Source organism: Magnolia sinica, chromosome 17 (assembly GCF_029962835.1).
Source record: "Magnolia sinica isolate HGM2019 chromosome 17, MsV1, whole genome shotgun sequence".
NCBI lineage: Eukaryota > Viridiplantae > Streptophyta > Magnoliopsida > Magnoliales > Magnoliaceae > Magnolia > Magnolia sinica.
In genome coordinates this window covers 4,794,931-4,867,019 of record NC_080589.1, presented here as the reverse complement: position 1 = coordinate 4,867,019, position 72,089 = coordinate 4,794,931, and the positions used below count along the sequence as shown (strand labels likewise).

The 72,089-nt window shown below is 38.6% G+C and overlaps 3 protein-coding genes and 2 long non-coding RNA genes across 10 annotated transcripts; 4 read left to right on the top strand and 1 right to left on the bottom strand.

Moving 5' to 3' along the window:
• Positions 1–15,137: 15,137 nt before the first annotated feature.
• Positions 15,138–16,625, top strand: LOC131231769 (UPF0481 protein At3g47200-like). The gene has a single exon (XM_058228072.1). It carries the CDS (start codon positions 15,138–15,140, stop codon positions 16,623–16,625), a length of 1,488 nt encoding a protein of 495 aa, XP_058084055.1.
• Positions 16,626–21,788: 5,163 nt separating this feature from the next.
• LOC131231613 (uncharacterized) lies at positions 21,789–28,636 on the bottom strand. Of its 2 annotated transcripts, none has more exons than XR_009164465.1 (5): positions 28,431–28,636; positions 27,813–27,912; positions 26,306–27,276; positions 25,001–25,190; positions 21,789–22,124 (listed from the first exon to the last, which is right to left on the bottom strand). It is a non-coding gene; the product is annotated as an uncharacterized LOC131231613 (long non-coding RNA). The 2 variants fall into 2 exon arrangements; XR_009164466.1 differs by having other exon boundaries at positions 27,813–28,333; positions 28,470–28,527.
• Positions 28,637–39,772: 11,136 nt separating this feature from the next.
• LOC131230844 (soluble inorganic pyrophosphatase 6, chloroplastic-like) lies at positions 39,773–42,299 on the top strand. 4 transcript variants are annotated; one of them, XR_009164108.1, is made up of 4 exons: positions 39,773–39,931; positions 40,818–40,916; positions 42,095–42,198; positions 42,285–42,299. XR_009164108.1 is itself a non-coding variant. In XM_058226854.1 (4 exons), the coding sequence occupies exons 1-4, from the start codon at positions 39,827–39,829 to the stop codon at positions 42,101–42,103; spliced, it is 288 nt and encodes a 95-aa protein (XP_058082837.1). In that variant the 5' UTR covers positions 39,773–39,826; the 3' UTR covers positions 42,104–42,118. The 4 variants fall into 4 exon arrangements, 3 of the variants coding, with proteins under 3 accessions (XP_058082837.1, XP_058082838.1, XP_058082836.1); XM_058226854.1 differs by lacking the exon at positions 42,285–42,299 and adding an exon at positions 41,240–41,314 and having other exon boundaries at positions 42,095–42,118; XM_058226855.1 differs by lacking the exons at positions 42,095–42,198; positions 42,285–42,299 and adding exons at positions 41,240–41,314; positions 41,876–41,896.
• Positions 42,300–49,616: 7,317 nt separating this feature from the next.
• On the top strand, positions 49,617–50,013 carry LOC131231627 (uncharacterized). 2 transcript variants are annotated; one of them, XR_009164474.1, is made up of 2 exons: positions 49,617–49,676; positions 49,959–50,013. It is a non-coding gene; the product is annotated as an uncharacterized LOC131231627 (long non-coding RNA). The 2 variants fall into 2 exon arrangements; XR_009164475.1 differs by lacking the exon at positions 49,617–49,676 and adding an exon at positions 49,773–49,860.
• Positions 50,014–59,943: 9,930 nt separating this feature from the next.
• LOC131231155 (UPF0481 protein At3g47200-like) lies at positions 59,944–61,594 on the top strand. Its single transcript, XM_058227261.1, has one exon. The coding sequence runs from the start codon at positions 60,040–60,042 to the stop codon at positions 61,552–61,554; it is 1,515 nt and encodes a 504-aa protein (XP_058083244.1). The 5' UTR covers positions 59,944–60,039; the 3' UTR covers positions 61,555–61,594.
• Positions 61,595–72,089: the final 10,495 nt, after the last annotated feature.

Below are 72,089 nucleotides of genomic sequence, written 5' to 3'. Positions count from 1 at the left end.
CGCCAACATGCTATGAATGCATGATTAGCCAAACCGTTATTAGTCCAGTTACAATCAGCCAATTTAGGTAAGCTCAAGGTCACTACGGGGAGCTCAGAGCCCAGCGTAGGCCGACAGCTCGGGCATAGTGTCTCATTACCACCATCCCCGGCTTATGAGACTACCATCTTAGGATGTTTAATGGAAACTCATCGACTAGTGGTCAATTATATTACAACATATGGGGCTTGCCATCACCTGGTTGCACAGTATAAAAACATCGAGCCCATATAGGGAAAATACCAGGACAAGGACACATACGGCGATATCAAAGCAAGACATATAAGACAAATATCAAAATAAGCCACATAGGGCAAGTATCAAAATCATGTGATAAAAGACCATCCTTGAAAACCGTTGGACACAACAACCCTGGATGGTAGGCCCATATCACTGGTTAATTTAAACTATCATTCAATAACCACTAAGCCGAATGTCCATTACTATCACAACCAGTCGAGTTACATCCCAAGTATGAGTGTACACATATAGGTGAGGGTTCTCCACTGGTGTACCAATTCAAGTTCCATAAGCAATCCACAAATAATCCATGAACAATCATACAAGATGAACATTAAGCAGGCAATATAGCAATTCAATTTTCGCCAGCTAACACATGTGATTATAAGAGAGAGATATCAAATATAAATTTAAATAAAAACTATAACTTAAGCTAATGAGAAGATGGAAAGCTCAAGGGGAAGAATCATCACCTTATATTTTGAACCGCCTACCCGTGTTGCTAGAGATTGCATGATTCCTTAGAGTCAAACCCTATCATGAATTGTAAAGTTATACCATTAGATTCAAGCTTTACACGCTATTCTAGGTCGAGGTCTTAACCTAGGGTTTGGATTACCTTAGTTTTAGAGTTTTACCCAAGAGTCCAGGTCTAGTCTCAGACCTTGGGGTTTGGACCCTAGTTAGTTTTACAATTAATTAAAGGGTTAATTTAATAGTGCTTATTAACTTTAACGATTAATATTAGCCAATATGGTAATCATAATTGTTGTGATAAATGTTAATATAATAGCTACCAGATACTTATTAATGATACAATTAGTATTAGTTAATCTGGTAATCATAATTGTTATGATAGTGTCAACTAGTACAGTCCATTATTATTGGTAATATTTAAGGATGGTAATTAAAATATTACTACATAATAATTATAACTATGTTTATAATATTTAATATCAGTGTAACTAGTCTTCCAGTGGCTAATCGTGTCTATAATAGTAATAAGGGTGGTAGTTGTAAATCGGCCCTGGAGTTTGTCCATAGCTAAGGCCTGAATTGGGCCACACACATGGGCCTATACACACCACAATGGGGCTGACACAACATAATGGGCCTCATATGTACAACAAGCGGGCCCCTCCAGGCAATGAGGCCCACGACCCAAAAATAAATGGACAGTGTGTGCAACACACATACATCATGGTGGACTAGGGACAAAAATCAAGTTAATGTGTGGCTTATGTGAGCCGTACAATGCATAACAATTAGGAGGTTCATCCACCATTAGAGTATTCGTAATCATTTGTTGGGCCCACCAAGTTGTGGTTCACAATCTAACCCATCCATCATGTATGTCTAGCTAGGTTAAGGGGTCAAACCAAGTTTCAGATGCATCAAATCTCAGATGGACCCTGAAAAGTGCTTTTATATGGTTTAACAAGTCTTTAAAAGATTGTAGATGGAGTGGGCCACTTGGGCTCTGTGTGTGGCTGACTTTTGGGGGCACCCCCTATATAACAGGGACCCATCAAATGGACGGTGTTGATGTTCAACACACCATATGGTAGGGCCTGTGGTGGGGGCCATGGTCCTAGCCAAAATTTAAAGCACAAGAGGCAGCGTCCTCTGGACGTTTCGTGCATGTTCCTGATATATTTATCATTATTATTTATTATTTATTTTTTTGATAGGTGGGGCCCACCTCAGGAGGATCTACTCCATTGGTAGGGTCCCAGGCTCAGGACAGGTACAATGTGTCCAATATCAGATGTCTTGAGGCACCAAAATGTCGCAACGGGCCCTAATGATTTTTCACTATTAAATAAGTCTTTTTGCTGGTGTGGCCTACTAGAACCCCATTTTCGGCTCCCGGCGCCCATTCGCCGAGTTCCGATCCTGGGATGCTACAAGGAGGATTTTATACATCGGTTTGATTCGTAATAAGCATAACCAAAGGCATAACCCACAAACAACAACCAAAAACTCCATCACATTTCCACTATAATCAAAAACTTTACAAGTACAATGAGCATAAGGGAAATACAATGATGATAGACAAAAAAAAGAGCTCCTAAAGATCAGCCACGCGTCCAAGCCTCAGCGCTGCTGCGATCCAACGTCACCTGCACGCAACGGTCGTGCATAAGCTTATAGAAAGCTTAGAGGGTGGTGAAAGTGTATGCTCAAGGTGATAATGTAGTTATGCAGTATCAGAGTAATGCGGAACATGCTGATGAATGCTAAGAATCCCATTAGCCGTACCAAGGCCATGCGGTGCAAGACATGAATGATGTCGGCCATACGAAGGCCATGCGATGCGAGATGTAACTCAAGCATACGAATCCTCATCTAAGTCCACATACCAGTACAGCTTAACTCTGGAATATCACCAGGGTCTAGTACACTCCAACCAGATTGTTGTCCCATCGCGCGCAACATGGTGAGTGAAATAGACCTCACTATCCGCCTGCCAATATCGGACTCGGCTCATCAATAGCGAACCCATTCCTCGAGCTGGTCAAACTCAGTCTAGCTTTACCCCCTCCACTCGGGTGGGTAAAGCCGCACCCCCTTCCAACCGACCACGACACAGTGGAAAGTGCGACCTTCTGGCAATCGACACTCGGCGCTCATGCACCCACTTGGTCTAGATGTTGGAGCAACCTCCTGGTACCATAAGGGTTTAGAGACTTTCACCCAGGGATATCTATCGCACCCCATGTAGAACAGTATTTCTGGTATTCAATACTGCCAACCACGATACGTCTGTGGAGGCTACGACCCTGATGTCGCTAGGGCGTACAGTAACCATATCATACAATGCGAATGCATGAATCACACTATCCAGTCATGCAGCAATCCTGCGCGTATCGTGCGCTCATGTAGGGCAACACCCCCTGTATGGGAGCCCCTAAACGATCTGCCCAAAGGCATATGCTATGATCAGTCATTTCTCATATCAAGCATACGTATGATGCATATGATCATGAATCATGAAATTAAACATGTTATATAGGATAGATGATATTTATAATGAAGATGGGCCTAAACGGCCTACACATTACACGTATGGGCCCAAGGGAAAGTCATAATGCGGACATTTAACCAACACTATACTTGCAATGGGGACGTCAAACCGCCATTGCTCCCAAGGTAGTAAACATCATTACATAAATCATGTTGGGATCACACATTGCAATGGACCTTAGGTACATCCCATTGGGCCTTAAATACGTCAAATGGGCCAAATCACATGGGCCTTATATTCATTAAGTGGGCCATATCAATGGGCCGTACCAATGGGCCTTATGTACATTGCAATGGCTATAACCCGTGGGCCTTAGAGTGCATCAAATGGGCCTAATCTTATGGGCCTTATATGTATCAAATGGGCCTCGCCAGTTGGGCCCCATACGTGCATCAAATGGGCCTCAACCCATGGGCTCCTAATACGTTAAATGGGCCTCGACCCATGGACCTTACCTATACATCAAAGTGGGCCTCATTCATGGGCCACAAGCAACTGAGGTGGGCCTTACCTATATATCAAAGTGGGCCTCAATCATGGGCCTCAACATAAGTAAGTACAATATTTATATACATATATATATATATATATATAATATAGTATATAATATACATATACATAATACATATAATATTACATGAACTATAATATTATATATATCTATATATATATATATACATATATATATATATATATACACATACACACACGCACGCATCACAGTGGGCTCCACGCCACCATCACAGTGGGCCCACACAATTATCACAGTGGGCTCCACGTCCACTGTCACAGTGGGCGGTGAAACACTTACATCACTGTGGGCTCCATGTGGGGCCCACCATAACGTTTATATTCCATCCGGACCGTTGATAAGGTCCAGCAGACCCAGATGAAGGGTGAAAATAAATTTCACCCTGATCCAAAACTTCTGTGGGCCCAAAAAGGGTTCCAACGGTAGAGTCCAATTCACACTGTTTCCTTTGATGTGGGCCGCCTGAGTCTTGGATCAGTCTGATTTTTGGGGTGGGCCCACGTCAGGTAGTGGCCCACCCGATGAACGGTTTAGATAGCATATAAACATCAAGGTGGGGCCCACGGCTACAGCCGTGGGTGGCTGACGCTCGCCCGCTCGCCCGAGCGCTGGTGCGCAGGCAGCGTCCCTGCTGCCGTCTGACACAGCAGCGTCAGCTGCTGTGTTGCCCTTTTTTTTTTTTTTTTTGGTTTTCTTATGGATTTTGCAGGTGGGGTCCACATCTTGTAAATCCACTCCGTCCAATGGCTCTCCATGGCTCAGCACGAGCAAAACAAGTCCAATATTGGACGTATTTTGGCGGATAAGAAATCAGGGAAGGTTTCAATGGTGAAAACCACCATTTGGTATGGTACGGCCCGCCCGAAGGTCTGATTAACCCCATCTTTTGGCTCAACGCCTAAAACAGATTTGGGAAAGGAATGGACGGCATGGATTTAATACATACATCAAGGTGGAGCCTACACAAGTGGGCCATCCCCAAACCAAGCTAATTTTACATTTCCCATGAAACGTCCAGCGTCCCTGGACGCTGGACTCTGCAAATATACTAGAGGTGGGCCTTGCTTATGGGGGCCACCTCATGGAGGATGGTGTGTATACTACACACAAAGTGGGCCCCACTCGTAGGTGAGTTGGATGGAATACATACCCTATGGTGGGGTCCATTCAAGTGGGCCACACAACCTCTTCATCATACAACAAAATAAAATAAAATAAAATAAAATAAAAAGGGGGAGAGATAGAGAGAGAAACCGCGTGATGGAGGGACCCCCGGCACTATGGGCCCTCCCTTGCACTAAATCATACATCAAGTGGGTCCCATTACACGTGGGCCCATTAAATTAAAATTCAACGGTAGAGATCCCTTCTCTACTAAATCAGACGGTCTAGATGACCCTAAATATGCAAGAAAGTAAACATCATGATGGGGTCCATGGAGAATGGCCCCATCATGGAATGATCATGATGATCCAAGTGGGCCATTGGCCACATCATAGGGTCCAAAGTGAGATCCGAACCATTGGTCGGTTGGCCTCACTTGGCCCATCTTAAAAACATCAAAAACTATCCTATCCAAACACCCACCGCTTGATCTTCTTGCTCCCTTGGCTTCCTTAGCTCCTTGTGCTTCTCTTTGATGGAGGAAGATGAAAAATGGATGGTTGAGATGAGAGATCTAAGGATGGGGAGGTGGGCCACACATGAAGCTTGAGAGAAATGGGAGAGGGTCTCATACGTATGGATTTTTGCTTAAGGGAGGGTTTGAAAATGAGAGAGACTTGTAAGGGAGAGAGAGAGAGGGAGTGAGATGGGTGATGGAGTGATGGGGGATGGTTTGGGTTGAAAATTGTAAAAGGAGGTATGGTTAATGTTGAAAATGGGAAAAAGAGGAGTGGTGAGGTGGAAAGAGGGTAGACTTTTGTAAAAGGTGGAGATGGGTTGTTGTACTTAAGGTATGGGATGCTTTAATGGTTAATTGATGGGACTAATTGTAGAGATTCCCTCGAAATCCGCAACGCGCGGTGTTTCTTCGGAATAAACGCTGATCGGCATCTTCTAGCCTGGGTATCGGTTCGGTGCGCAAGTCACGGCGTTGGAACCGCGGCGACGAGCGGTCCACTTACGTGGCCTACTGATTGTGGTAGGGTGAGGCCCACCTGCTGACGTAGGGTGCAACCCACCTACACACCTGCAGGGCCCAAGACTTAGGGCAGCCGTCTGGTTTTGGTTGAGGCCCACCTGCATTTGTGCAGGGCCCACCAGCATTTTGGTGAAGCCCACATGCAGCCCACCTGCATCAGCAACAAGCTTTGCTGACGTGAAACAGCTTCTGTTGTAGCTGTTTTGGAGGCCACTTTCCGGCCCCGATCTTAGCTCAAACGCAGCACTCTCCCAGGCCATTTTTCAACACATTTTAGTGTTTAATGGAGGCATGGTGGCTGCCTAAATGTGGTTCATCCCGGGGCCATTTTTTGACCCATTTCAAATCTCAACCATTGGCACAATGGCTGCCATTTTCTCGACCAAAGAACGGCCCGAACAGAGCTTATTTCCGGACTGTTTTCCGGGCCGTTTTTAGCCAGATTTTGGGGCGTGTTGCAGCTCAAACAGAGCTCGTTTGCATGCCATTTCTGGACTGTGTTTCAGCCTGTTTTCATGCCAGAAAATAGCTGTTATCATGTTGTGTTTTCAGCCACAAACAGAGCCCATTTTAGAGGGCTGTTTTGTGGCGAGAGCAAGGCGTGATGGAGCATTGTTTTGAGCTCATTTTAGGGTTCTAGAAGGGTGGAGGGAAGGGCCCTACCTGCTTCAATTGGGTCTGACCCAAGCTTGGGCTGTCATGCACACACCCATCTCTTTGCCTTTTTCCCCACTTTTCTTTCTTCTCCCTCACTCAAGTGGTGTGGCCGTGGGCTCACACTGACTCGGCTCGGTCCATTTCTCACGGACTGAGTCGGGACAGTGAGTGCTAGGCTCACCTTCTTCTTCCTGCTTTTTCTCTCTCTGTTCTCTCTATTTCCTTCCTTCCTCACCTCTCTATCTGTGTGAGACTTGAGAGGGCTGGACCTCCCCATTTATAGGCAGGGAGAGGGACTTTCAATGGCTGGGATTGCTTGGGATTGAACGTCCGAGATTGAGGGTGAGGAGCGCACGCGGATCGTGCCAGCTAGAGTGGACAGTTCCATTTTCGGTATTTTTGGGTTTTTGGGCTGTTTTGCGCTGGTTCTCGTGTGCCCACACACGCCTAAAATTCAGTTCTGTTAGTTGGGTTTTGGTCAGCTCTACCTCCTTGATCAAATGGACGGTTTGGATTATTGATATGGCCCCTCATGGTGGGCCATTTTCTTAATCAAACGGGGAAGGTAAAAACACCACGAGCCGTGTTTTGAATGGCAGCGCAGCGGGAGGATTCCCATTTTCGGGAAATGGCGGGTCAGAGTCTGTTCTGACCACGCATGCCATTTGGTGTGCTGCTGGTGCACACGTGCTGTGTGCACACTCTAAATCTAGAGGTAGGGTCCAGCAACTCCTTGCCAAATCTACTTCATCCATTGAGTTCTAGAAGCTCCACTAACGGACCTTAGCCGTTGATCAGACTGATCTAAGTTATAGGTGGGCTATACACCAAATTTTCATTTGTTTTTAACTCTAATTGAAAATTCCAGTTAGTTTGATGGTTGGATCACCTCGAAATTAAACATCGATGGTCAAAAGGATTCTAATGATCCTAAGGTGTGTTCGGGTGTGTTATAGGGGTCGATATGTAACTCAAGTGGGCCACCCTTTAATCACCGCGGGACCGTGTTCACGTTGAACCAGGAATTCATTTACGTGAAAAATCTGGACTTGCATGCAGGGCTAGGAAAAAAAATCAAGTGGGGCCCACAGTGATGCTTGTTAAGAAATCCACTCCGTCCACCATCTTTGGCACACCGTGCTAACCCATGGTCTAAAATTTGAAGTAGATCCAAACTTTAGGTGGGCCACACGATTTGATAATGTATTAAATGGTATCTACCGTGAAATCCCATGCAAGTAGAAATTTGAATGAATTGATATTTTTCGAAAAGTCCACTTTACTACTTGTAGTTATACGATCCGCTTTATTCATTATATTTAATATGCCCTGCTAGGATTAAGGTCCAAAAATGGGACAGATTTGTTGATCGGGTGGGCCGCACGGTATGTTTTAGCTTCAACGGTAATGAAATTCATGAATATTTACGATCTTGCCATTCATTTCTCAACCAGCGTCCGACGTCCATTACGTCGAAGTGTGCCGCCCGAATTTCTTGAATTTTGGCGGACATTGTTCATTTTTCGTGCTCTTTCTCTTAATCCAATTTGGGCCCCGATCTCCCAAGGATGTCCAAGATGCTCCTTTAGTGGTTTGTATACTCCGTAATTCAAAATAACATTTGTACACCTCCGATTGACAAGTTACCAGGTAGTTGGGACTAAAACCCGAAGATCTTCACAATGACCGATTCATCCCGATATTCGGATGGCTCATTTGGCGGATCCAAACCTGATGGACGGTCAGGTGACTTGTTAAAAATAAGGAAGTTTTATGGTTAGCACTCTAACCATGCATATGGGTGGATGTATGGTCAGTTTTGTCAATAGGTAAACATAGAGTGGGTTTCCAGAGTGATTAGGGGTAAGACTTATATAACGTTACATTCAAGTGACTTTCTTATACATGAAAGTTTCTCATATTCTGATTCTAATGGTGGGCTAAGCATTTTCATATGGTGTGAATAAGATGGACGGATCAGGATCTTGATCTGATAAGTGTACGAACGGATGTAGAGGTCAAGTAATTGATTTACTGTGATCTAAGGCTTGAAATTCGACGTGTACGGTTAATTTTTGGTAATTAGGCATGGTATAAAGTTTCACACGAAACAGATCATGAGAACCTTGTGAGTTGGAATTTAGGATATAGGTTGATGGCATTTTCGTAATTATTGCTGATCTAAGAGTTTTGTGAAGTCTAATGGCTCCACATAGTTCTAAGTACGTTACTAAGAAATTCTTACAAAAGAACGTATATCTAAATTGTTATAGATAGGGAGTTATTCGTCAATTCCTTTAAGGGAAGACACGTACGTTAGATCTCATGACAGAGAGTTTTACCTTGAAGTCTACGGACAGATGGCTTGATCTATGAAAGAAGATCATTCCCAATGGTTCAATTTTTGTTGGGGAATGGATGTAGGTATAGGATAGCTAATTTGGTGTCGTACACATGCATGTATCAAGTTAAACTTCATGGTAATACTCGAGGATTTTCAATACTCGGGTATTGAAAAGATTGGGTTGTTACAATCTACACTTCTTCACCTCTCTCTCTCTCTCTCTCTCTCTCTCTCTCTCTCTCTCTCTCTCTCTCTCCGATTCTTACTTAAGAGGAGAGGAGAGCTTCGGATTAGGAAAGATCAAAAGTCTCTCTCTGAATCTTACTTTAGAGGAGAGAAAAGCTTTATATTAGGAAAGATTAAAAGTTATGTATCACGGTGGCAGGAATCAATCCTTTGACCTCTCTCACAGCCAAAAGTCATGATGGCACGAATTGATCTTTCAACCTCTCCTACAACTAAAAAGTGTCTTTGTCATATGTCTAAGTGATTTGTTTTGTTTATTAAATACAAAATTAAATCTTTAACCCATTTAATTAACCCATTTAATTTATGATTTATCTATCCAGTTAATATACAAAATTTAGAGACATTACATACTTGCTCCGGAGGAAAACTTTTACCATTAATTTAGGATATGAAGGTGACAAGACGGTAATGTAATGACCTTGATTTTTTGAACCATTTAAGAACGGGACTAACTTAATTACTAAATTAATTTGGGGGTCATTAGCAAAACTAAGCACTTAGCCTAGTTGGTAGAGCTACCCTTAGTGAAAGGATAGGTTAAGGGATTGACTCCTCTATTTAAAGGGAAAAACTGCAGGAAAAGTTCTATAAAAAAATCTTAAACCTAAAGAGCATCCGTAAGAGGGAGAGAGAAGGCATGTGAAGGAAAAACTGATCGATAAGATTTTTGTCGTTTTCTCTTGTAGATTTTCTATTTTCTATATCCAAAAATCCTAGATTTAACTAATGAACATGAATGATTAATCATACGTCCATGATTTAATCCATGTGGGAAGTTTTATATGAAGTAATTGATTTTTGATAGAATTTCTGTGTCGTGGGAGATTGGGTTTGAGAAATCCAGCCATGTTAGGTTTGATTAATCTAAATCAAAAATTTTCCAAGACTAAAACTTGTTAAGGCCTCAAATTTAGGAGTAATCGGATTAGAGGATTTCTCATAGTGATCTTCATATAGCACGAAAGATAATAGTTTGTAAAACGGCTTTAATGAACAATTGTAAAATTCTGGATATTTCAAGTCCAAGCGATCCTTTAGTTAATTCAAGTTTGATGATGAGAAAAATAATTGAATTGGTAGAACCCAAACCCTAGAATAAACTAAAATCATAAAGCCAAGTGCAAGATGAATCTTAACGGTTTCAAAAAATAGATCATGTAGCTAAATAGAACTTGATTGAAGGGATTGATTTTTGTTCAAAGATCACATACCACAATTTATAACCCGTTTTGATAAATTGAAATCGAGGTTCGATTAATCAAAGAGGGCCTTGATTGGTCTCGATCAATCTACTGATGCTAATCAAATTTATCTAGCAAATAAACTGATTTAACCTAACTAAGCTCGATCAATTAAGGATCAGGGTTTGATCGATTGAGAGTGGTCAAAAGTATCTAAAGACTTTAGATGGAAATTTTGATTTCCTTCGACCCATGGTGATTGCATCAATCAACAGTCTCCTACCTTGACTTTTATATAAAATTTAAGAAATAATGGAACCATGCATTAAAGGACATTGGTGGGTAATCTTAGTTTGATCAAAGGTGGGCCCCACTTAATGATGTAGATGAATTAAATTTGAAATGTGTTAAGTGGTATCAAGAGGGATTCAGAGCTTAGATTCTACAACATCCAATTATTTGATGGATTCAACTCTACTACGAATGGTGAGTGAATCCCAATGTATCTCATATTTGTACGGTTAATATAAATGATTGGTGGTTGCGATTGTTAGGATTAATATGGTTGTAATTTTATGTTTCTTGTGCTATTCTTGTTTTATGATTTATGTCTTCAAAGATTTCTGATATTGAATATGCAAAAATGTCAATCAATGATATTAAAAATTTTGTGGTTTCCTCTTAAGAGAGAGATGTATCTATAGACTATACATGTTGATGTGTAAACATTACGCATGCATTATATGCATCCATCGTGATTGCATGCACACCTTGTGCCTAGATTTCTGGGGAATCTCCCTGGATAATTACACATGGTAGATTCGTTGCAAGATGCCTACAATAGTGAAATCTTACACCTATTCACGGAGTGGATGATTGATTGCTCATGCCTATCTATGGTAGATGTCTATCGAGTATAGTTTCAGGTTGACAAATATCCAACCCAAGTAAGTGGACAATCATCCCACTTGATATACATCTTATGACATCCTTACATCCATACTTATACTGCATACATATCTATGCATTTTGTTTTGTGCTCTCTAATATTATGTTACGTATGAACCATGTTGGGTTCATTTGCTAGCATAACTAGTTAATGTTGCGGATTAACAACCCTATAAAGATAGACGATGCAGGACGATCAAATCAGGTAGTGAAGAATGAGGCTGGGTTAGTAAATAAGAGTCATGATCAATGACCATATTTCACAGAACACAAACTCGCTGTATTAGACGGCTAATTTATTCATGCAATTGATTTATTAGGTGATTTAGTTTCCATTTATTATAGTTATTATTGATTTAATTAAATTTGAAATTGTTTACAGCCATGACTTAAATTATTAAATAAATATTGATTATTTTATTGGAATAAGAGTCCCAAATGGATGGACATGATTGATTTTGGTAGTTACAATTGTATTTTAGAATGTAATGGAATAAGTAGTAACGACGATTGTGTAATGATGTGGATATTTGTACATTTATGCGGTGAGGACTTATAATACATTTAAAAATGTGCCTTGTAAAAACTGTTTGATGATTGAATTTTGTACACTTGATGTATGAGTAATGGTTCGCAACTCGATCTAAGGGTACACACTTTGTATCTGAAGCATGAGGCCTGACAAGTGACGACCAATGACTTGCCACTACCGGCATATGTTTTATAGGCTCACCATGATGTATGTGTTGTATCCATGTTGCCGATCTATCTTTTTAGTTCATTTTAGAGCATGAGCTCAAAATTGAGGCATGTTAAAATCTAAGGTGGGTCGCATGATGGGAGAGTGTGCCTATTATTCCTATAGTTAAAAACTTCCTAAGGCCTGTCAAAGTTTTGGACCAAGATGACAGTTACATTTTCCCCTTGTCTTATCTTGTTGACAAAATTTACAGGTTGGAGGGAACTAAATATTACAGTATGCCTTAGGAATTTTTTAACGATGAACATTCACTGTTTATCTGTGGTTAGGTTCACGGCCTTCTGGTTGATAATTTCACTTACATGACATGCACTTCGTCGTGAGCTGTCCGGCACTGCGTTTTGTACCCACTAGATGCTGATCAGATCCATCCCACCAAGATCTGCCACCCGCAGCGTGTATGTTCTATCAAATCTACTCATCTAAAGTACCACTTTAATATCAATGATTAGCAAAAATTTAGTAAATTAAAAGATTCATGTTGGCCAATTTGGAGAAAGCGGAATGGCTGCTGTACTACACACCACCGACCTGGGTAGTGTGTACGTGTCCTGCGAAGACAAGCGCTGACGCTACTCGAGCTCCTGGCTGGACGAACGGTTCAAAGAGGTAAAAGTTGCATGGGCACGATGTATCACACCGGTCATCCATGTGGAGAGATAATTTAAGAGTATTAACAAAAAATGAGCCATATCCGAATCTCAGGTATTACAGTGATTCTCACCGTTAAAACATTTACAGGGCATACTGTAACGTTTATTTTCCATTCAATCTGTTCACAAGGTCGCAAAGACCTGGATGAATAGGAAAAAAAAAGTCACATTGACTCAAAACTTCTGTAACCCCCGAAAGGGTTTAAATGGTAGAAGTTCAATGTCCCACTGTTTTTTTAGTGTGGTCCACTTGATCTTTTAATCTGTCTTAATTTTTTTTTCTCAAACCTTAAGATGAGCTTACCAAATGTATGGACGGTTTGGATATAACAAATACCTCATGATGAGACCCACAGAATTTGGTGACATCAACACACAAGTTCGGTCGATGGTGTGTAGCCCACGGACGCTGATTTCCTGAAAAAAGGGCCTTCGAAGGAAGATCCTGCGCTGGGATGACAAGTGAGGTTCATCGTGATGTTTGTTAGAAATCAATTCTGTTAGTCCGTTTTGCAAGGTATCTTAAGAATGCGACCGAAAATGAGGTGATCCAAAACTAAGTAGAGCATATGAGTGGGAAAAATGAGAGGTTCGTGCGCGTGAAAAAAAATAATGATAAAATAAAAATAAATAAATCTTCCTTCGAAAGCCCATTCCGCAGGAAATCGGTGTCGGTGGTACACCAGCCAATCCGCTTCCGGTGGAAACGGATGGCTACTCCTCGCCACCGGCCAATGGCTGGTGGTCGGTGCTCTATGGGCCCTACCATGATTTATGTATTTCATCCATGCTATCCATCTATTTATTTTTATATATTATTTTAGGGTATTAGACTAAAAATAAGGTATATATATACCCATCTCAAGTTGACCGCATTACAGAAAACGGTGTTGAATGAACACCAGCCATCAAAAACATTTCAGGGGCTAAAAATTTTTTGGATTAATCTGATCTTTGTTTTTTCCCTTCATCTAGGTCTATATGATCTAATCAACAAATTAGATGTCAAATAAACAGTAAAGTGGGCCTTAGGATATCCATTCACTATTGTTTTCCTGTAGTGTGGTTCATCTGAGATTTATATCCCTATCATTTATAGAATCAACCTGTAAAATGATCTTTTAAAATGGATGAAACACATACATCATGGTGGAAACCCACAAAGCACCGATCACCAGCCGCCAGGCTAGTGGCAGGGGGAGTAGCCAATCCGTCTCTGTGGAGGGACTTACCTAAGTCAGTTGTTTGACCATTTATAGGATCCAAGGTTAAAATGTGGTGATTCACCTAGCTTTTTATTTTTATTTTACTTTTTACACACACACCCACGCCCCAGTGGGCTTTCACCACCTATGGATACCCAAAGCCTTGACCGGGTGTTGAAACTCCCAAAGAGTCTACCACCCGAGCAAAAGCAAATCTTTCAGACTTGCATCCAATGGGTGGGACCTCAAGCTACGGTTCACCGGTGAAATGATTTCATGTGCATGTAACATCCAACCTGTTTAATTGATTGGTCCCACCTTGAGAATCACATGTGATAAAATTAGTATAAATGCACTCATCAGGTAAACCACAACTTTGAAAGTAAAATTATAAATATTGATAAAAGAACAAAATTCAAGTATAGTCAGCCAGATGAATGTTTGATGTAATTTTGCACGGAGTGACCCCATGCAGAGGGAAACGGATTATTCCCCCTGCCACCATCCTGGTGGCTTTTGGTCGGTGCTCTGTATAGGCCCCACTATGCTGTATGTGTTTCATCCATTCCGTTCATTCATTTTTACAGATCGTTTTAAGCCTTGATCCCAAAAATGAGAGGGATATAAATCTTATGTGGAGCACACTACAGGAAAATAATAGTGACTGGATATCCACCGTTAAAATCTTCCTAAGCCCACTATACTGTTTATTTGACATCCACTTGGGATATACCTCATTCAACAGTATCTTATACCCAACTCAAGCGCGGCACATTGCAACTCCTAAACGTGTGGATCTCACACACGTGTTTGATATTGGCGTATGCCTATGAAAGTGTTTTCTGCTTTCAACACAATTTAAATTCTCGCCTTTCTTTATTGTTTTCTGCTTTTAAAATAGGTGGGCCCATTCCATTTTGTTTTTGGCCTGCCCGAAATGTCCAATTATAAAGTGATCTTCTCTACGTATACGAAATTAAATTTCAATAAATAAAATAAATAAAAATGCCTATGAAAGTGTTCTCGCAGAATTAGCAAACATCACAAACCATTGCTCTCTCTCTCTCTCTCTCTCTCCAACGTGACACTCCCAACTCCATTGAAACCTAAAAATTCCCATCTAAAGCATTTCCTTCTCTGAGCATTCCTAATTTGGAGATGGAGAGAAACATGAAAGAAGGCAGCTATTTGTCCTTGGACGAATACATGGAAAAGAGACTCGAAGAGTGGTCCGTCGGTCCTTCTGAGAAAGAGCCATGCACAATCTATCGAGTCCCGTCCCACCTCCGCAAGGAGGATGAGATCGCCTACCAGCCGAAGATCATCTCCATTGGTCCTTACCACCACTGCGATAATGGCCTAAAGGCCATGGAAGAGCACAAGTGGCAGTTCCTCTCCGAATTCCTCAAAAGGAACCGCAAGGTCCCGCTCAAGCATTATCTCGACAAGGTCCGAGAAAAGGAAATGAATGCAAGGAACCACTACTCAGAAAAAGTACAGCTCAGCAGTGATGATTTCGTCCAGATGATGGTCCTCGATGGTTGCTTCATCATCGAACTCTTTCTCAAGCGATACCAAGCAAAGGACGATATGATATACAGCACGAGGTGGATATTGCCCTTGATAACCAACGACATGCTCCTGCTCGAAAACCAGCTTCCTTTCCTCATCCTCCAGGAGTTGTTCCAGCTGGCAAATCTTGGGATTCATGACGGAAAGAACCTGATTACCATTAACTCTCTCGCCATCCATTTCTTCAGCCATCTCCTTGTGGGGGATGACAAATCCCTTCCAGGGGAACAGGAACCCTTCCATTTGCTCCATTTGCTCCATTTATTTCACACCCGCCGTCTCAAGGATTCTCCTGATAGCTCTCAGGCAACAGATAGCAATAAAATGCAACACAACTCATCACAAACGCCCCCGCAGCAGCCACTGACAAATTCAAGCCATTCAGATATAGAAGCCCAACCCCCAGAAACTGAATCCAAGAAGACAGGACGTTTTGGGAATCGCAAGTGGAAGGGAGTAGTTATTCTTCTCCAAACAATAATAGGGTTTCCAAGGAAGCCTTCGCCTCCCCAGAAATCGATCCCTTGTGCTACGGAGCTCCATGAGGCTGGCGTCGAGTTCAGGGTGAAGAAGGATGCGAACAGCTACTTGGAAGTGAAGTTCGGTGACGGGGTAATGGAAATTCCATATTTGCTAATCAAGGACAACACCAACTCCCTTTTCAGGAATTTCATTGCCTTTGAGCAATGCCGTCCAGACTCCAATTGCCACTTCACAAGCTACGCCTTCTTCATGGATTGCATCGTGAACACACCAGCCGACGTGGCACTTCTCTGCCAGAACAAGATTCTCGAACACTGGCTCGGTAGTGATGATGCCGTGGCCCTTCTCTTCAACAAGCTATGCTACGGAGTCGCCATGGACACCCAGACCCGCCATTACTTCCCCAATCTGTTCCAGGAGGTGAGGAAATACTGCAACACCACTTGGCACACATGGAGGGCGCGCTTGATGCATGATTACTTCAGCAATCCGTGGGCGATAATTTCTGTAGTGGCAGCCATCATCCTACTCCTACTCACCGTTGCTCAGACCTTCTTCTCCACCATCGCCTATGTAAAGCCTCCGGCCTGAGTAACTATCATGATGCGAGTTTGTTACAAGGTAGATAACACGAGAGACGGCATTGACATGGGCATGTTGGTTTTATCGCTGTGCTACCTTAAGGTGTGGGGAACTGCCATAATCGGCTTTAGTTCTATCTATGACTATCTATTTTGAATGATTGTTGTGGTTAATAGCGCTTGATGCGGTTTCTGCTTTTGCTACTGTTGCTATTTTTATTTTTATTTTTTATTTTTACATGTGACTTCTCAGTGTATCCACCTTTGTATAAGTCCATCTTTGAAAAATAAAAAATTTAGTAAAGAAAGAGTGCGGAGAGTCTGCGTTGAAGTTGGAGGGAACTCGAAATCGGATTGCGTCTGAGTTAGTCACGCGATTTTATCATGTCGAGTAAACTCTGTTAGGCCTACTGTGAATGTATGTGATTTATCAGAGGAGACCTCTCTCTCTCTCTCTCTCTCTCTCTCTCTCTAGCACACACGAGCCTACATGATTGATATTCAAAGTCCATGTGGGTGACACATTTGATCCATACTCATAAGTGAGGGTCTAGTCACTGTAATTGATTGGCTAGATTGAGACTATTGAAAATCAACGGCTTGATTGGATCCATGTTGAAGTGGTACAATTCATATGTATTAAAGATGAACTATTTGATTGAATAGATATGAATGCTGGGGTGGGCTTGTTGAGAAAGAAATGCTCGGTTGGTTAGGTCTCTTATGATCTGTTGTCAACTGATGCTGTTTTATCTGTCCCTGCAATGGATGCTATTGATTGGCCAAGGCCTCGCCTGCCCCCTGCTGGCAGATGTGCCCTGAGTGGCTGTATGCTCTGTGTATCCCTGTGCAAGTGCAGTTTGCTTGGATGGATGATGGAATAGGCTGGAGGATGGTTTTCTTGTGCTTTATGTTGTTTGTCTACAGGTGATAGGGTTCTGCCTGAGCGTAGGGCTCTTGCTGGATTGGTTTGGATGGACAGTGGCGACTGTCCGCTTGATGGCGAGCAATCAGGGGACGTGGGTGAGTGTTAGCTGGGTGGTTAGTGGTTTATGTTCGGAAGATGGTTTGCTGGGTGAAAGCTTATTGGGTGAGCTAGTGTTACCTCTTACATGAGTTGCTGCTAGGCATAAATGTCAGCAGAGCAGATCCAAGTTTCAAAATCGTCCCAAGCTAGGATCGAAAGTGTGCCAGGGGTGTGGTGGGTTGGTGATGTAGGATGCGGATCAAGCACATTCCTAACACATATGGATCAAAAGAAACTCATCAATCTTTCAGACTTGCCTCCAATGGGTGGGACCTTAAGTTACGGTTCAACAGTGAAATGATTTCTTGTGCATGTGACATCCAATGTACCTCTTTAATTGATTGGTCCCACCTTGAAAATCACACGTGATAAAATTAGTACAAATGCACGCATCAGGTAAACCAGAACTTAGAAATTAAATTATGAACATTGATAAAAGAACAAAATTCAAGTATAGTCAGCCATATGAATGTCTGATGCGATTTTGCACAGAGTTACCCCATGCAGAGGTAGGGGTGTACATCGAGTCGAACTGAGTCGAGCTGGCCTCAACTAGACTCGGCTCAGCCACTAGCTGACCTCAGCTTGAACTCGGCTCGGCTTGGTTCAAGCAGCAGCTCGGGCCAGTTTGAGCAGAGCTCGAGCCAAGATCGAGCTGAGTTCCCCTATGCAGCATTTCTACAAACACCTGGACTGCGCCTTCAAAATCCCACTGTATGTAAAACAGAAGCAATGGTTTTATAGGTATTTTATCAAACACCTTCTAAGCAACATAAAAATCAAGAAAAAAAGAGTATTCGTTTTATGTACATACCTTCCTTGCCACCAGCCACACTTCGTTAAGTCATTTCATCAAACACTTGGTGAGCAACATCAATAGCAAAGTAACCGAGTCACCGAACTGGTTCAAACCGAGTTCGATTCGAGCTAGATTCAATCCGAGTCAAGTCAACCTGGGCCCAACTCGAGCTCGGCTCGAACTCATTTTCGAGCTCAAAAAATCAGCTCGACTCGGCTCGAAATTGGCTTCGATCCGAGTCGAATCAAGCATTTTCGAGTCGAGTCGAGCCAGCTAACCGAGCTTGCTCGGTTCGTGTACACCTCAGAGGGAAACAGATTGGCTACTCCCCCTGCCACCAGCCCAGTGGCTTGTAGTCGGTGCTCTGTGGGGTCCACCATGATGTATGTGTTTCATCGATTCCGTTTATTCATTTTTATAGATCATTTTAGGGCTTCATCCCAAAAATGAGAGGGATATAAATCTTAGGTGGAGCACACCACAGGAAAACAATAGTGAGTAGATATCCACCATTAAAATCCTCCTAAAGCCCACTGTACTGTTTACTTGACATCCAATCTTTTGATTGGGTCATACAGATCCAAATGAAGGGAAAAACAAATATCAGATTGATTTTTGGCCCCCAAAAATTTTTTAATGGTCAATGTTCATTCAACACTATTTCCTGTAATGTGGTCCACTTGAGATTGGGATATACCTTGTTTTTGGTCTCCTACCATAAAATGATCTAGAAAATAGATGGACGGCATGGATGAAATACATACATCATGGAGGCCACAGAGCACCGACCACCAGCCATTGGCCGGTGGCGGGGAGTGGCCAATCCGTTTCCCATGCAGAGGCCAATACATTGGATGGTTTGGATGTCAGATTACACGACAGGTGAAAAGATATACAATGGATGATTCAATTGGTTAGTCTTTGGTACATTTCTTTCGTGGGATTGTAATATTCTATTCACCGAGTCAGTCCCTGAAGTACCCAAGCCTACAGGGCCACCATTTTTCATACGAAAAACCTATCTAGCAGGTCCTGTCCTCGATATTAGGCCCTACGTAGAAAAATCAGCTACATCCACCAAAGCGGATTGGGTATTGATCAGTACCTACATCCACATAAGTGGATTGCATCAGTATTGTGGGACCCACCATGGATGTATGTGTCTTATCCAAGCCATCCATCTGTTTTTTCAGCTCATTTTAGGGCATGAGCTCAAAATTGAAGCATATCCAAAGCTCAAGTGGACCACAACCCAGGAAATCGTGGGAATAATAACGTCTACTGTTGAAACCTTCCTAAGGCCCATATTAATATTCATTTGTCATGCAACCTGTTTAGAAGGTCATACATGCATGAGAGAAAAACATATATATCAGCTTGAACCAAAAGTTCTTTGCCCCTGGGAGTTTTCATCAGACTCTCATGTGGTGTGGTCCACTTGACTTTGGATATACTTCAATGGCCGGAGTGGATAGACCATACACCACCAAGTGCCCCACAGAACATAGCATACTGAGTTACTCCACGTGCAGTCTCCTTACATCCACAACTCCAATGGGCCACACCACATAGAAAAATAGTTATGAGATGCCAATGTTAGGTTTGCCTGTTGAGCCACCATGGCATCTTCCATTAGACCTGTTAATAGCGTGTAACTCATGGGTATGAAATAAATATACAAAAATCAGCTTGATATAAAGTTCAGGTGAAGCAATCTTACATTATTCGATTGGTGTGGCAATTGTGAGTCCTTTTTTCGGCTTATTTTCTATATTTATGATTCAAATGATGGATGTGTTTTCTAATTTTATGATTTTAATAACCACTGGAAAATCTTGATCCCATGACTGTTGGAGAAGCAGCCCTAAAGAAGTACCTTAATTTGGATTGTAAAAAACAAGAGATGACAAAAAATCGAAGCAACCGCCCAAAGAACACACCATTCTCATGTCAAAAACTCATGTAAAAAACCACGGCACAAAGTGACCATCAATCTATTATTCAGAGAAGATTATAAGGATAGAGAAAACTTGTAGCAAAACGCTTAGCTCTCTCTACTCGGAGGATCTAAAAAAATAAATCAAAATCACAACTCTTTCTTAAACATAACTAACCCTAAAAGCCACCCTTTCGAGAGGTAAACATAAAACATACCCCATCAAGGGTCCACTAACACTTGGGCCTTGTTAGTATATGAAACAAGGGTTATATGGGCTCATAAAAGTGAATAGACCCAAAGTGATTTTGGTGTCACAATTTTAATAATCTCTACCTTGATAGAAAAATCACTTCATTGTCATACAAATATTCTTTTAAGCGTCGGCATCATCACTTCGTGCACACTCCGTCTCTATTAATTTCTTGCCAAGCCTAAAGAGGTCAAGAAAAACTTGCATCTCTTTGTAAGAACAACATTTGTAAACATGTCCGTCAAATTCTCACTAGTATAAATTTTCTCAGAAGTAACATTTCCCTCTTCTAACATCTACCGGATAAAGTGATGACAAACATCAATGTGCTTAGTCCAGGAGTGATATACATAGTTCTTTGCCAAATTAATTGTGCTCTTTGTCATGATGCAAATACACGACTTCCTACTAAAGCCTCAAGTCATTCATCATCCCTTTCAACCAAGCAACTTTCTTGAATGCCTCTATCACTGTCATACATTCAACTTTGGTAGTAGAAAGTATATAACCACAGATTGAAACTTAGATATCCAACCGATATCTCCATTCGCTACTATAAATAAGTAACCGGAAGTAGATCTTATATTGTTCACATTCTGTATAATCCAAATCAACATATCCTATGAGTCTCTTCTCTAAATCTTTGAAATACAGTATACAGTCCGTCATACTTCGTATATACCGAAGTAACTATTTCACCACTTTCGCTACGTCAAAATCGTGAATTTTGCGACGGACCAAATCCGTTCAAAAAAACCCACCCTAAATTTTCATCAATAAAAATATTGGCAATGAATAAGGTCCAAATCTGTTGTTGATTTTCAACTTGTTCAGAAATTAGTGACGAATTTGGTCCGTCGCTAAAATATCTGCAAATAAAAAAAAAAATATATCGCCAGATTTTATTTTTTATTTTTTTGAATCTTACACCTGATTGTCATTTAAAAAATAATTCACACGATTGTTTAATAAAAAATCCCATTGAAAAAATTTGGCTGGATATGAAACTGGACTAAATATCGATTTGTGTTTTTTGATGCTCAGTCAGCCTTAATAAGAAACTAAACTAAATATATAGTAATAGCCAAAATTTCAATCAGCTATTAATGAAATAAGGTAATGTAAAGAATATCATTTGCCTGAAAACTAAACAAATGATCATCATAATTATGTCCCATCAATTAAAATACAAATGCAAGAGATACTTTTATTCTCAATATTTGTACAAGCATCCAAATAAAACATAACACAATCGAACAAAAGAGAAATGGTAAAGATGATATATAGAACCTACAAGTTGCTTCCATTGATGTTGCATGTATGGAAATTCCATGGTATTTTGGCAACCCAATTCCATGGTAAGGCTTCAGCTTCAAATAACAAGGGATTAAAAATAAAAACACACCTAGGTCACCAACTAGAGGAAGATGAGACTCCACGGACTTGTCCCAGAAGTGTCAATGTATTGCACACCTCCAATCAATGTTAATGCCACTGAAAGGTTTTAGTAGTTAAAATAGTAAATGTTAGCATAAACATAAATGATGAGTTGATGGCGTGGATTTGAAGGAGAAATGTGCATTCCAATTCATGCATCACGGAGTCTTCTTGCCCAAAGCACTCAATACTTTCTTTTTAACTTTGGCATAGCAAACAAACCAATGAGATTCCAATCTTCAAAACAATAAAAGATAATAAAAGAAATAAGTAACTAATATGGGAAGCTTTTTGGAATGGGAAAAATAAAAAAAGAGGAGAAAATATATTTAAATAGAAAAAAAAAAATATTACAGTTTTCAATTGTTATGGGGGTAACAATCGTTGTCCCGTAATGGCCAATATGGTCCTAAAAACCAACTGCCCCATTTCACCCCCACATCGCGTAACTGTCACAGTCGTTACCTGTACGTATCGGCTTTTAGGGCCATGTCATAACGGATACGGGACACCTTGCTCTTATAAGGCAACAAAAAAAAGCATGGAATCATGTTCCTCATGTTTATTTTTCTCTAATCTGTTCATGGTATAGATTATAAATTTTGCATGTCCTCGATAGTAAAACCATAACCGGTAAAAACAAACACACACCAATGCCTAAGGCTGCACTGGAAGTCATTATATTCATATTGAGTGGAACAACCAATGACTGAAATGGCCACCGCATGACATTTTTTTGCTGGCTGCTTTCTGCTTACTTTCTTTAATGGACTTTCTCCATGGGCTTCTAAATGAGGCTTTCAAAATGAGCCTATTTGAAAGTGCAAGTTGCTCCCATTCAAACAGCACAGGGAAGTGCTTCGACTCTTTAAGCCTAAAGGAATACCCAATAATGTTAAATCTCTAGTTATAAATTTTGTATATTCTAGTAGTAGCATGCTAGGCAGTAGCTACACATTATTTAAGGCTTTAAGACACTATTCAGAGTACCAGGGTGCACAATGTGCATAAAAGAATAGTTGTTGAATCAGGTGTGCCCACTTCCAAATGCAGAAATATGAACTACATAATCAAAATACCAAGAATCATCACAAGACATGATAGATGAAAAGAACTCGTAGATGCAATACATTTTTCAGTATCTAAATGTAGGAAAGAGCCTGTTTTTCCTTTCTGGAACAAATCCAAAAATTCTTGATCTTTTAGCTAATCCCTTACATGGGAATCCATGCCTTTTCAAACAATCATATATGTCCATGGTATTGTAGGTTAAGGAACTCTGTCCTAATCATCTGTTCAGATACCTATACAATTATTTTAAGGGCAATCTGTTACTTCTACTTTATGAGAAAATGTTTATAGCATGTGGGGCTTTTACAAGAATCCCTTCTAGAATCGTATCTGCCACTTCTACAATCAGATCTGTTAGTTCTACTTCATCATCAATCAACATCGCGGCCGCCGCCACCATCATCATTGAGCAATCTGTTACTTCTACTTTTTCAAGAATATGTTCATAGCATATGGGGCAATTGAAGAGAATCAAACCTCAATATATAATGTTGGGGCATTTTCACACCGGGCTCGAGTGGGGTCGCTTGTGGGATGCAGGGGCACACTCGGGGTGGGTGACTCGTGATTCGGGGCTCACGGGGGAGATCTCGTGTTCGAGACTCCTCACCGGGGGTGATTAATGCGCATTTCACACCGGACTCGAGTGAGATAGCCCGTGGGATGTGGGGACACGCTCGGGGGTGGGCGGCCCATGTGATTTGGGGCCCATGAAAGGGGTTCGGCCGAGGTCCTAACCCCATGAGATGTGGGGCCTGGGCTATGAGATAAAGGGATTAATTCGCCATACTCTAACAGTTCGAGCTTTTAAAGCAAGTGGTTAATTATCTTACATCAAATTGGTATCAGAGCGGGAGGTCTCGTGTTTGAGACTCCTCACCGGGAGTTATTAATGCAGAGGCATTTTCACACAAGGCTCGAGTGGGGTCGCCTATGGGATGCAGGGGCACACTCAGGGTGGGTGACCCATGTGATTTGGGGCTCACAGGGAAAATCCCGTGTTTGAGACTCCTCACCAAGGGTGAATAATGCGCATTTCACACCGGGCTCGAGTGAGATAGCCCGTGGGATGTGGGGACATGCTCGGGGTGGGTGGCCCATGTGATTTGAGGCCCACGAAGAGGGTTCGGCCGAGGTCCTAACCCATGAGATGTGGGACCTGGGCTATGAGATAAAAGGATTCATTCGTCATACTCTAATAGTTCGAGCTTTTAGAGCAAGTGGTTAATTGTCCTGCATCAGTCTGTATGTCTATTAAAAAGTGTCCTTTGTTCTAAAATAATCCCCACAAATATGCACCTTACATCATCATCATCATCATAGCCTCCCCAGCAATTTTGGTTGACATTTAAATTGGCAAAAGATCTATGATCAGCTTTTCTCCCAGAAAACCTCCTCTTTTACATTGGAAGCATGGTAGAGGCTCACATTGGAACCACTTGCATTCTAGCACGGTCCCACTGAATATTGATCCCAGCCCAACTATTGCATGCACAATGTAAACTGAGAACAAGGAATGTAGGGTAGTGGAGGACAGTTGCCAGGCAGTTTATTGAATTTATTTCATCTTAAGTATAATTCCTTCTTCCAGAGGGGGAAAAGCTTTCCCTTTTATTAGTTTTTAGGTGACATTTTGAAACAAAGAAGGAAAACGATCCATCATGCAACACCTATAGTAGAATTTTATTACAAGTGAATCTTATCATTGTCTGATGGCCGTCAGCAGAAAACTTTTGTTACGAGTCCTACCCGCTATTACATTGCCCAAAACATAGTGAGTTCAACAATTATGAAAAGGCAAAAAGTCACGACACATGTATAATGTCAAGAAAAAGCATAACGAGTGATGATGATAGTCTAACCTAAGAGAACTGTAGAGATTGGATTTGGCATTCAGATGATTTCACGTCCCCTGCTGCAGCCGATTCCACCTGTTCTTCCATCTCCTATGGTCCCAGTTGGACATTCACATACAAACCCAGGCAGTGTTCCTGCATGTTGCTGCTTCCACACAAGGACTACTACTGAGAGACTCATCACATTCATCAATATCTGTTTTTTAAACTAACCCAAACACCATAAAACCAATAGATTGTGTTACTGATAATAAGGGGTCATTTAGTTGATGATAAATGGTTCTAATACGTGGTAAATGGATGCATATGGGACAAAAGGCTGTTTGGTTGATGGTAAATAGTGATAATTAGAGTCAATGTGGAATAGAATGCAGTAAAATCATGTGAAATGGAATCCATTCAAAGGGTTGAGAATTAGACGCAAATGCCCGAAATGGTATGATTATTTTAAAGTGGGCTCACTTTTATGGCTCACCCGAGGTTCGGAATTTTCTTATTTTTTGCCAAAGTATATATTTCAATGAGCTTATTATACTTATTATGCCAAATGTCATATATACTAATTTCGGGTATTAAAATTGATTTACTTAATGCATTCCATTTACAAGCATCCAAAGACAATTTTTGGACTCCAATGTATTCAAACTATATGCATCTAAACACAAATTTTCGATTCTAGTGTATTATAATTAAAGGCATCCAAACACAATTAGGATTCCAATTCACATTGATTCTATTTAGCTTGCGATTTTGGATTCTAATGTCTACCAATTACAAGCATTCAAACAAGCCCCAAGTAATACAAGAAAATCCGTAAGCATATATCTGCTTTAGGAGCTGGTTCAAGCCTCTGAACCTGATGGCTGCTACATACCACCAGTTGAGCAAGAAGCTAACCGTCACAAATTTGGGTGGACAGCCTCACATTGGTTCCCCAGTGCAGGACACAAACCCACCTTATAGACTTTCAGGACCTGTTTGGATTGTGGGAGAAGAAATAAAAAGAAATAAAAGTAGATGACTTTTTCCATGATGGGATATTTCACAATGTTTGTATAACAGAGAATATTATATTTCAGAAAACAATCATTACCAAACATTATAGATAAATAACCAATATGAGAATTTTATCAGATTTTCACTTCCTATCCAAACAAGGCTCCCAAAATAAAATTTGTGAGAATTCATGTCCTAAGAAATCTGGGAGAAAGCCACTGGGTAATTGTCGTGTTGATTTCTTTTCTTTTCATGCTGTTTGAAAGCAAGGAAGAAAGAAAAATGCTGTCATAAAACAAGGATTGCATAACTCACCTTGGCATCCTTGAGAACCATTGAGATAAGGGTTCCCTCTGTACCCATCCGAGCAATTGCACCGAGACCCATAATTTGGGTTAGAGCATGAGGCATTACTGCCACATGCGTGGGCCGGTTTTTCACAGCTCCCTTCTAGTGACCATTCAAGCCTCATACTAATCCTTGCTGTTTTATCAAAATCAAGAAGATCCAACTCTTTGAAAATGTAGCTCCCATCTTCAACAAAGAACCCGTAGCTGCACGGGTTGAAACTTGAGTTAACATGACTGACAGTAAACATTAGTATCTTTCTCACCAGCGGAAGCTATGCTTCACAACAGCCATGACCCTTGCAAGAACCATTAACAATACTCTCCTTGGTAAGACATTCGGAGATGCACCCGTTAGATGACGTGATGTTATCTATGCCCAATGCCATTCCTATTGTGCTACAACCTATAGCTATGAATTTGTTTGACGAGGCCGGTATGGTGTAAGGACTTGCTTCGGACAACTAAATCAGCGGAAATTTCTCTTGGGATGACAATGGGCGAGACTTGGCAATGAAATCTGTCAAATTGATGCGCACTTCCCCCTGCAAGATCTTGAGGAGTTGAAGGTTCAAATCTGGTAAGTAAACAATCAAATCTGATAAGGAATGTTTTGGCTGCAATTTACTTCGAAGCCTTTTAAAAACAGTGGGAGTTTCCAATTCCGAATGGGTAGCTGATATCAACGTCGCCACATTTCTTGGGGCAGCCGGCGATTGATGAGGAGTTGATGGCTCTTGCATTAGTGGATGAGAGATGGGTCAATGGCAAGAAGATGATGAAGCAGAAGAATCCAACCATGGATGACATGGTTTGAGTTGAGTTTTCTTTGCTATTCTAGCAGTTATTTTGCTCCATCTTCAAGGAAGCGGATTGGCTGGTGTAACACACACCACTGACTCACCAAATTGTGCATAGCATTACAGAACTTAACATTTTCTGCAAATGGTCAATCCCATAGGTCAGAGATAGAAAGTATTAGAGAGGTTAACAACGCTTGACAAAACTAAAGACAGATGCAACAAGGCGTTAAAGGATCAAAATATTGGCCAAGACATAATGGAATTATTAAAAATAGATGCAGTCTGTCACTCTGTGAAAGCCACCCCAAACAGACATGCTGATGGAGCCAACATGACCGATACAGCTGGAAGGCTGTATAGGCCGATATATCAGCCGATACAACCAACAGACGTCGTTCTTCTAACTTTCTGTTCGTTTTGCTGTTTCTTTTTAATTTTTTACCAGTATTCACTCTTTGGGTATCTGATTTTAGTTCATTGGTTCTCCTGGAAAACATAAGATATGCAAGTAAAAGCGATAAGTAGAATATAGAAATGCAAGCAGATCTATTTTCTTGCAGTAAAATAGAAATATACTTCCAGAATCATGAGACCATCAGAAGGTCGACAAACATGGAATGCATTTTTCAATACTAGAATACTAAATGATCGCTGGAAAAAAAAAATTCATACCTCACATGGTTAGCCATTAAAACAGGATCAAGGTCACAGCGGACATCCTTTAAATCTGGGGACCATTTTGCTGAGAAAACCCCTGTAACAATTATGTCATCTGAAACAACCAGGTACCAGTGAAACCTACATAAAGAGCTACAAATAGACGTTTAAAGACCAAAATTTCCCAGATCGTAAAATCCTAACTCTTTGAATATTGGCCTAGCAAATAGACGTTTAAGCTACAACGTAGTCTACATTCAATGGAAATAGGCCAGCAATTCAAGTACTAAAATCTTCCAATCTGGTGACTTTTGGAGCATCACAATCCACGTTGAGGCCCATTAGATCAAAGATCAGGATGCCTTTGGGGTGGTGTGGAAAATGGAGCTGCATTGTGGGATGCCTTTTTCTGCCCTTCTCAGCCCCAAATCATCAATATCTGGGGCCCCAATGCACATAAACAGGGGGCCCACACATCAGCCAGATTGGTCCGGTTGGCCAGCAATGCACATAAACAGGGGCCCCACACATCAGGCCTCACTCACATCAAATCAAATAAAAATAAAAAATAAAAAATTTTAAAAAAAAAAGAATGGGGGAGAAGGAAGAAGGGAACAAGGGGCGCGGACTCACTTCGGCCGGTGGAAGGTTGGATGGACGGATGGGCTGGACTCTTCTAGCCGAGCTCCTCTCCACGTCTCTCCCTCTATCTGTATGAGACTGGAAGGAGAATGGAAGGAGAATGGAAGAAGGGGAGGAGGTAGGACGGTATGAGAGAGAGAGAGAGAGAGAGAGAGAGAGATGAGAGTTAGGGCCGGCGCACGCCCTAGCTCATAAGAGGGAGAGAGAGAGAGAGAGAGTTGGGACGCGGATTAGATACTGACCGGTTATTAGCGAGAATCGGTACTGAAGTGACGTCACCGAGTTCTGCGTGATGTACATTTTTTATCCGCACCTATCCATTTGGAGAGATTATTTTAAGGCATAAGACAGAATAAGTCAGATCCAAATCTGGGGTGGACCCACCACAAAAACAGCGGGAAGAGTGACATCCACCGTCAAAACCTTCCTACGATCCACTATGATGTTTATCTCAGATCCAACGCATTCCTAAGTTAATACAGACATGAAAGAAGGGAAAACACAATTTCAGCTTAATCGAAACTTTTGTGGCCCTTGGAAAATTTTAACGGTGGGCCTCACTGTCTCTACTGTTTTTCATGGTGAGGTCCACTCGAGCTATGGATTGGACTCATTCTTTGGCTCATACCCTGAATTGATATCTACAAATGATGTACAGTGTGGTGAGTCCCACGGGTGACGAGTATCGGTACTCAACCTGTCAGTGGCTAATCCATGCATATTGAGTCACTCGGTATGCTCTTATCGTGCCGAGCAAACTCATTTAGGCCCACCTTGAATGTATGTCATCTATCCATGCTGTCCATCTATTTTTCCATCTAATTTAAGGGGTTGAGCCCAAAATTGAAGCATATACAATGATCAAGTGGATCATAAAATAGTGGGGGTAATGATTTCCACCATTGAAACCTTGCTAGGCCCAACTGTGATGTTTATTTGTCATCCAACCTGTTCATAAGATCCTACAAAAATGGATGAAGGGAAAACACAAAATAAGATTGACGAACCAAAATCTCATTTGGCCCCAAAGAAATTTTCAACAATAAATGTTCAATTCATCTGTTACCCGTGTTGTGGTCCATTTGAACATTGTAAATGCTTCATTTTTGGGCTCAAGTACTAAAATTGTCTGATAAAATGAATGGATGAAGCGGATAGAATACATAATAAATAAATAAATAAATGGTGTACCTCATGGAGTTTTGCTCAGTACCATTTGCATAATGAGTAAGGCTTGCCAACCAAGCCTCTTAGTACACATAGCATACCAAGTAGACTATGTGAGGCACACCATGAATGCTTTGGGTTTATCCACTCCATCCATCCATTATACCACAAAATTTTAGAGCATGAGTCAAAATATGAGGCAGATCCAATGTTCAAGTGGACCCCATCCATTAAAAACTTCTTTGGGCCATAGCAGTTTTCGATCACCATCCCACTCTTTTCTATAGTCGGGTCCACTTGAAATTTGTATCTGCCCCATCAGTCAGATGTACCATTCCATGGTGGGCAATGGGCTTAAAAATAAAGTCAATCTAATAATTAGGTGGGCCACACCATATACTATAGCCGAGAGAGGTTACACTCCCAATAAAACATTCATAATCATATATTGGGCCCACCTAGATGTAATTCACATATCCAACCCATTATTTATGTGTTTCCCACTTAGATGAGGGGTCAGACCAAGTTTCAGCCGCATCCAAAACTCATGTGGGCCCCACCAAATACTTTTATATATTTTAGGTTGCCTTCACATAGTTTTAGATGCTATGGCCCACCCGAGTTTCGTATAGGACTGATTTTTGGGATATCGTATGACCTAAATGGGACACATCATATGCACGATGTTAATGTTCTACACACATCATAATGGGGCCCACACAGCTCGACCTCACTGGAAGTTCCACGAGGTCACCTTGTAGTACCATTTTCCTATTTAGTTAACTCCTTCAAGGGTGTTATCCTTACGTGTAAGGCCCACCTTTATATATTTTCTATATATCCTCACCATCCATATTTTCCATGTGTTACCCTAGACTTACGCGCCTAGTTGTAATAGGCTGAATTTTGTAGTATATCATAATTAGCATGTTATGAATACATTTGACTGTTCCGTTCAAATCAACTTTAGAATGACTTTATTATAGAATTAGATCAATCTCGTCATTATAAGTAATTCTTGCCATTACAATTCATTTTAAGTTATTCTTGCAAAATCTCATTTTTTTTTACCAAACTTTTCAATTATCTTCAAAATGCAAATCATTTTTTTTTTTCAAAATCATTTCATTTTTTTTTTCAAAATCATTCCAATTTTCATTTTCAAAATGTAAAATTTTTGCCAAAAACCTGTCTTTTTTAAATCTCATTTTCTTTTTCAATATCTAAATCTTTCTTGGTCATTATTTTTTTTCAAAATTTATCATTGTGTTCAAACTTCTCAAATTTTTTATTTTCAAAATAACAAATTTTTTTTTCAAAACCTCATTTTCTTTTATAAAACTTCTTAATTTATTTCAAAATACAAAATCTCAGTTTCTATATAAAATTCTCAAAAATTTCCAAACTTATTAATTTTATTGAAACTTCTCAATTTTTTTTGAAAATACAATTTTTAACATTCAAACTTCGATTTAATTAGTCACTTGCCATGATCGGGTTTTGGATGAGAAAGATAGTGGGTAAAAAAAATTGATCAACAATATAGGTTATATCTTGCAATCCAATGGTCAGATTTGAGTTTAAGGTCAGTTCAGATTGTCCAAAATCAATCTAGATCTAGACAAACTGATCATGCCCATTTAAAGAGTGTTTTGGATGGATCTGATTTGTTTCAAGTTATATTGAGCCGATTTTTGTTCTTTATCCTAAATAGCACATGCGTTTCAAACATACTTACCGTTCGGATCAACCTTAGCACATCCCAATTACACTTCATTATACTCGGGCTGTTATTTTTTCACAAGTGAATCTTTGTGTGCACAAACTGTTTAAGGTTCAATTAGTGGATGTGTCTAGTAATTTAGTAAAAAATCTTCTTCTTTTTTCATAGATAAATCTCAATTTCCTTTTAAAAATTACATTATTTTTTTCAAAATGTATATTTTTTTAATCTTAATTTTTCTTTCAAAACTTCTAACAAAATCTCATTTTTACTATCAAACTTTTCAAAAAAAAAAAAAAAATACAAATTCTGAATTTTTATTTTCAAAATCTTAAATTTTTTTCCAAAATCTTTTTTTTTTCTCAAAAATTTCAAGATGTGGATTTTTTTTTCTTTAAAAGCACGATTTTGTTTTCAACTTTTCAATTTTCTTTTTCAAAATGATATGTTTTTTTCAAAATCTCAGTGTTTTTATAAATCACTTTCTTTTAATTTCAATTTTCGAACATTTTCAAATTTTTTTTTTGATATCACAATTTTTTTCAACTTCTTTATTTTCCTTTTCAAAATGTCAGTTGTTCGTTAAAATATCGATTTTTTAATATCGTTTTATCTTGAAAATTTCAATTCTTTCGAACTTCTCCATTAAAAAAAAAAGTTATTTTTTTTAACTTGTCAATTTTTATCGAACTACTCAATTTTATTTTATCTTTCAAAATACAAACTCTCATTTTCTTTTTCAAAATATCTTCATTTTTTAAAGTTGTCAAAATTTTCACCTTTTTTTTTATCTTTTTAATTTTCTTTTTCAAGATATCATTTTTTTCTCAAAATCAAATTTCTTTTTTTCAAAATCATCAACTTTATTCAATATTCTTTTTTTTCCAAAAAATAGATTTTTATTAAATCACGGTTTATCTTTTTCAAAATCTCAATTTTTCTCAAACATTGTTAAATTTTTTAAACATTTCAATATTCCTTTCCATGTGATATTACAAATCATTTAAATATTAGTTTTAAATAAAAAAATTAATAATAATTTCCACTCATTTGATATAAAAACAAAATAAAAAATTCTTTGCATTCAATCCATTGTTAAAAAATAGTCTTAGATACAAATATGTACAATTAAACCATTGAAATTCTGTTAAAAAACAATTCTTAGACTAAAAAAGACAATTTTCCACCGTGTTCTTTAAAAAAAATGAAAAAAATAAATGTTTAAGGCAAAAGTCATTTTACGATGGACCATAATCCGTCTTAAAAGCATCTAAATCCATCGCTCAAAGTATTATTTTGGGCAGTAATTTGTGAAAAATCTGTGATGGATTAAATCCGTCACCAATTTGCAACGGACTAAAATCCGTCGTAAATATGATTTTAGTGATGTATCTTGATATGTTGCTAATTTTCGCAACTTCAGATTTCCGTGAAAAACGGGGTGGGCGACGGACATTTTCCGTCAGCGATGGATTAAATCCGTCGTTAAACAAAGCAATTCTTACGACGGACCAAGTCCGTCGCAAATTCGTGATTTTGACGTCATGTTCCTAATGTTTTTAGCTTAGGTTAATATGTATCTGCTCACAAATACTAATTGCATGTGAAATATTTGGTCTCAGAGAGACCATGTCATACACAAAATTACTAATTGTGCTCGAATAGGACATGAGACATACTGCTTTTCATTTGATGCAAGACAGTTATGAAGAAAGTAAAAAATAAGTAACATGGGGATCGCTAACTGGTTTTACCTTTTTCAGTCCGAGCTTGATAAGAACCTTCTCAAGATACTCCAAAGATAATCATAACTTTACTTCTCAAGATACTCCTAAGATAACCATAGCTTGCTCATCTCCCTATCCCTAAATATATCAATGGCAATATCTTTTTTACAACCCTTGGATTTTTTATTTCAAAATTCTTAGATAACTAAGCCTTTAACATGTTGATTTGAGAGATGTGGGTGGTAATAGGCATATATCAATATATAACACTAGAATGGTGAATTCCTTGTCATTTATTGCTCTAAAATAAACACAATGATCAAATTCACTTATGGTAAAATTTTGGCTCAACATAAAAGAACCAAACTTCTTATACTACTACCTAGGTGACTGTTTTAAGATGTGCAACCTCTTCAACTACAAACAAGATCATTCTTTCCTTAAACCTTTTTTAATTGCTTCATGTAAATTCGTTATTCTAATTCCTTATGTAAAAACATAATTTTAACATTAAACTATTCCAATTCCATATTATATTTGGCAATCAAAGCCAATACAAATATGATAGATAGTTGTTTTACTATTGCCGCCAAAAATATCAATAAAGTCGACACTTTCCTTTTGAGCATATCCCTTCACTACCAATCTGACGCAGGGAAGGACGTAAGGTTAAGCACCGTCTTCCTCAAGGATGGTTGAAAAACCATATTAGTCCCTATGGATGTAGAAGAGCCACCCAAAACTTCTGAAGTAGAGGGTCGTTCTCTCTTAACTATACGGGACTTCATGAAGGAATCTAAAGAAACAAGACGGGCCTATGCATTAATTGTAAAATGTGAGGAACTCGAGTATATCATAATCCCTAAAAGACTAAAGCCCTTGTTACATGAATTCAAAGAAATTTGGCCTAATGACCTTCTTGATGAATTGTATCCCATACAAGATATTCAACACCATATTGACCTTGTCCCTGAGTCCAGCTTACCCAATCATCCTCACTATCAGATGAGCCTAAAGAAGTGCGAAATTCTGCATGACAAGTGGAGGAACTGATCTGTAAGGGTTTTATTCGAGAAAGCATAAGCCCATGCGATGTACCGGCTTGATAACTCCTAAGAAAGATGGGAGTTGGCGTATGTGTGTCGACAGTAGGGCCATCAACAAAATCACCATAAAAATACATGTTTCCCATATCACGGTTGGATGATATGTTGGACATACTTGACGGTGCAAAAATATTCTCTAAATTAAACCTAAGGAGTGACTACCATCAGATTCGAATATGGTCAGGTGATGAGTGGAAGACGGCCTTTAAGACCAATGAATGGTTGTATGAATGGATGGTCACGCCCTTCGGTCAATCGAATGCGCCTAGTACATATACGAGGTTGATGAACCAAGTTATTAAGTCATTCATTGGACGGTTCGTTATGGTCTACTTCGATGACATCTTGATATATAATCAGGACGAAGCAAGCCCTATGGAGCACCTGAGGCAGGTCCTTCAAGTGTTCACCGAAAGCAAGTTGTATCTCAATTTTAAAAAGTACAACTTTTTGACCGAGTCTTTTGTTTTTGGGCTTTGTTATGACATTCATGGGCATTCGAGTGGATGAGGAAAAGTTAAAAGCCATCAGGGAATGGTTGGTCCCAACAAATATCCATGAGGTACGAAGTTTTCATAAATTGACGACATTATATCGTCGGTCCATGAAAATTTTTAGCACCATCGTATCTCCAATTACAAATTGCATCAAGAAGAGACAATTTCAGTGGATTGATGAAGCCGACAGGAGCTCTGTCAAAATTAAACACATTGTCCACAACCCCGGTTCTTGTACTTCCCAACTTCAACAAACTATTCGAAGTTGAGTATAATACTTCCTATGTCAGGATTGTGGGAGTCTTATCTCAAGAAGGTTAGCTAGTAGCCTTTTAGTGAAAAAGTTAGCGATACATGCAAAAAGTGGTCGACATATGAGCTCGAATTATACGCGGTGGTCCACGCGTTGTGACATTGGCGACATTACTTGATTCAAGGGGAATTCATTCTTTACACAGACTATTAAGCTCTCAAATTCAGTAATAGCCAAGTTAAAGTGAATCGTGTACATGCTAGGTAGATTTCGTTTTTGTAGGAATTCGTGTTTGTGCTAAAATATAAGTCTAGGCAGCAGAACAAAGTGGCTGATGCACTGAGTCGCCGTGCAACTTTGTTAGTCACCATAAGCAGTAAGGTTATTGAGTTCGAGTGCCTTAAGGACATATGCCGACGACAACGACTTCAATGACGCATGGGTTATATGCCAAGTAGATCACCTCAGTGACCTACATATGCAAGAAGGATTCATTTTTAAAGGGAATTGATTATGCATCCCCAAAAGCTCACTGAGGGAGCAGATCATCCAAGAGCTACATGGATGTGGCCTTAGTGGACACCTTTAACGGGACAAGACACGAGCACTTATTGAAGAACGATACTACTAGCTACAGTTAGTACATGATGTCGGTAGAGGAGTGCGACGCTGTCATGTTTGTCAGGTCTTCAAGGGGCGCATTCTCAGAATACAAGCCAAAGCTCGAGTGGACCCATCACAAAGACACTGATGAAGAGAAATTATAAATATCAGCTTGATCCAAAAACTTTTGTAGCCACCAAAAAGTTTATGGTAGGCGTCCAATCACCAATTTCTTGTGTAGTCCACTTGAGATCTAAATCTACCTTAATTTTGTGCTCATGCACTAAAATGATCCATAAAAATGGATGGACGACATGAATAATACACGTGCATCATGGCAGGGCCTACAAAGCTTTTCCAGTAGCACACAACCGTCCATGTTGCATGCTATCCTAGGCAATCTGAGTATCGTCCCTCATAGCCACCTGCAATAACAAATGGTTAATTGGTGACTCAGGGTGGGCCCCACTGATATTTATATAAAATAAACCCCAACCACTAGATTTTTCATCATGTATTAGGCCATGGGCTTTAAAGTCAATTCCGTTTATGATTCGCGTTGACTTGTATAGTGTATAGGGCCTGCCAAACTATTTCCATCAGTGTATCCCAAGTGATTCATGTTCGTTTCAATTTTTAGGGCATAGGCCCAGGTTTCTTTTTTTTTTTTTTTTTTAAATGCAATCTAATGGTTAAAGTCACTACGCCCAAATAGCCAATTTGCGACGGACTTAACGACGGATTTAATTCGTTGTGAATAGAAAAGGTCTGTCGCTATGCCTGCCTCTCGAAAATCCGTGGTCCAAACGTCGCAGAATTTCACGACGGACCAAAATCCGTCACTAAAATCTGATTTACGACATATTTACGATGGATTTTAGTTCGTCGTAATTTGGCAGCGGACTAAATCCGTCATAAATTTTGATTTTGCGATGGCAATTGCAAATTCCCCCCCAAAATATCAAATGGCGACGCTTTTCAGTTACTTTTGCGACGGATCAAGGTCCGTCGTAAAAGGACTTTTTCCTTTAACAATTATTATTATTATTTTTTAGAATATGATGGAAAATCATGTTTTTTTCTAGTCTAAGAATTGTTTTTTAATACAAATTCAGTGGTTTAATTGTACATATTTGTATCTAATATTATTTTTTAACAATTGATTGAATGCAAAAATAAATAAATAAATAAAAATTGTTTTCATATTAAATGAGTGGAAATTATTAATTTTTAAAATTTTAAAACTAATATTCAAATGATTTGTAATATGACATGAAAAAACCCATTGAGAAGTTAAAAAAATTTAACAATGTTTAGGAAAAAATGAGATTTTGAAAAAAAAAAAATCGTGATTTAATAAAAATCTATTTTGTGGGAAAAAAATAATATTGAATAAAGTTGATAATTTTGAAAAAAAAAAGAATTTGATTTCGAGAAAAAAGAAATATCCTAAAAAAGAAAATTAAAAAGATTTAAAAAAATTTTAAAATTTTGACGATGTTGAAAAATGAAAATATTTTGAAAAAGAAAATGAGAGTTTGTATTTTGAAAAATAAAATAAAATTGAGAAATTCGAAAAAAATTGATAAGTTAAAAAAAATGGTGAAGTTAGAAAGAATTGAAATTTTTTAAAATTAAACAATATCTAAGAATCGATACTTTAACAAAAAATAAACATTTTGAAACGAAAAATAAAAAGTTGAAAAAATTTGTGATTTTAAAAATAATTGAAAATGTTAAACAATATCAAAGAATCGATACTTTAACAAAAAATAAACATTTTGAAATGAAAAATAAATAAGTTGAAAAAATTTGTGATTTTAAAAATAATTAAAAATGTTGAAAATTTGAAATTAAAAGAAAAAGTTATTTATAAAAACATTGAGATTTTGAAAAAAAATATATATCATTTTAAAAAAGAAAATTGAAAAGTTGAAAACAAAATGATGGTTTTGAAGAAAAAATCGGCATTTTGGAATTTTTGAGAAAAAAATTTAAAATTTGAGAAAATTTTTGAGATTTTGAAAAAAAAAAATAAAATCAGAATTTGTATTTTAATTTTTTTAAAAATATTTTATAATAAAAATGATATTTTGTTAAAAGTTTTCAAAGAAAAATTAAGCGTAAAAAATATGCATTTTGAAAAAAATGTTATTTTTAAATGGAAATTGAAATTTATCTGTGAAAAAAAAAAATGTAACCTCATCGAGGCGAGTAACTAGTTAAACTGAGGATATTGATCAGTAAAATAGAATGAAGGGACAATATATATAGAATAAGTCAAATATTACGATAAAAATTGTGACCTAACTTATTGACCTCGCGAGAACTTTAGTATTAATGTTAGTAAGTTTTGTAAACCCTATTATGATGTGTGTCGAACATCAACACCGTGCATTTGATGTTTCCCCTTTAGGTTATGAGATATCTCAAAAATCATCCGTATACAAAACTCAGGTGGCCCATACCATCGAAAACCATGTGAAGACATCCTGAAAAAATATAAAAGCACTTGGTGGGGCCCACATGAGTTTTGGATGCGGTTGAAACTTGGTCTGACCCCTAATCCAAGTGGGATACACATAATGAGTGGGTTGGATATGTGAATCACACTTAGGCAAGCCCAATATATGATTATAAATGTTTTAAGGAAACCTCTTTCCACTCCATTTAGGTGAGTTATAAATTACCCTTAGCATATTGAGTAAATTTTGTGGGGTCCACCATTATTTATTTATTTTATCCACTCCGTTCATCCATGGTAACAGATAATTTGACGTCTAAAGAATAAAAAAGAAGCATATCCAAAGCTCAAGTAGACCACACCACAGGAAATAGTGTGATTGAACCTCTACCATTGAAATTTTTTTGGAGGCCATAGAAGTTTTGGATCAAGCTGATGTTTGTGTTTTCTCTTCATTCATATCTTTTTGATATTATGAACAGGTTGGATGACAAATAAACATTATTGTGGGTCCAAGGAAGGTATTAACGGTGGAAATCATTATTTCACATTGTTTCGTGTGGCATGGTTCACTTAAGTTTTGGATTAATCGAAAATTTGGGATTAACCCACACCGTTCATCCATTTTTCGATATCATTTTAAGGAATTATCCAAAAAATGAATCATATCCAAAGATTAAATGGACCGCACCACAAATAAGGGGAATGAATTGGCTACTCCCAATGGTTGGTGGTCGGTGCTCTGTGAGCCCCACCATGATATATGTGTTTAATCCATGCTTTCCATCTATTTTTAAAAATCATCTTACGGCATGAGACCAAAAATGAGGTATATCCCAATCTGAAATGGACCACATTACAGGAAACAATGTTGAATAAGCATCAACCATTAAAAATATTTTGGAGGCCATAAAAGTTTTGGACCGAGATGATTTTTGTTTTTCCCCTTCATCTAGGCCTGTACGACCTCATAAACAAATTGGATGTCAAATAAACAGTACAGTGGGCCTTAGGAAGATTTTAATGATGGATATCCGATCACTATTGTTTTCATGTGGTGTGGTCTAGCTGAGATCTATATCAAGCTCACTTCTAGGATCACCCTAAAATGACGTTAAAAAATGGATGGACTGTGGGGATAAAACATATACATCATTGTGGGACCCACAGACCCCACTAGATCCAAAGCTCAATGCTACCAGATCCAAAGTTCAACCGGTTATTTTTTTTTATTGTAGAGTGTCAATGTGTGAGTTTTGTATTTGATGTAAAATAGTGGTGACTGATTCATAACAATAGTGGCAATGAGATGGTGTTATTCAGACCATCTAAATAATGGGTCTAGTTGTAAATGGCTAATATTTATACTTTTTTCCTATACAAAACTATCTTAATCATCTGTAAATGGTCCATTATATGTGTGGCTTTTAATATAGTTTATTTTATAAATGATGGAAAACTCACAATTGTTGGATTTGAAAGTTACGTCTCATTTTAGAAGAGGATTTCCGAATCCATCTTCCAAGCAGAGGAAGGCGCGTCTTCATTCAAACAAAAGTCGCTGGAGTTCCTCTTTTGACATTCATTTACGCTGCCAGGAATTTGCGATCGGGAGATTTTCAGGTACCTCGTTTCAATTTCCTCCTCTTTTTCTTTCTATGATTTATCATAATATAAGAAAATCTCTGCATTTTGGTGTAAATTTTCCGGAGCAGCGATTTTTGGGGTTTCATATACGCCATTTGATTTTTCCACGGTTTTTGCATTTTCTTTCTTCCGAATTTTTTGGTTTTCTCGAGTTTTTCTCGTTTGAATGTCTCAAGGTCAAGCCCCTAGCAGCTTTGGCTATGATTGATGAGGGGGAGCTTGATTGGAAAATAGTTGCAATATCGTTGGACGATCCGAGAGCTTCGCTCGTGAACGATGTTGCCGATGTTGAGAAACATTTTCCGGTATGAAATATTATCATTATTTTCTCCTCTGATAGTAGGTATTTTACAGATTTTGGATTAGTTATAATGTTGTGTCCTTTCTGGATTTTGAAGACTATTGGATTTGTAATCATTTTCAGATATCTGTGAGCATAGCCCACATGGGTTGTCTGCCAAATGTGGACGGGAGCTTGTCTACCGGCAGATGAGAAATGATTGAGATTGGACCCAGCACTCTATCATCGCGTTCTTATGGAGCAGATTTTGAGGATTGGGGTGTTTAGCCCATCTTATCATGTCAATTTTGTGGAATACATGGGCTCTGCTTCTACGAAATGCAGATGTCCTCGTTGGATGATAGCAGTGAGACCACTCTGGGTCACCTGTTGGATGGTCAGATGGTCCTGCATCATTAGTGCTTTTCATTTTTGAGGATGGAGATTGAAGTGGCATAATCCATATATCGTATTTGCAAATGTTTGATCATTGTGCGCTAATGCATAAGACTCCTTCACTTTGATTATATGGATAGATATTTTATTTCAATGAATGTTGACTTCATTTTCTTCTCATATGATTTTTTCAGCTTTCCTGCTATGTAGAAATTGTACGGATGCCACCATCATATGATGAAATGAGGATTCAGCTTTGTATTGTCATTTGTCATCTCTAGTGATGCACTAAATCAGTACTCACATGGAATGTATCATCTAATACACGCTGACATGTCTCATTTCGGAGTTTCCTGATACATGTCTGGAGACTGCTGCTTATTTCTTATGATGTGATTTGAACCATGAAAAACTTTGTTCAAAGTAGATGAGATACATTCAATGGTCATTTTCATTCACCACTTGGAATTATCCTCTGGCCCCTTGATTTCATCTATCAGTTTGCTTTGATGCAGGGAACTCTCACTGCAATTCGGGACTGGTTTAGAGATTACAAGATTCCAGATGGAAAGCCTGCTAATAAATTTGGTCTTGGCAACAAGGCGGCCAGCAAGGTATATCTACTTTTGGTTCTGTTGTAGCTTTCGACCTTTTCAATCTTTGGGAAGTCAACTTACCATGTCGGCGGGACAATTACATTCACAAAATGATGATTACTTGGTTTGAACTTTAGGCCAATCCACTTACCATGTCGGCGGAACAGTTATATTTAGTCACGTGATTAGCTAGATGTCCATTAGCTGGCCATTAATTTTGACTTATAGCCTACCCAATGAGTAGATTGGCGCAATTTCTATAACAAGTTTCATGGTATGTGACTCACCTTTTGCATGTATTGAATATTTTGCAAATGTAACTCTGGTGGGAAAAAATGCAGAATGTGAAAGTTCATATACAGTTGCTGTATGTGATGATTTTGCGAACGCAACTCTGCCCTCCAAGCATGTGCAAGGTATGTGCTACCCTCCAAACATCTGGATGGTCTTGACTGACATACACGAATGCTAAATGCACCATTTAAGAAACAGTGGATAGCATATGTACAACTATGCTATTTTAAAGGATTGCAAAAGTCATGTCCTTTTTTTTTTTTTTGAATGCAATAGTTGTGATTTTTTACATTCACTTGATTGAATCTGAAATGGTTTTTTATGTTTTAATTTTATTATGATTTTTATTTGTTCTTGCATTAATGAATGGAATGTTGCTTTTCAGATTCTTTTCATTGAATCCGGATTGTTTTTTTTTTTTTTTTTAATTTGTTGAATTTATTTATTTTGGGTTAAATGAGAGAATAGCTTGATCGATTGGATATTTCTTAAATTCTTCATTTAGGAAAAGCTATGTATTAAGTGCAACCTGCCTGATGGACCATGAATTATAATCTCCAGACCAAATTTAACATGTTAGTCACTTGTATGCATATGCAACTAGATTGTCATGTGTACAGTGCGCATATAGATGAACATGTGGATAAAATACATGCATGCTTGCTGGTGCTTCCTGGTGAAAGGGTTGAAGGCCTGATTTCTCCTACAGGGAACCGACATCTCTACAAGGTGTGTTTTTCTTTTTTTACCTCTTTTTCTTTTTCTGCACAATCACTTGAAGTTTTAGCAGGCAAGCTTTCTTTCCATTGCTCCTACCATTTAATTCTCAGTGAAAATATTTGGGGGTGGGAATATTTTTTAATGGGCTGAGTTGATGAGTTAAACTATTCTTGGAAATGAAGGGCGAATAATTTAAAAGGTGGGGGAAGCTTGTGAGGTGGGCCACAACATGGAGGAAGCACATTTACTACATGCTCAACAAGGAATTCCAATATCGGAATATGGGGTAAGTTGTTATAATTTCTCTGGTTGGTTTTCTGAACTGCTGGTACCAATATAGGAATATCGGTTTAGTTCATAATATTGTTTCAGGCATCAGAAAAATCATCACAAGCCTATAAATGGGCTGAACCCCAATTGGAAGCAGTTAAAGTTGAGAGTTAATTGCTACAGATTTGTTGTTTCTTTCTTTTACTAAATATGCTCATATTATGGTTGTAGTATAGATATTTTTTACTTTATGAAGAAATTCAGTGTTGTAGGATTAGTTTGAAAAGCTTTCAGCAGGGTCCTAGAATTTTTAGTATAGATATTTTTTACTTTATTGTGGATGGAACACATACTGGAAAGCACGCTGATTAGAAAGAGATATGGAGCTGTTGGTGAGAAACGAACATGTAGCCATCCAATCCAAGGCCCAATATGTGGAAGTTGACATGTAGCTATCCAATTCTGCTAATGGAAATGTAACAATTCCGTTATGCTTGTTGGATTTATATCCATTGACAGAATCATAGTTCATTCTTTCTGAGTTTTCGGAATATGTTAAACAGCTATCCATGGAGAAATCAGTACGCTCAGGTTTATGATGGACAAAGCCATATCCCATCAATCCCTTCTCTTGTTTCTGCAAGCTCATGTCTGATATCTCAGTCAATTCAGAAATTGAAGAGCTTGGGCATTCGGCATCTTTTGTAGAAAAAGCTCCAAGAATTACTCACACCCCTTTTCTTTTTCTATTTTTGGTATTTTTTTGCTGCATGATGTTGTTAATTATAGATGTTTTAGCTTTTGAAGGAGGCCTAAATTTGGTTATTTTTGTCTTCAATCAAGGAATAGAAGTGTTGTATAGATTACTTACAAATGGTCTTTTGTATCTTCTCTGTTTCTGTTTTTCTTTCGTCTTTTTTATGATTTTTTCAGTGCTACTTTTTGTAATTTTTGGGAATTTATCTTTTAAGCATGCCTGGTTTTTTACCCCCAAAACCAGCTTGGGTTTTGTGGTTTTCCCTATTTTCTTTTGTTTTGGCTTTTGTTTTGGTATTGGATTTTTTTTTTTTTTTTTTTTTTAATTTATCTAATTTCTTTTCTGTTTTTTCAGGGTTGTAATTTACAGTGATGATTGTAAGAGTGAAACTGCTATTCAGGTAACCTGGAATACCGTTTCACTAATTAATGGTTTGGTTTTGTGTTGGGAATTTGAATCAGGAGAAATATTCAGGTTTGGCTTGTAAGATTTGTTTAGTTTTTTTTTTTTTTTTTTTTTTTTATAAATATTATATATTAAAAGTAGGAAATCATCTATTCTGATCCTTGAAGTTCATTTGAAGTCAATGTTTCACTCTCTAGTCTCTACCATGCCCTATGGTTCTGCCATGATTAATCTTGGGACCTGCTATCAAGGTTGTCCTTTAGTGGGCCCTATCAGTCATTGGTTGTGTTTCAAAACTTGCATATATTATACATTCCAATTCCTCACTTTCTTCCCTTTCTGCAATAAAATGTTGACCATAACCCATATTGTTTTCCATTTTTCAAAAGATTTTGTTTATCATGTCTGAGTAGTGGGATTGCAATTATGTGAAGTGCAGAAACGTGCTTGTATACTGAGAAAGAGTTAGAAGGAAATCTACTGTGCAGTTCCTATTTACAATCATGAAAGTCAGTGTTACAGATAAATCCATGTTGTTGGGATTTGCAAGCTAGTATCAATTGAGAAATGAAGATTCAAGTTGGGAATTACTATTTCTGAATTTTGCACACTCCCTACTTATGGGTTCCATTTCCAGATGGGAACTTTTCCAGTGAGGAAAAGGACCACTAATGGTAGTTTACCACTATTTTAAAATGGTGTCAACTCTTCAAGTTTATACATGACATAGCTTGTTAGTACACACCCATGTCAGTACACACACTCCATGTTAGCCACCCCAGCTAGGGATCGATACCAAGACCTCAAGTGTTGAAACGAGGTATCTCCACTCAATCTGTCAGTTGAGCTATGGATCTGGGTGTTCAAATAACTAACCTTAAGTATAATAGACCATAGCCTAAAATTACTCTGAGAACATGAAAGTTACCATCTGATTTTGCACGACTCACTATTTTTATTTTAACCATCCGTTCAATAACCATAAAATGGATGGTTAGGATTACTTTATTAATGTGTTTCAGACACTCTCCATTCACGATGCACCCCTTAATTTTGGGGGCGTGGACCATACATGAGTGTAACATGGGAGGAGATGAACAACGGCTTTTTTTTTTTTCTTTTTCTTTTTCCTTTTTCTTTTTTTTGATAAAAGAAAAAGGTCATAAACTATTATAGGTCTCTAACAATAGTGAAGAGCCGCCATCAAATGGATGACTTCACTTTAATTATGTAAATGCCCCTTTATTTTTCTTCATGACCTTATCATATCTTTAAATAACGCATTATTTTAGCCATGAAGATTGATCAATTATTATCAATTGCTCTTGGGATCTATAATCAGACTATAATTGTTCATAAGACATGTACTTAGACTGTAATCATTTCTGAGACCTGTGATCTGACCATAATCATTCCTAGTAATTAGACCATAATTGCTCCTAGGACCTATAATCGGACTGTAATCACTACCGGAACTTGCCCATGATATGATATATTTTTTTTCTCAAACGTGTCACATATATAGATCATCTAAACCATGGAGAAGGTCGGATTCATCATGAATGTCACCAGGCATAAGTATGAGATGGGCCATGACATCAAATGATCAGCAATCTAACCCAACATACGTGTTTGGCATACCTTATATGAATGGATCCCCCTGATTTTCAAATTATGTGAGATTCATGATGTGGTTGCCCACTGGAATGGATCCAATATCTTAAAAATGTGGTATATTGGTGGAGGTACAAATAAGTTAATGGAAACAAGGCACTACCTGAACATTCCTACTTGACCATTTGAAAAACTAATTGGATTTCTGGACCCTTGGAGACTGTACCATTCATGGGTGTAAATGTTTAGTGGCAGGCAATTTCTTGCCAAGCACACATGGTTACAGAAAAGGCGCCATTGTGCCATCTATAATCATGCCAATTCTACACATTCATGAGTTGTTGCAATTTGAAACAGTTGTCTCATTCTCAAAAATGTATTTTAAGAAGATGAGATGCAGAGACAAGTTGGATTTTTTATTTTTAATTTTTGGGGGAAATTTAATTCCTAAGAAATATGCAGATTCTAAAGATATATTATAGTCATTGAAGACAGGTAGTGTATGTAGATGGGAGAAAAAGACTCCAATAAGGGTAAGCTTAGTTGTTAGTGCTACATGTCATTATATTCTGAGTAGGCCTTTTAATAAATAACAAACTAACAAAGTAACAAATAATACCTCTTTAACATACATTCATGCTGAAAATACCAAGTGCTATGCGCTTCTAGCTAGTTCCAAAATGTCAAAGACATAAGAGCAACACTAGCAATAAGATATCTGCAGGTAAGAAAGGAAAGTAGAAAAGGTTCTGTTTTTTAACACAATCTTGGGGAGGAATTAACACAATCTTGGGGAGGAATGAAGACATTATCAGTGTATGTGCAGTCTGTGTGTGTAGAGAGAGAGAGAGAGAGAGATGCTCTCCTAGGAACCGGTTCTCATGAGAACTCGCGTGAAGGGTTGGGCAAAAGATCGAGTTGTTTTGTAAATCATGTGGGCCCCGGTGAAAATCAAGAGTAGAAATTCCCTCTCACTTTGCTATGGCCCACCAAATTTTAGTATCAAGCTAACTTTTGGGCCTTGAGGGTTTCATGACGTGACCTATGTTGTGGACCATTAGAATTTTGTGCTTGCATTACATGAGATGAGTTCTCAAAAAATTCTCACAGAGTTCTTATTAGGATCGGTCATTAGAAGAGCATTTTAATATATATTTTACAAAATCTTTTTGCCATGGTGTCTTCAAAAGCGACGTTCGTCATGATCAAGGATGTCTCTAGATGTGGTCACAGCATGGGACGCCTCGCTCCCAAGATGAATGCCTAGTTGCCTACACCCTTATGTTGTTCGTCATCATCTCCAATACCTCTACATTTGAATTCGAATCTTCCATCATGCAGGACTGATCAGTGATCGATCTAGACTATCTAGTTCTTATACTAGCTTTGGAATATTGTTCATGGCCCAATATACTTGTAGCTGGAAAAATCTAATTCAACTGCGATTATGCAAATGGGCAGTCCACGAACCTTAAATAAACAACAATGACTAAATGATTGGGGTATATCATGATTTAAAAAAAAATAGTTAGGTTGAATGGCCTTAACTTTATACTTGTTTAGTGGCTATACAAGCTAATGTACAATCACACTATCACACTATGGAAGTATTCTCTCTCTCTCTCTCTCTTTCTCTCTCTCTCTCTCTCTCTCTCTCTCTCTCTCTCTCATTTTGTCACTAATGGCTAAAATAAATAAATGCATAGCTTCCAGCATGTACTTGTTATTATCTATACCAATTTGTTATTATGGAGCTATAATAAACCCTTGTACCTCTACACATGGCTACATGAAATGTATATGCAATATTCAAATAATGGGTCCACCATGTAGGTAGGTTGGCTTGCATTTGATGTATATGCGGCCCCTTTGATGAGTGGATCACAGCCTATGAATACTATAGTTTTAGCCCATGTTGGTTGTGGACACCAAAAATGGCTTGCACAATTTGGGCTTTAAATAAGGCACCTAAGAGACTAGCTTGCATAAAAGATCCTTGCCCAATATCAAGGCAAAATCTCATGACTAAAAGACTAGAAATCTCATGGGTAGGCCTATATTAATTAGAACGAGATGGCATACACAGGGTTGTATATTCCAAAACAATCTTGCTATCTCTCTTTTAGGGTTTTACTCTTGCATAGGATTCGGCCACCTTTGTACCACTATTAATGTGAGTCGGTTAATCTATGTTCTTTGTTACATGGGCATCCATCATGGGCGGAGTTATTAGAGGCGTGGACTATTTCATTGTTCTTTTTTAAAAAGCATATGTTAAGAGTTTGTTCAGGTCATTACTGTGAAAAGTAATGTGATGTGATACATTGTATGTTTCTAATTCTTTTTTTTTTTTTTTAATAGAATTATTATTATTATTATTTTGGGTTAGCTTGTTAGTACACACACTCCATGTTAGCCACCCCCGCTAGGGATCGATACCAAGACCTCAAGTGTTGAAATGAGGTATCTCCACTCAGTCTGCCAGTTGAGCTATGGATCTGGGTGTATGTTTCTAATTCGCTTCGCAAAGTTGGTGTTCCAGTGATCGGACACCGTATACACACTAACGACAGCCCACTTGATGAAAGTGCTCTTTTCTTCCTTCTTTTTGATGAGTGGACTAACCTATAAGGTAAGAGTCCAACATCATGGCCCCAACACCCATCCACCTCTTCCAACAGGTGCACCCGGCCCCATCAATTCTTTTAGATGTACAAAATATCAATTTCGTTCAAATCATCAGGTGGGCCACGCACGAATTCTTATTTTTTTGGGTGGCGTATAATTGGATCTTTACAATGGATTGCCGACCTAATGATCCTATCAGCCTCAATTTTGAGCCATGAAATCTACCAAGTGGGGTTTAACCGATGAGTGATTCTAATCTTAAACTAGTATTCTTAGCTTATGAGTGTAAGCTTAGGGCACTTCTAAATTATATTCCTGGGAGTCATCCTCATTCTATAGTTTTAAAAGAAGAAAGACAGTTGGGTCCGCATTAGCATTCCCCAGTGCAACGGCATTCACTTTCTTTTTCTCTAATTTATTCCAATCCACTATGATGTAAAACCCAGTCTACCTAGGTATGAAACGTTATAGGGTTATAAAAATATCTTAAATGTATATTTGTATGATGGATAACATGTGTTGGCTTGATTGATTTAAATTAAACATATATAGGAAATAAATATATTTTTGCCTCTTATATATATATATATATATATATATATATATATATATATATGGGTGGAGGATATGGGTGGAGGTAGCAAGAAACCAAGAACTGCGACAATTAGGAGTGGGTCAGTTCAAGTTGAAGGCTCTAAGGGAGAGGCCCCAAAGGATATGGGTGGAGGTAATAAGAAAAGACTTGAGGAACTATGGTTTAACTGAGGATATGGTCCCTGATAGGTTGGAATGCGTAACAGGATTTGTGTAGGTGGCCTCAGTTATTCCGGATAAGGCTTAGATGATGATGATCTAATCATAATAACATCAAAACTACAATTATAATACCGAAAACAATGAAAATGGTTGAAGTATTATCCAAGGTTCTATGTCAAATTGCAGCTACATGTCCATTGCAGTTGCTTAACTACCTGAAAATGAATGAAACCAAACTGTGAGTTATTCTCATGGGTAATTAAAGCACCTCATTTATTGCATTTGTTTAACAAATCGTTATCTTATACACTGCTATGTTTTATGTGTGATTATGCGTGTTAGATCCTGAAAATTTCCTTCCTGATTTAGCACTAGGTCTTCCCTGTCAATGACCTTTACCACTATGCTGTTTTTCATTCAAACACAGTTTTGACACATTCGCAGGAAGTAACTGAATTAGTAAAACATGACTTTGGGAGCATTGACATCCTTGTGCACTCTCTCGCCAATGGCCCAGAGGCACCGTACTAACTATATTATTCATGCCCCTTCTCATGTTTATGTTTGCTGTTTTCGTCTATCTTGTAATTTCCTTTATAGGTCAGTAAACTTCTAATAGAGACATCCCGAAATGGATATCTTGCCGCGATTTCAGCATCAAGTTATTCCTATTTGTCATTGCTCAAGCATTTTGTTCCAATAATGAATCCAGGCAAGCTTCTCAGAAAACGGAAAAAAAAAGAAAAAAAAAGAAAAAAAAAAAAGAAAGAAAGTGGGCTGCCTGATTTTTTGGCTAGCTAGGGTCATTTGCACTGTGGGACCACTTGATGAATGGTTGAGATTGGCACCATGTGCCTTGTTGGAACTTGTGGCTTGGTGTAGATGGGCTGCCTAGCCAACCTCTATATTTGTATGTATGTGCAGTCAACTTACCATATGAACATGTGGTCCATGTAATGTTGCAGGTAGTGCATCAATTTCTCTCACATACATTGCTGCCGAAAGGATCATTCCTGGGTAACTTGATTTACACACCCTGTGATTTTAGCAGCCCATGTAAACCAGAACTATTAAAGAAGAGGATTCTTATTGTTGTGTTGTTCTTTATATATTAATGCATACAGATATGGTGGGGGGCATGAGTTCAGCTAAAGCTGCTCTAGAGAGTGATACCAAGTGAGATTTTTGTAGCTGGCCGGTCTGCTGTCTTCAATGCAAAATATATATTTTCCTGAAGCAAATGGGGCTGTATTTATAACATTTTCTGATCTGGCAGGTGCTTGCATTTGAAGCAGGAAGGCGCCACAAGATTCGAGTTAATACAATATCTGCTGGTATGACTGTTATCTTCATATTTTTATTTTCTGAGACATGGTACTTGCTAGAGCATCTCCCTGTTGTGACATTTTTCACATTGATGAAAACTCTCGGGTCCATTGAGAAGCCGTGCAGCCAAGGCCATTGGATTCACCGACATGATGATTGACTACTCATCAGCCAATGCAGGATTATATTATGGTGATTTCCCGGCAACTGCTGGAACTCCATTAGCTTTTAACAGAATTAAATTGCATTCCCCAACTGGTGAATTTTTTTTTTTTTAAATTTTATTGCAGTGAGATGATAGGAGTTGGCCATGAATACATGGAAGAGTTCTTCGGTTGTTGCGAATCCGTTTTGGCTAAAGATGGTTTGTTTGTCCTACAGGTTACATGGTCTATTATAATTTTTCTTAATTATGGTTTGATTTGAATTATCTGAAAAGAAAGGTGTACTTGTAGTAGTCCATTCAAATGGCCCCACTTAGCCATTTCCTCTTTATTGAATTGAGTTGTTACTAATTTTGTTAATGGGATTCTTATTAAACAATCATGTAAATTATTTTTTGAATGACTATCAGGTGTAAGATTCAAAATAAATGAGTAAAATAAAACCTGGGGATATTTTATTAAAATTTATGGATATTTTAGCGACGTACCAAATCCGTCGCTAATTTCTCAAGTAGCATATCAACGACGGATTTGAGTCCGTCGCTAATATTTTTAATGACGAATAGTTCGGGTGGTTTTTAAGAATTTCAGCGACGGATTTTTATTTTTTTGCGACGGATCTTATCCGTCGATAATATGCGACGGACCTTATCCGTCGCAGATTCGACGACAGATTTTATCCGTCGCAAAGAAAAAGACCAAGTAAACAGTGACGGACGAAGTCCGTCTTTTTTGGTTTTACGACGGATTTGGTCCGTCGCAAATCTACGATTTTGGTGTAGTGAGTGGATTTCATGCGAGTATCATGGTGGACCCTTTAAAAATCAAGGGTATACATCTCTCCCAATCATTTCCATTAGTGCGTCCCCCGAGAATCACGTGTCAATATGATTTTTTGTCTTTATGCCCAATATGAGACTTAATAACAAATGGTCATGATGGATCTTACAAAAACATCACGGTGGGCCCTCTCTAAGTCAATAGTTGTCTGATACAATTTTTTTTCTAAGTATACTCCGTATACAGTTAAAGAGATTTACCGGACAAAGTGATGAGTTCTTCTAGACAAAGTGACCAGATTACCAGATAAACTAACGAAGTTCTGCTAGACAGTGACAGGTTTGCCGAACAAAGTTGCAGGGTTCCACTAGACAGTGACGGGATTCTATAAGATAAATTGATGAGATTGCTGGACAAAGTAACAGTGTTTCACTGGACAATGTGACAAGGTTCCACTAGACAAAGTGACGGGATTATGGGACAAAGTAATGGAATTCTACTAGACAAAGTGACGGATTTTATTAGAGAAAGTGACCGCGTTGCCCCGACAAAGTGGCGAGGTTCTACTAAGTGACAAGGTTGCCGAAAAAGTGTGGTGGTTTCAGAAGACAAAGTGATGGCTTTACTAGACATAATCATGGGTTGCACTAGATAAAGTGATGGAATTGCTAGACAGTGGTGTGGTTATTCTAGCCAAAGTGATAGGGTTCTATTAGATAAAATGACAAGGTTTTACTAAACAATTTGATGGGGTTCTATTGGGTAAAGTGATGGGGTTGCTGGACAAAGTATCAAAATTCCATAGGATAAAATGACAAGGTTGCAGGACAAAGTTACAGGGTTTTCAAACAAAGTAACGGGATTCCATTAGACTAAGTCTAGAATTTATGGACAAAGTAACATGGTTCCATTAAACAAATCGACGGGGTTCTATGATACTTTTATATATGAAATTCATTCTAACCACTTACATTACTAAAAAAAGGCATGTCGCCAAAAACTTGTACCAATACATGAATTACTTTGGCCATACTAATGAAACAATTTAGAAGGTGAGCATTGCCTTGTGCATGGTTTCCAATCAAGTGGTCAACCTGAGTAATAGATGGAATTGATTTTTGGACCCATAACTTGACATGAAATGATGCACATGGTGGTCAAAGTTGACTTTGTATAAACATTACGGTGGAGCCCACCCAAGACAATGACCTATTTGCTCGCACTAGATGTGGCAGAAGAGACCCAAATTGTGTGGGGTAACACACACCATAGACAATGCTATTGTGTGCTATTGGAAAAGCTCCATGGGCCCACCATGTTGTATGCATTTTATCAATGCCATCCATCCATTTTTAGGGATCATTTTATCGCATGAGCACAAAATTGAGGTAGATCCAAATCTCAGGTGGACCACACCATAGGATACAGTAGTGATTGGGGGCCAATCATTAAAAACTTATCGGGGGCTACAAAGGTTTTAGATTAAGTGAGATTTGTATTTTTTTTTCTTCATTCTTGTCTTTGTGACCTTATCAACAGGTTGGATAGCAAATAAACATTACAGCGAGCCCTAAAAATTTGTTAACGGTGGCATTCAATCACCACTCTTTCCAAAGATGTGCTCCACCTGGGATTGAATCTGCCTCATTTTTGGGCTTATGCCCTAATATGAAATGGATAGACAACATGATGTAACGCCCTGAAAATCGGGGGTTGTGCATACGCTCGACTCCCGAGTTCTCGGGGTTACTTATAACCGGTTTTCATTAATATGTGATTAATCCAGTCTAAATGCACATTCTGGAATTTCCTAGAACATGAAGCACAACCACACAAGTCTACTGAAATGGAAGAAAATCAACTATACCTATATATACATGTCCAAAAGAATATAAACGGGCATACAAGGTGATGCCCAACAAAATTACAAAAAGAATGACATGCCCAAAAAGAATAAAGCTGAGCCGCTGCTCGGTGATCCAATGACCCATCTACTGATCCGACGGGGTCCCGCTCATCAACTGGAAGTAAGGGAACTCGTCCTCCTCCTCGAGACTCTCATCACCAGGCTCCACGTAATCTGCATCACCTGCATCTACGGGCGAGTCTGGTTGGTGTTTTAAAACACCATCTCAGAGTGGGAGTGAGTGATCAACTCAGTGGGTGCTATTAGACTTAAGTTGTAACAAGCATCAGTTATAATAAGAATTTAATGAAAAATAATCATTCACAAATACCCAACTAATCTTATTAATGAACATGCATGGTGGATGATATGATGTATGCTCTCACCACAACTCTCCCTCAAGCGACTTCATCTAACGATCGCATATGTCAATACTCCCTCAGAGCGACCTCGACTGCCGAGTCGCCAACCTAGGTAATGCCGTGCAATGATAATGTTAACCGGGTTCTTAGTTAAGTCAATTCATCCAGCAGATTTGAGAATCTAATACACCCCACGTATCAAATGCCCTGAACGAGTTGCGAGGCTAAGACCCCCCAATGTGTAAGGCCAAGACCCCGTGATCCTGGATCCCGTCGGGTTCCCCGTCCCCGACTTCAAGCACACGGGGAGTGCTGAGAGAAAGGGATCGCTCGCGGTCACTATGGGGAGGCGCGTCACCCCAGCGTACGCCAATAGCTCGGACATAGTGTCCCATTCCACCATGCCCGGCTCACAAGACTATGGATCAATATTCCATCCGGTATCGATGGGCTACAACGGTGGTAGGGTATTCCAAATTTCATACATAAGTGAGCAAACATGGTTAACAACCAGGGTTGGGCAGCAAATAGGCTAAACCGCATGAGTCAGGCGAGCACGTGATAGACGACATCGAGCACAAGAGGCCCATGTAGTCGAACTACTGCCGCCCACGTGCACCCGCCCAAATCCATGAGTTTAGACTTGGGTAGCCCTACCAATGGAGCTACCGTCTCTCCTCAAGTTTCCTAACCAATCCAAGGATTTGAGAATGACTCTTAACATGCCAACCATCAAGAATATCATCTAGCATACAATATCATATTCACATACATCTCAACATATGATTCTAACACTCCTAGCAAGTAAACTACAACAACATGTATAAGGTGCATGTGAGTGGTGTGAATTTGGGTGGAAGTCAAGCACTTCCTACACCTCAAGGGATCAATTACATAAGAACAATGAATCATACACACTAGGAAGCAACACATATGAGAGAAAAGGAAATCAAACAAACATGAGCATGTAATCATCCATACACTAGATCATGAGAGGTAAGATTTAACATTAAGGAGAACTAAACATGTCATTCCATATAATCCAACAACATACCATTCTTAGGTTCCTCTAGATTCTTTCATACAACACACCAAGCAAACAAAATCATTAAACTCCAACTATAATTGGTGCTAGGCCACCTAAGGATAATAGTCCGTACCTTAAGGGGAGATTTTCATTCTTTGAGATCTTAGGGTTTGGGGATTTGGGTAAAACCACCATTTCCTAAATCAAAATCAAGAAAGACAACATTAATGCCTAGAAATCTACACTAAGTTGCTCTATTGAAGGGAAATATACCATTCTTACCTCCGCTTCTTGGCATGGGTGGGTTTGGTGGAGGTTTTCTTGGAGAATGGGTAGAGAGTTGTAAGGTTGAGCTTCCTTGGGCCCCACCTCCTATCACATACTCCTTTCCTTTCTTCTTCCTCTCTCTTTCTCCTCCTTTCTCCTATTTCTCTTCTCCCTTTTCTCTCCTCTCCTTCCTTCTCTAGGGCAATTTCGTATGGGGAGAAGGGTGCCCCAAATGAGGCCCTTTTATAATGCCAGATTTGGTGAAAATGGCCCCAGGTGTTGGATTTTTACTATACTAACCCTATGGGAGAGTTTTTCTAGCCTCTAGGGCCCACTACGAGGTGTACAAGTCAATATACACCGCAGAATAGTTAGCCTTAATGATTATCTACATATGGATACGATCGGCCCGCCATTTGGATGCGCCGATCGATAGATATGATTAGAAATCTATTCAATAGTCACCGATGGTCGATCGGGGCAGCGACTATACGGACATGAGTAGAAAAATATCCTTAATCCACGTGTGAAGTTTGGTCGCAAACAGATAGTTTGGTCGCAAACAGATAGTCCGAAATCCTCAACTTTGAATAAGAGTGGACGACTCAATTCACTTAAGTTCCAGCTCCTTTCTTTAGGGTATTTGTGCTTCTCATGTACTCATCCTTTAGCTCAAGTTGAGCGGTTCTGGACAGTACCCAGGTCCGATTCCCGCAATAGACGTTAAGCCCAGTGAGACAGGCATTATTCTATAGTTTTAGAACTAGTGGCCCACCAACGAGCGGTCTAGATCTCGTTTAGAAAATTGAGGCATTTCTGGTGGCCCTCTGGCCAGGAAACTTATAGGATAGGTGCTCCATGGCCCGTTGAAGGGCCATGCAAAATTTAGGGTCGATCGGATATGGGGTTTGGTCGCACGGGTCCGATTTGCGATCAACGGTCACCGTTCCACGATCAGGTCCCAGAGTTTGTGGACGGGTGTAGAAAAATACATTAGACCCTCATCATAAATTATAAAAAAATTCGACGGCTGAAATGTCTTCATTTCAGTTTTATTTACAAGTGCCAGATTTCAATTTTGGCATTGGTGGGGCGTATCTGGCAAGTGCCAGATTTTACTTTTGGGTGTCCACTGGGTCTGTGGTCCACGTTGGTCCCCGAGCCCAGTAAGATCTATGCTCCCCTAAATTTTTATAATTTTCTGACCTTCCCGTGTCGCGATATAGCCCGCACGGGCTGTCGCTAGGTGTAAACGGCCATTTGACTTGGAGGCCCGCACCAGGTTCTATCAGGACCCATCTGGCCTAATCAATTGGGCTAATCTTGGTATAACTTATTTGTGATACCTCACTACGAGTAGCTTAAACGAACGATCCTGTGGCAAATCCTATGTGGACGCCCCAGGATACTGTTCTGGTTGGGCGGGACGTTACACTACACCTGATGTTCAAGTGATCGGGTGGATTCATTGGCTTCCTACGGCTGATTAATCAGACTGGTGCAGTTCTTTACTGGTACCACCCCTGTATACACTAACATTGAGTGCTAATGGTTAATAAGTGATAATATAAGTTAATTAAAAAAAATTCAAGGATTTTTGAAAATCCAAAACAGTGAAAATCCAGGATGTTATAGATGAATAAAATACATCCATCGTGGTGGGCCCACAATTTTTTAGTAGCATACAGTACTTACGTGGGTGTTGTGTGTCGCCTTAGGTGGTCTAAGTCTTGAAAAGAGAACACGCCTTTGTTGGAACCCACACCTACGGGTGGTGGGGTGCAACTTGATACATTATATATCTAGGCCAACTATCCTCTTTGCCAATTTATTTTAGGGAATAGAAAAAAAAATTGAAATTCATCCAAATCTTAAGTTGACCACATCACAAAAAACAGTAGTCATTGTCTGTTAGAATCTATTTTGGGACACAGGTTTTGGATCAAGCTGATATTTGTGTTTTTCCTTCGTATTGGTTTCCGTGTGACCTTATCAACAACAACAGGTTGGGTGGCAAATAAACATGATAATAGTACGAAGCTTCCAATGGTGGCCCTTCAATGACCACTTTCCTATGGTGTGGTCTACTTAAGATTTCTATCTCCTTTTTTAGACAATGTGTTAAAATAAGTTGAAAACCGCGGATTAGCTACTGAACGGTTGAGTAGGGAGACTGGCTACTGAAGTGACGTCACCATGTTATGTGGGCCCTACCATGATGTATGTGTTGTATCCATACCATCGATCCATTTTAAGAGATCATTTTAGGGCATAAGCCAGAGAATGAGGCAAATCCAAAGCTGCTGTGGACCCCACCACAGAAAACAGTGGGGAGAGTGATGCCCACCGTTGAAACCTTACTATGTCCTCCATGATGCGTATTTGAGATCCAACTTGTTCATAAGTTAATACAGACATGAAAGAGGCAAAACACAAATATCAACCTAATTGAAAACTTCTGTAGCCCCTAAATTTTTTTAATGGTAGGCGTTCAATCCCACCGTTTTCTGTGATGGTCCACTCGTGCTTCGAAGCTGACTTATTCTTTGCCTAACGCCCTAAAATGATCTTTCCAAATGGATGGCTGGGAATCGCAAGAATGGACAAGTCCTCTATTGAATTGAATGGGTGGGAAGGCAGGTTCGGAAATGGCCGGATTAGCAGGGAGGGCGGCCCCACCCTGAAACAAAGATAAAGAGGCTGTTATGTCTGTCTCCTTCCAATCTATCTTGACTTGGAAGTAGAGCTGGGCAAAAAGGACCCAATCCGGTGGATCCGACCCGCCCCGATCAGAACCGAACCGATGGTCTAGATTGGTGCTGATCGGGTAGCCCCATTTAGATCCGAAATATTTCGGGTCGAGTTCGGATTTGGCCTGATCCGACCAAACCCGACTCGAAAACCCGACCCGAATGGACCCAGACAGATTCGATCCTACCCGATTTGGGGTAGTTCTTATTGATCTTTCTATTTTTTTCCTATGGTATGGTCCGTTTGAGCTTCGGATATGCATCAATTTTGAGTTCAACCACTAAAATGATATGCAAAAACAAATGGATGGCGTGGATAAATCAAATGCATTCAAGGTGGGCCCCATTAGAATTTAGGGTGTACAATAACAAGTTGGTTTACTGGTGTACCACACACAGGCGTTAGCTGTACCCTGTAGGTACGTGTCGTGCCAAGACGAGCACGGACGCTCCTCGAGCTCCGAGTTGTACGAACGGTTCAAAGGTTATCAAAGTTACATGGGCCCCACAGCGATGTATTTATTATATCTACACCGTTCATATATTTTTAGAGACCATTACAGACCATTTTCCAAAAAATGAATAATATCTAAAGATCATCTGGACCACACCACAAATAGCATCAGAGAATGATTTTCATCGTTAAACAATTTGTGTGGTCCACATGGTAGTTAGACCTGTCTTATTTTTAGTCTTAAGCCTTAAGACAAGCTCGCCAAATGAATGGACGGTTTGGATATAACACATACCCCACCGTCGGACTCACAGGACTTGCTAACCAATAACCTCAATACAACTAGTCACGTCCACGACGTGGGTGAAAAGGAAGTAAGTGCCGTGCAGTGCACGTTAACATGATAACGTCCAGATGAAGCTTCATGCACTTTTCTGATATTTATGTGGGGCCCACCTTGATGTATATGTTTGATCTAAGCCGTTCATTCATTTTGAGGTATGATTTTAAGTATTGAACACAAAAATATGATTAAGGTTTGATTTGAAGATCAGATTCAGTTTTATCACTGGGTCGGAATCGGACTCAGATCAACCCATTCAAATTTTGAATCTATCTGAGTCAGGTGACCCGGACTCGATCCCGGATCGGAACGAGTTCGAGTCAAGCTGTTGAGATTTCGGATCTTATCGGGTGGGACCCAATCCATTCCGACTCGGACCAATGCTCAGCTCTACCTGGAAGAGGGGGAGGCTCTTGCAGAAGCCCTGTCCGCCCTTCTCTATTTTGATGGATCCCTACTATTGATGATTCCAAGCTTCCCCATGAAAAAAGTGGCAGTATCTCGGAATAGTTATCTTTCAAAATCTGAACAGCCCTAATATTTAATTGTGGCATAATCCTCTGCTTTAAGATGCAGTGACAACCGCATTACCGCAAAGTAGATGCTCGCATTTCACGTCACTTTAGATGCTGCTTCGTGTTCCACGTGGTCAGGATCCCCGCTCAACCTGCGAGTAGCTAATCTGCGTCCGGCAAAGAGATACAACACACATTGAGGTGGGCCACCGTCAAGGTCTCACGGACATCACTGGATCCTGATCACAGCTAAGGTGGGTCCTGGAATAAGGTGCTGGAAGTAGGCCCAGGTCCAAAAATATAATTGGATCCTAGGTCGTGGCTGAGACGCGTCCTTACGAAAAGGTGCTCGAATGTTATTTTCTAGGTTAGTCGGTATTTTGTAAATAGTTTTTTATTTTAGTAATGTTCTTACTGACATCAATATAAATGCCGTGGACCAATTAAATTCAAGGACACGAGAAACAGATGATCCCCACGCGGGTATCTTTAGGAATCGGATTGCGTACTGAGTTACACAGAACGCTCTTATCGTATTGAGTAAATTCTGTTGGGCCCACCGTGAAAATTAGTGGTTCATGCACACCGTTCATACGTTTTTTCAGTTCATTTAAGGCGTTGATCCCAAAGTTGAAGCATATCCAACTCTCAAGTGGATCATACCATAGGAAACAGTGGGAATAATGATTTCCACCGTTGAAACCTTCCTAGGCCCTACAGTGATGTCTATTTGTCATCCAAGCTGTTAATAATATCACAAAGACATGGATGAAGGGAAAAAAACAAATATAAGATTAATATAAAAATTCTGTGACATCAAGAATTATGCAACGGTATAGGTTCAATTCACACTGTTTCATGTGGTGTTGTGCATTTGAGATTTGGATATCCTTCAATTTTGGACCCATGTTATAAAATTATCTAATAAAATAGATGGACGGAGTGGATAAAATACATAGATTATGGTGAATTCCACAGAGTGTACTCAGTACGCTAAGCGTACTGAGTTACTCAGTACGCAATCCGCTTCCGGTATCTTATACCCAACTCAGGCGCGGCACGTTGCAACTCCTGAATGCGTGGATCTCACACACGTGTTTATATGAAATAGGATTGCGTACTGAGTTACTCAGTACGCTTTTATCTTACTGAGTAAACTCAGTTAAGCTTACTATGAATGTATGTGGGTTATCCACGCCGTCCATCAGTTTTTTCGGATCATTTAAGTGGTTTAATCCAAAATACAAGTATGTTCACAGCTTGAATGGATCACACCAAAGGAAACAGTGGGAATAATGATTTCCACCCTTGAAACCTTGCTAGGGCCCACAGTCATGTTTATTTGTCATCTAACCTGTTCATAAGATCACACAGACATGGATGAAGGGAAAACACAAATATCAGCTCGTTCCAAAAATTCTGTCATCCCCAAGAAATTTTCAACGGTAGAATTTTAATTCACACCATTTCCCGTGGTGAGGTCCACTTGAGAATGAGATATATTTCATTTTTCAGCTCAACCATCAAATTATTTGTTAAAATGGATGGACGGAGTAGATAAAATATGTAAATCACGGTGGACCCCACGGTTTACTCGGTACGCAATCCGCTTCCGTTTGAAATGGGGCGTATGGCTATAAAAGTGTTCTCGCAGAATTAGCACACATCACAAGCCATTGCTCTCTCTCTCTCTCTCTCTCTCTCTCTCTCTCTCTCTCCTACGTGACACTCCCAACTTCATTGAAACCTAAAAATTCCCATCAAAAGCATTTCCTTCTCTAAGCATTCCTTCCTAATTTGGAGATGGGGAGAAACATGAAAGAAGGCAGCGATTTGTCCTTGGACAAATGCATGGAAAAGAGACTCGGAGAGTTGTCCGTCGGTCCTTCTGAGAAAAAGCCATGCACAATCTATCGAGTCCCGTCCCACCTCCGCAAGGACGATGAGAGCTCCTACCAGCCGAAGATCATCTCCATTGGTCCTTACCACCACTGCGATAATGGCCTACAGGCCATGGAAGAGCACAAGTGGCAGTTCCTCTCCGAATTCCTCGAAAGGAACCGCAGAGTCCCGCTCAAGCATTATCTCGACAAGGTCCGAGAAAAGGAGATGGAAGCAAGGAGCCACTACTCAGAAAAATTAGTACAGCTCAGCAGTGATGATTTCGTCCAGATGATGGTCCTCGATGGTTGCTTCATCATCGAACTCTTTCTCCAGCGATACCAAGCAAAGGACGATCTGATATGCGGCACGAGGTGGATGTTGCCCTTGATAACCAACGACATGCTCCTGCTCGAGAACCAGCTTCCTTTCTTCATCCTCGAGGAGTTGTTCAAGCTGGCAGATCTTACTTTTCGTGATGGAGAGAACCTGCAGATTACCATTAATTCTCTCGCCATCCATTTCTTCAGCCATCTCCTTGTGGGGGATGACAAATCCCTTCCAGGGAAACAGGAACCCTTCCATTTGCTCCATTTGCTCCATTTATTTCACATCCGGCGTCTCAAGGATTCTCCTGATGGCTCTCAGGCAACAGATAGCAATAAAATGCAGCACAACTCATCACAAACGCCCCCGCAGCAGCCACTGACAAATTCAAGCCATTCAGATATAGAAGCCCAACCCCCAGAAACTGAATCCAAGAAGACAGGACGTTCTGGGAATCGCAAGTGGGAGAGAGTAGCTATTCTTCTCCGAACAATAATGGGGCTTCCAAGGAAGTCTTCGCCTCCCCATAAATCGATCCGTAGTGCTACGGAGCTCCATGAGGCTGGCGTCAAGTTCAGGGTGAAGAAGGATGCGAACAGCTGCTTGGAAGTGAAGTTCGGTGACGGGGTAATGGAAATTCCATATTTGCTAATCAAGGACAACACCAACTCCCTTTTCAGGAATTTCATTGCCTTTGAGCAATGCCATCCAGACTCCAATTGCCACTTCACAAGCTACGCCTTCTTCATGGACTGCATCGTGAACACACCAGCCGACGTGGCACTTCTCTGCCAGAACAAGATCCTCGAACACTGGCTCGGTAGTCATGATGCCGTGGCCCTCCTCTTCAACAAGCTATGCTCCGGCGTCACTAGTTGTTTCAGTGACAGGGTAACGGACACCCAGACCCACCGTTACTTCCACGATCTGTTCAAGGAGGTGACGAAATACTGCAACACCACTTGGCACACATGGAGGGCGCGGTTGATGCATGATTACTTCAGCAGTCCGTGGGCGATAATTTCCGTAGTGGCAGCCATCACCCTACTCCTACTCACCGTTGCTCAGACCTTTTTCTCTGCCATCGCCTATGTAAAGCCTCCGGCCTGAGTACCTATCATAATGCTAGTTTGTTACACGGTAGATGACACGAGAGACGGCATTGACATGCGTGTCTTTTAGCGTCGCTATGCCACCTTAAGGTGTGGTGAACTTTTGCCATAATGGGTTTTAGTTCTATCTATGACTATCTATTTTGAATGATTGTTTTGGTTGCTATTGCTGCGGTTGATAGCGCTTGTTGCGGTTTCTGCTTTTGCTACTGTTGGTATTATTATTTTTTCACGTGACTTCTCGGCGTATCCACCCTTGTCTAAGTACATCTTTGAAAAATAAAAAGTTTAGAAAAGAAAGAGCTCGGATCCTCTGTGTTGAAGGTGGAGGGTGTTAGACTGATAAGCCAAAGATCACCCACTTCCGAAATTATTTATTTATTTTTATTTTTTAATTTTTATGTTATCGAGTAAACTGTGTTAAGCCTACTGTGAATGTATGTGATTTATCAGAGCAGATCTTCTGTCATGCTCTGAAATCCGGGTACAAAGTGTGCACTCTCAAACTCGAGTTTCAGTTCGTAACTCGTACACAAAGTGTACTAATTTAATTCTTAATCAGTTTAATCAGAGGTGATAATTATATTCAATCTAAGTCCCACTATAATCTCATCACACATACATAACACTTAGCACCAATCAACCATGCATATATTAATCTTGATAACCCTTAAAATAAAATAAACCTTAAAAATCATTCTTTTCTTTTTTTTTTGAAAGAAAATTTCATTAATCAATCAACATATATAGCCATTCGGGAGGGTCCCTACAAAAAGGAGGGGACCACACCTATCATACTATATTATATGTTTATTCCACACTAAGATTCAAAACAACATTTTAAAAAAAAAGAAAATTTCATTAAAAATTATTCATTTATTATATCATCGTACTATAAATATGTTTAATCCATACTAACATTGTTTCAATGAAATAAATCTAAATAATTTCTTAAAATCTCAAAATCATATCGATATGCATTTTACATTAATCAAACTATGCTAGCAAGTAATTAGAAATGGTCTAATGCCACCACTTCATCTTTAGATAAGTATGACCATGTTTCATATGGATGATGTTTAGGTACGGTACATCCTTCCGGTTCTTACGCCACATCATTTGCTAATGGCTCCTCTATACGGTTTTTCCATCAATAAAAATGTAAGCTGGTCAGACTTAGTAAAATAACCCAGTATGGTTCATAATCATAGCAATTAAAATTATATAAAAATAAATATATAATGATATAAATGCAAATGATGTATGAATGCATTAGATGAGATGATCGTCCATCTGTTTGGGTTGGAGGTCGTCAACCCGCATCTACCCGTTGGGTAGGCTTGGGCATAGCCTGCATCTAGTAACACTCTACCATCGGCGTTTCTTCCAAGAAGGGCCCCTAGGATCGACTATGCATTATGTAAATGTAATGAATGATGGATAGTTTATGAATGTATCGTTTTCTTATTTGACATATTTGTCTGGATCAAAATATTCACATATGAATTTAGCGTACAATTATCGTAATAAAATACTCAAATCAGTATATCAATCAATCAAATAATCACAAACGATTTATTTTAATTTTAATGAATTATGAGACAAGTTGGGTTGCTCACCTAAGTCTGGTAGTGTATACTGCACAAGGCAATTAGGTTGTTTTGAATTCAGATATCCTATCAGTTATATCAACAACATTATTATTCATTTAATTATTTTATATGGTGGGGCCTACCTTGATACACATCCTAAGTGGTCAAACCCTAAATGATCAAATAATTAAAATTATATGTTTATTTAAATTTAATTATCAAGATTTAGATTTTCCTTTCAAGATTCTGAAATTAAATATCAAATAATTAATCGGGGTGACTTACCGGATGATTGGATCATCCAGATTCTTGAAGTCTTGACATATTTTGCTTCACACATTGGATGAATGGTATAGATTTAACCACATATACACCAACGGCCCATCTCGACCTTCTACGCCAAGTGATACCAACACTTGCGCAAAAATCTAGGATTCCTTTATTAAACACTTTTAGATCTGACTAATGTGGCCCATCTGATGGTCAGATTGATCTGAAAATTAGGGCCCTTTTATATTTTGGCCTTAGGGATCATATGATCCGTAAAGATCTATCTTAGCACAATCAGATTTCATTCATTCAATATGTTCATAAAATATTACTAACTAGATCTAAAATCATAAAAATATCACTTTATTAAAATTTTCTCTACACACATACAATGATAGTATGGATAATCCATACCATCTATTGTATAGATTAAGAAGAAATTAACAACATAATAAAAAATTTAAAAATCTAACGATTAAAACTTACCTGATCGAACCTTCTTAAAATCTCCCCTCCCTTATTATCCAGAGCTTATCCATTTTTTTTTTAAAAAGAAACTTCTGTTGATAAAATAGGATGAGCACATCATCCCTTATCCTGAATTTGAATTTTTTTTATGATATTTGATAAAAAATTTATTATTATTACTTCAAGAATCGATCCCTAAACCTCTTTCTCAATTAAAAATATCTCTACCAATTCAACTATTGACTTGTTTTTATTTTTTATTTAGAAATAAAATCTTTAAATATTTATTTTAATTTTTTTTAATGCACCAAAATTTAGGATTGTTACAACTTCTCTCTCTCTCTCTCTCTCTCTCTCTCTCTTGCGTGCACACGAGCCTACATATTGATATTCAAAGTCCATGTGGGCCACACATTTGATCCATAATTATAAGTGAGGGTCTAGTCATTATAATTGATTGGCTCGATGGAGACAATATTGAAAATCAACAACGTGATTAGATTCATGTTGAAGTGGTACAATCCATATGTATTAAAGATGAACTATTTGATTGAATAGATGTGAATGTTGGGGTGGGCTTGTTGAGAAAGAAATGCTCCGTTGGTTAGGTCTCTTATGATCTGTTGTGATGCTATTTTTATCTGTCCCTACAATGGTTGTTATTGATTGGCTAAGGCCTCGCTTGCCCCCTGCTGGCAGATGTGCCTGAGTGGTTGTATGCTTTGTGTATCCCTATGTAAGTGCAGTTTGCTTGGATGGATGATGGAATAGGCTGGAGGATGGTTTTCTTGTGCTATATTTTGTTAATTTGTTTACAGGTGATAGGGTTCTACTTGAGTGTAGGGCTCTTGCTAGATTGTTTTGGATGGACAGTGGCGACTCTCCGCTTGATGGTGATCAATCAAGGGACATGGGTGAGTGTTAGCTTGGTGGTTAGTGGTGTATGTTCGGAAGATGGTTTGCTGGGTGGAAGTTCATTAGGTGAGCTAGTGTTACCTCTCACATGGGTTGCTGCTAGGCATAAATTTTAGTAGAGCAGATCCAAATTTCAAAATTGTCCTCAGCTAGGATCGAATGTGCACCAGGGGTGTGGTTGGTTGGTGATGTAGGTCGTGGATCAAGCATATTTCTCACACACATAGATCGGAAGAAACTCAAGAAAAAATCGACAAAATTCAGCATAGTTTAATCAGTTTGACCGGTCGAATTTCACCATAAAATCTAGATTGCTTGTTGGTTGATTTTTGTCAGTTTAGACATGTCGAAATACTGTTCGATAGGTCGAAATACTATTCCAGATTGCTTGCTAGTTGATTTCTGCTCATTTAGACAGGTTAACAGATCTTGTCGACAGGTCAAAATCTAGCTCGATATGTTGATAGATTGGGGCGACAGGTCGAAAATCACAAAATTTCTTGTTTAAATATCTGGACACTTTTTGGTTGTTTCAACCTATCGACTCGACAAGTCGACAATAGGTCAACGGACGGCAGAAACTTACACGTTTTTTATAATTTGTTTCCTTATTTGATTAGAACTCTTTAATTACACTTTGAGCATTTGTTTAGTGTTATTTAAAGGGTGTTAAACTCATTTTTATTATTCACTCAATCTATCAATTAAAAACTTATTAAAAATTCTATTTCTACTCATGAATTCAAGATTTTCTCTTGTGAAATCAAAAGTACCTTGTAGATTCAAGGTATTTATCGATCGATAAAGACGGTGATCAACCTCACATCATGTCTTCTCCTGCATCAATTGGATCTTCCCAGTGCTCCAGGGGGTGTTGCAGCTCAGGCTTCAATTGTTTGAAGATGGTTCTTCTCCCTAGTCATCTGTTGGGTGTTGCTTTAAAATTGCTTGGTTTAAAGACGCTTTAGAGACGGTCGTAAACCGTCTCTAAACTTTTAGACAACCCTTGACCGTCCTTAATAGTCTTAAAAATTTGAACGTCCACAAATCATTTAAGACGGTCAAAAACCGTCGTTAAGTGCTGATAAAAGACGGCCACTGGCCGTCTGAAATAAGAGACGATCTCTGACCGTCTTATATGGAGCCATTTGAGACGGTCATTGGCCGTCTCTTACTGGTAATTTGAGACTGTCAAGGACCGTCTCAATTAGAGACGGTCATTGGCCGTCTTTTCCTATAATCTGAAACTGTCAAAAATAGTCTGTATTAGGGAGGGTTCTTAGCTGTCTTTTACGACTACATCAAACAATTTCCATTAATGAAACATGTAAATCCATTGGAAAATAAAAAAGACGCATGTCCGATGAAATGGTTGTTGCTATCTGCTCCAATAACGAATCATTGGTTTAACTGAATAACTAAATAAAATAGATAGACCTTTCTCTTCGTCTCAGGTCGATGGATCTTCTCAATTGGAAGATCTCCTATATGGAGAATACACATTCCAGCAGGTCCGGCATTGCTGAATTTCCCGGCAATGAGGCGGATCATCGAATCAATAGCAATAAGCCCCGTTTGAAGAGGCTCATATACGGAACGTCTATAAATAAACCGGATCACCACCCGATAATCCTATCATGATTCGGGGCGGAAACTCCTTAACCTCGGAGGATTTACTTGACAAGCCCTCCCATAGTAACGACTTGAGCGCATCCCAACACAAATTGCTATCATTGAACTACTGCGTCTCTATTAGAGACGGTCCTTAGCCGTCTTATTGTGGTTATTTGAGACTGTCAAAGACCGTTTGCGTTAGAGACGGTCCTAAACCGTCTCTAATGCTCAAGTCAAACATTAAGAATAAAAAAATTATGAATTTAAAAAAAAAAAAGAAGTTAAAAAACTTAGATTTTGAAAAATAACTAACAATGTTTAAGAAAAAAATTTAGATTTTGAAAAAAAAATGTAATTTTATAAAAATCTAGATTTTGAAATAAAAATTAAGAACTTTTAATAATGTTGATAATTTTGAAAAAAAAATCGATAAGAAAATGATATTTTGAAAAAAAATAATTTAAAAATTAAACAAAATTGTAAAAAAAAATTGTCAAATTGCAAAAAAAATATATTTTTTAAAAAAGAAAACTAGATTTTGTATTTTGAAAAGAAAAATTAAAAAGTTGTATAACAAAAGTGATATTTAAAAAATAATATTTTGAAAAGGAAAATTTAAAAAATTAAACAAAATTGTGAAAAAATTGACAAATTGTAAAAATATATATATTTTAAAAAAGAAAACTAGATTTTGTATTTTGAAAAGAAAAATTAAAAAGTTATATAACAAAAATGATATTTTGAAAAAGAAGATTTAAAAAATTAAACAAAATTGTGAAAAAATTGACAAATTGTAAAAATATATATATTTTAAAAAAGAAAACTAGATTTTGATATTTTGAAAAATAAAATTTTAAAAATTAAACAAAATTGTGAAAAAATTGACAAATTGTAAATTATATATATATATATATATATATATATATATATATATATATATTAAAAAAGAAAACTAGATTTTGTATTTTAAAAAGAAAAGGAAAAAAGTTATATAACAAGATTTCGATAAAAATGATATTTTGAAAAAGAAAATTTAAAAAATTAAATGAAATTGTGAAAAAATTGACAAATTGTAAAAAAATATATATATTTTTTTTAAAAAAGAAAACTAGATTTTGTATTTTAACAACAAAAATTAAAAAGTTATATAACAAAAGTGAGATTAAAAAATGATATTTTGAAAAAAAAAAAATTAAACAAAAATGTGAAAAAATTGAAAAAATGTAAAAAAAAATATTTTTTTTAAAAAAAGAAAACTAGATTTTGTATTTTGACAAGAAAAATTGAAAAAAAAAGGTATCTATCCCTAATTGAATGGATGTGACCTACAATACACAAGGTGGGATTAAAAACCTGTAACCGTGAAAAGAAAAAGAAAAAGAAGAAGAAGAAGAGTGTTAACTCGAGGTTAAAAAAAAATATACACGTTTAAGAAAGAGGAGTGCAAATCAAAGTTCCTCAATACCTTGGTAAAAAAGAAAATGGTCTAAATTCAACGGTAATATCAGATGGTTGAGATTATCCAATCATTGTGATATTAAAATAAGTGTTCTACCCAACAGAATAGATGTGCCCTTCAACACAAGTGCAGACCAAAGGAGATTGAAGCATATAGATGTTTAAAAAGAATAGTACAAGTCAATGTTCCTCAGGATAGTCAAAAAGAAAATGGTCCAAATTAATCCAACGGCAATTTCAGACAGTTAAGATCATCCAATCAGTGTGACCTTTGGAGAGGGTACAGGTATGCCAGGTGTTGCCAACATTAAGAATTGGTACCAAATGCATACATTAGTATAGGCCATTCTCATGTTATCATTTTTTGGCTATTAACTCGTCTCCAAAGCAATGAGATGTAAACTTGCACAGCTTAGATATAGTTTAAGCTGTTTATTAATTAAAAAGGAACTGGAATATAGTTTAAGCGAAATGGAATCTCAAAAAAAAAAGACAAGCGACATCCATCCAATCATACCAAGTCCACCAATCAGGTGGTAGAGATTGTTCTATGAAAGGCATTCCTAGCTCTCCACCCATCCACAATCGGCCCCCACATATTAGCTCCAAGGACTCCAAAATAGTAAAACACAACACAAGTCTCACTAGAAACCCTAGAACATTCAGAAACACAAGACATTGACACATACAGAATTTTTTCCAAATGGAATCAAATTAATATCAGAGGTTAGTTTCCAAACACCACTAGTAGAATCGAACAATCTTTAACAAGAAAACAAAATCAAACCCTACAACCCCTAGAATTCAACATACAGCCTCATCAAAATAGCAAAATTCAAAGGTGAAAAAATCATCATAAGAGCGATTTCATGACCCACCTGAGATTATTGAGTTCTTATGATTCGAAATCACATCCTAAATATATGATGGAAAAATATATGGACGATGTCGATATACATAAAATATATCAAGGTGGGCCATACACGGTTAGAGTAACACCCATGAAGGAGTTATCTAAATAGTGAAATGGTACTATAAGGTCACCTCTTGGGAACTTCCCATGAGGTTAATCTGTGTGCGCCCCACCATGATGTATGTAGAACATCAACACCATGCATTTGATGTGTCCCATTTAAGTCCAAAAATCAGTCGTATACAAAACTCAGGTGAGCCATAGCATCTAAAACTATGTGAAGACATCCCTAAAACATATAAAAGCATTCAATTGGTGGGGCCCACATGAGTTTTGGATGTGTGTGAAACTTGGGCTAACTCCTTATCCAAGTGGGACACTCGTATATAATGAATGGGCTGGATCTATGAACCACATCTAGGTGGGCCCAATAAATGATTATGAATGTTTTAATGCGAGGGTAACCCTCTCAACTATAGTATGTGGTGTGGCCCACCCAAGTCATGGATTGACTTTATTTTTAAGCTTGTGGCCCACCATGGAATGGTCCATCTGACTGACGGGGCAAATCCAAAGTTCAAGTGGACCCACCATAGAAAAGAGTGGGATAGTGACACCCACTATTGAAACCTTCTTAAGGCCCTCCGCGATGTTTATTTGAGATCTAACCTGTTTATAAGTTAATACAAACATGGAATAAGGGAAAACATATATATTAGCTTCGTTGAAAACTTCTACAGCCCAAAGTAAAGGTTTTAATGGTAGGCATTTAATTCCCACTGTTTTTTGTGATGGGGTCCACTCGAACTTTGAATCTGCCTCATACTTTGGCTCAATCACAAGAAGTTTTTAATGTTGGATATTCAATCAACGCCATTTCATGTGGTGTGGTCCAAATACTTGGATGAATAGGAAAAACAAATTTCATATTGATCCGAAACTTTTATGACCCTCGAAAGGGTTTCAACGTATATTACATCCTACCCTGCCGTATCCAGTTAGCAATGACATAGTGAATGTATTTGGTTTATCCACACTGTTAATCCATTTTTCTAGATCATTTTAGTGGTTGAGCCCAAAATTAAAGCATATTCAAAGCTCAAGTGGACCTTACCACAGGAAACAGTGGGAATAATGATTTCCACCATTAAAATCTTCCTATGGCCTACAATGATTTTTATTTGTCATCCAACCTATTCAATAGATTATAAATACATGGATGAAGGAAAAACTAAAATATCAACTTGATCCAAAACTTCAGTGGCCTCCCAAAATTTTTTAACGGTAGATGTTCAGTTTATACTATTTCCTATGATGTAGTCCACTTCAGATTTTTATAAGCTTCACTTTTTAGCTTATGTAATAAAATTATATGTTAAAATGAACAGATGAAGTGGATAAAATGAATAAATCATGGTGGCCCCCATAGGATTTACTCGGTGCGCTTGGGAGCGGATTGACTACTCCCCCGACACCATCCAATGGCTGGTGGTCGATGCTCTGTGGCTCTCACCATGATGTATGTGTTTGAAAAAATGGATTTTAGAAAAAAATTGAGATTTTAAAAAAGAAAATTAGGTTTTGTATTTTGAAATTTTGAAAAGTTTGTTAAGAAAAATGACATTAAAAAAAAAAAAAAGAGTTTGAGAATAATATTGAGAAGTTTGAAAAGAAAGAAAATGTAGGAGTCCAAAAAATATAGAAATTTTGAAGAAAAAAAAAATCAAGATTTTGATTATAAAAAAAAACTAACATTTTGAAAAGGAAAATTGAGAATTTTAAAAATAAATATAATTCTGAAAAAAATAATTGACAATGTTTGAGAAAATTTAAGAATTTGATTTTGATTTTGATTTTTTTTTAATAGAAAAACATCGAGATTTTGAGAAAATTTTGTCCTTTTAAAAAAGAAAGTTGAGAAGTTGAAAAACAAATGTGATTTAGGAAAAAAAAAAAAGAAGCTCAAATAAACATATTATATCTCAAATAAACATCATGATAGGCCCTGGGAAGGTTTCAACGATGGGTGTCACTGTACCCCATTGTTTTCTGTGTTGGGGTCCACTTGAACTTTGGATCTTCTTTGTTCGTTGGATCATCAACCATGCTTCTCATCATATCAACGGTTTGGATCACCAAACCATGGCCCTACATTTATGAAGATTCTACCTTCCAATCTTAGGACATCATGCTCTTTTTCATTTTTAACCGTCTATTGCAGGCAACGAATATAAATGTCAAGATCATTCTATCAATGAAATTCTTTATATATGGCCAATACACATATGGAATCAAGTAATCAATGGCCTAGATTTTGGAACCATGGGCTCTACCCGTCACAATAAAAGACACGCTTACACCACGTAAAAGCTCACGTTGTGCGCCATATGGTGTTAGTTTTGGTTTTAAATGTGATAGTTTTGGGTCCAATGTAAAATGGTGGTGATTTATGCAGTCACTAATGGAAATGATATAAAGTTATCCAGACCATCCAAATAATGGGTCCTCCTGTAGATGATTAATATTTACCTTGTACCCATATTATACAATCTTAACTATCTGGTAAATGGGCCCTTATATGTATGGCTGAAAACTTAGTTTATTATATAATTTGGTGTTAAACTCACATTGTTCGGATGTGAATCAAAAACTCATTTTGAAAGAGGCATTTCTGAAACCCTCTTTCAATGTCTTTTCCTCTCTCGCTTTCCCTCCTGCTCTCGCTCTGGCTTTCTCCCTCACTCGTTGTGATGCTTGTTCTCTCTCCACCTCTCTAAGCAATGTCGGCCCTGACCAATCTCCAATCAAAACATTTCAGCACCATCCAAACCCCATCGTTTTTGCCCCATTGTCGCTGGCAGGAACTCGCTGCACCCGTTGCCGCTGCACTCATTTTCGTTATCAATCTGGTAGTGGATCCACGATGGATTTGCTAATTTTAGGAGAATCAGGGGATATGGTTTTTGCATAACCCCTCCATCATCCCGAGCGTCAGGTTCTTGCAGGTAAATCCATCCATATTCTCTTCTAATTCAGTCAAAACTTGGGGATACGGTTTGTACATTAGTTATTTGTTGAATTTCCTGAGAGAAGGCGGGATTTGTCTTAGGACTATGCTTTTGTTTTGAAATTATTGCATTAATCTGCTCTCAAAGAATTGAGATTTGGATTTCAGGTTGATCATGATTCATGGCCATCCATCCATTGCTAACCATCGTGCATCAAGAAGTCTATTACATCAAGGTTGCATTTTATGATTCAGTTATGTAATTCTTCACTTGTATGGTCACCAGAATATCGATA

Excerpts from the sequence above, each read along its gene's own strand:
- LOC131231769 (XM_058228072.1), top strand. The coding sequence starts at position 15,138 with ATGGAGAGAAACATGAAAGAAGGCAGCTATTTGTCCTTGGACGAATAC.
- LOC131231155 (XM_058227261.1), top strand. The coding sequence starts at position 60,040 with ATGGGGAGAAACATGAAAGAAGGCAGCGATTTGTCCTTGGACAAATGC.
- LOC131230844 (XM_058226853.1), top strand. The coding sequence starts at position 39,827 with ATGATTGATGAGGGGGAGCTTGATTGGAAAATAGTTGCAATATCGTTG. Across the intron at positions 39,932-40,817 it reads ATGTTGAGAAACATTTTCCG|GGAACTCTCACTGCAATTCG; the intron begins GTATGAAATATT and ends GCTTTGATGCAG. Across the intron at positions 40,917-41,239 it reads GCAACAAGGCGGCCAGCAAG|AATGTGAAAGTTCATATACA; the intron begins GTATATCTACTT and ends GAAAAAATGCAG.